This window comes from Lycium barbarum, chromosome 12, assembly GCF_019175385.1.
Source record: "Lycium barbarum isolate Lr01 chromosome 12, ASM1917538v2, whole genome shotgun sequence".
NCBI lineage: Eukaryota > Viridiplantae > Streptophyta > Magnoliopsida > Solanales > Solanaceae > Lycium > Lycium barbarum.
The window spans coordinates 94,309,710-94,379,994 of NC_083348.1; the positions used below are offsets into that span (position 1 = coordinate 94,309,710).

The following is a 70,285-nucleotide window of genomic DNA, read 5'->3' on the forward strand; positions in this document are numbered from 1 at the left end:
AGCCATGATACTCTATCATATGCTTTTGTCATATCCAACTTGATAACAACATTAGCAGGCCTACCTCTTAACCTCATATCATGTACAATCTCCTGGACAAGCAAGATATTTTCTACAATACTTCTTCCCTTCACAAATCCTGCCTGCTGGGGGGAAATTAAGCTGGGAAGTATATGAACTAGCCTTTCATGAATGATTCTGGAGAATATTTTACTTGTAAAATTACTAAGACTGATAGGTCTCAGATCTGAGAAAGAACCAATCTCCTTCTTTTTAGGAATAAGCACCAGATTTGTACATGTGATGTATCTAGGAAGTTCATGGCCACAAAAGAAAGATCTCACCATCTGCATCACATCCTTTGCAATTATGCTCCAGCAAGATTGGAAGAATTTTCCCGTGTATCCATCAGGGCCACCTGCACTATTTGACTTTAGCCCAAACACTGCTTTCTTCACTTCCTCCTCCTCTGGTAGTTCATTAATTTGTGCATTCTGCTCAGCTGTTATGAGGTGGGGTATGTGATCCAATAACTCAAAATTTGTAGGTATCTGCTCCTCAGAGAATTGATCAGAATAGAATCTAATAGCTTCTTGAGTTATCTCCTCTTCCTGCTCCAGCCACACTCCATTATCTTGAATTTTCTTGATTTGTAACCTCTTCCTTTTCCCATTCACATGCGCATGAAAGAATTTTGTATTTCTGTCTCCGTCTTTAAACCATTGTAACCCCGCCTTCTGTTTCCAGAACTTTTCCTCCACTGCATAAATCCTGATAAGATCTGCTTGTACTTTCTGCAACCTCTCTCTATTCGCCTTTGTAGGATGTTGTTCAAATTCTGCCTCATGGACTTTAATCACTTCTTCCAGTGTGGCCACCTGTTTAAAGATATCTCCAAATGTTTCTTTGCTCCATTTAGTCAATGCTCTACTCACCTTTTTCATTTTGTTGTGGATGTTGAAAAAAGGATCAGCTCCATAATGCCCCTCCCAATTTTCCTTAACAGTGGCCAAAAAACTATCTTCCTCGATCCAGAAGTTAAGAAACCTGAATGGTTTCTTAATAATTCTAGTGTCAGTTCTGTGGGATAGCTTCAATGGAGAATGGTCAGACCCTTGTTTGATTAAGTGTTCCACTTCAAAATTGGGGAATGAATTATGAAAGGCCTGATTTCCAAGACATCTATCCAATCTTTTAAAAATACATGCTTCATCAGATCTTCCGTTCCACCAAGTATAAGTGCTTCCTGAAAATCCAAGATCCTCTAATTAGCAGATGCTCAAGCAATATGCAAAGTCTTCTACTTCTGGATAATTAACAGGTAACCCACCAAATTTATCTGTAGCATCTAGGATGACATTAAAATCTCCCCCAACCATCCATGGTGTTACCATGTTTGTTGATAGATCATATAAGTCATCCCACAAATTGATCCTATAAGCCCTTTCAGTGCTTGCATAAACCAGTGTAATATTGAACACTCGGTCAGATTCCAAGTTAGTCAGTGTAATGGATAATAATTGTGTAGTATCTTTTGTAACCTCCGCCTGAAAATCCTCATGTACAAAGACCCATATTTTTCCATTAATGTTGTGCCATGCAGTTCCCATTCCCAGCCATAATTTATACATGTCAATGTGTCGTGAATGTTGAAAAGGTTCCATTAGTGCGATATAGTTGAATTGATTTTGTCTATGCATCAAAACCACTCTCTCAAAGGCCTGTTGAGTGTTTACAGACCTAATATTCCAAATGAGTGTGCTATTCATTGAGAGTTTCCTTTGGCATAAGCTTTCCTTGTTAGCACACCACCTATTGCCTTAGGTGGTACACTTTTTCCTCTATTTTGTGTTGCTTGTCTCTTTGCTTTTTCTGTTTGTCTAGGAGAGACATTTCGCATATCTTGGTTTGCCAATGTGACTGATTCACTGCTTTTTTCCACTTCATCATCATCCCCTATGTCATCCACTTTGCCCGGTTCTGCTGATTGTTCCTCAGGTGCATTGGTGGATATTGAGTCTGCAACCTCTCTTTCATTATCCTTAATTTTACCTTCCTGTTGATGATTACTGCCTGTTGCCCTATCTTTGTTTTCTCCTTTGTTAGTACTTTGAACCTTTTCAATATGTTGTTCTCCTGTTTGAGTTCCTGCTAATGTGCCACCTTCCATCTCATAAGTTTCATCTGTTATACCTATCCCATCAGGAGGTTTCTCAGGAATGACATTGAGTTGCTGCACTTCCCTATTCTTTGTTATCTCCTCTTGTTGAATTGAAGATAAGTTGTCACTGTTTTGTTCCTTAATTAGCTCCTTATCATTGATTTTGTTCTCAACATTCATCTCTACATTATCTGCATTTATATCTTGTGGCTGCATTTTATCATTGTCCTGTATTTCAAATGATTCCTGCACTGCTTCTGAGGATTGTTGAGTTTTGGCTTTGTTGTTTGTACTCTGAATATTGGTGCACTCATTTTCATCTGTGTCCTTTTCTTGTGCGTACTTATTACATTGGTTTTCCTTGTTTACAATCTCCTTGCTTCCCTTTTTCTCCTTGTTGTGTGGTGTTTTTTCACTGGTATCATGTGTTGATTTCTTGTCCAGTGACTGATTTGTGTTGTTTTTGTCTTGCAGCTTTCCAAATGATGCTTCAACCCATGGTTTTGCTGTTTCTTTCACTGCTTCTAAAGAACCAACCATTGTTTTGCTTGTTTCAAGCTCATGTTCCTCCTCTAAATTCACCAAAGCATCAAACTTATTTTTTGTGCCTTCATTTTTATCATTGTTGATTGTATGTTCATTCGTCTTATTTGCATCTCTTGCATCTTTGTTCTCCTGAGCTGTAGCATTATGTTTGTTGGTCCCTTTTTTATTTTGAACCACATTCCATGCTTGATTTATTGGTTTCCCATATTTGTGCACTTGTTTGTGCCTCTGATCTGTAGGTTGTTTATTTGCTTGATCTTTTTGTTTCTGTCTTTGATCCGCTCTTTGATTGGTTGCTTGCCCCTCTTCTCCCGGTCTGTCTTTAAGATTTTCTTGTATGTTTTGGTTATTCCTTTTGAGTTTATGTTTTCCGTTGTTGTCTTCTTCTCCTCCGTCATTTTGCTCTTCCTTTTTTGGTCTGTGCTCAGGATGTAGTACCCAGCAACCTTGCATATCGTGTCCTTGCAGTTTACAATGACTGCAGTATTTTGGCAAGTAATCATATTGTATAGTTTGCCACTTTGATCTGATTTCCCCGGTTTCCTCATCTAAACAGTTTATTTGTACTCTCTTTGGTAATTCTTTAAGAAGATCAACTTCCACTTTTACCCTAGCACAACTAGGTCTCGTTTGATTATTCCTGGCCTTGTCAATCACTAATGGTTTCCCTACTGCATTGGCCAGGGAATACATGGATTCCTTATCGAACAAATTAGTCGGTAGTCCAGGGAAAGAAATCCATGCAATAGCTATCGTAGTTTCCTCTTCCGGGTTAAACCATGGATCCCATATTTGAAATCTTACTGGGAAAATTCTATTTCTGCATTTAATTTCCCAAGCACTTGATGCCAAAGCAGCATAATCTTCAAGCAAGGACAATCTAATCAGTATATGCCTATCCTCAAGGAGTCCAGTAACACACTCACCTTTGATCTCCAATTGAGTTGGAAGACATTTTCTCAGTTCATGAATATCTGGTCTGCCATACGAGAATTTTGCAATCAAAGGATATTGAAGTTTTTGTCTTACACATAGTATTTCAAATTCTTTCTTCGTCCACATTACAATGGGTTCTCCGTGTAGATATGTAATTGGTTTGATGTTTAAAGGCTCTGGTGTTTGGGTATTTGCGAATGTTTTTAGGGCTGTGGCATATCCAAATAGTGATGATGGTTGAGTCGCAGGCTGAAAATCCACCGGAGGTGGCTGGCCGCCGGCCGTTGAGGCCATAGAATGATGATGTTGATGCTAGGGTTTTGGTGAGAAGAGAGTTATATCGAAAATGGCATGAAATCATCTGTCAGACAATTTATCGAACAGGTTGCAGGCGTCCTACTGTGAGCTTGGTTTCAACAACAATGGTGAGTAGTCAGCCCTTCCAAAATTTTAGGAATTATAGTTCAACAGACTAACACAGTAGAAGATACCAATTCATGAGGCAATTAGTTGCTTCAACCTCAACAAGCACAACAGCAAACCATAGCAAAAGTTCCAGTGGTCAAGCCTTAAAGAAGAGGATGCATATGTTTCAGTGTCCCATAGTTTGGATCTTCTTCGTTTACCAGTTTGAATTAAGAAGCATGTATAAGATGCAGTTTCTGTTGTAATAGATGCGCAATTATCACGGACGATTAATAGCTGCATCTGTTGAGTAAATAAAACTCTTTCCTCAAGCCGTGGTTTAGTTGTACAACATTTTGTCGAACAGTTTATGGACGTCAAAGGAAGCACCCTGTTTTTTTTCTCACAGTTATCACTAAGATAAACTCTCTTTTTTCTTCTTTTAATTTGCCTTTATAACAATTTTTGATAACATATGTAAATAAATATACTATCTGATATATTTAATTGCCTAATTTTATACAGTTTATATCCGGACCATCTCCATCTCACCTTCTTCAATTGTCTTATACGCTTTTTCCTAACGCCTAAATTTCAAGCTATAAACCTTTACCTTTAGAACCTAAAAATCAACCAAATAAATGTTAGCATGTGTTTGTGGAATCTATGCTACACTTGTTCTATCACACAATACAAGTGTTTGGATTTCTAAAAACAAATGCAAGAATTAAGCTAGATTAACAGAGAGAATATTATGCGTCTGTATGCAAACCATCACATAAAAGAGTGAGCAAATAAAGGATAAAGAATAATTAAAAGATAGTCACGTATATGTTTAATGAGTATGGAAAATGGAACTTAAAAGAAAAGAGAGAAGAAAACTAATGCACAGAAAGAAGTGAATTGCTTCAGCAAAGGAGGTAATGTGGCAACATTTCAGGAATAAGTTTTAAAGCAGTAACCTTTCGGCAAAAGGTGTTGAGTAAGCCCGTCAACCGGAACCGGTGGAACCAGTTTACCCATTCCGGTCAACCGTTTAATATATACCGGTCCGATTTTGATTTTTTTGGGACCGGAACCGGACCGGTTAAACCAGTCAGAATTTTTTTTTTTTTTTTTAAATGTAGCCGTTGGACAGTGGGCTGGACCGTTGGCCAACGGTCCATTTGCAAAAATGGTCGTTGCCAAACGTTTCCAAACCCCCATTTTGGCCCCCCCAACCCCCCACACTTTTTTTAACACTTTAATCCATCCCTCACCCCTATATAAACCCCTCTCCATTTTCATTTTAATCCACACCAATTCACTTTTCTCTTTCTCTCAATCTCTCAATTATAGTTACTTTGCAACAATTAGTCACTTTAAATTTCTCTCAATTAAATATTATAAAGTCTTATCATAGTTTCAATTATTAATTTTACAATTATAATATTGTTGGCGGAGTTGGTGATTTTGCAACAATCCGAAGTAGCTTTGGTGGATTTGCAATTCTAGCCGCCTTCACTTTGTTGGAAATTAGTCCGGCAGTTTGGTACCTTTGTTCCAACTCTATCTTTATTTTTCGCAATTTAATTTACGCAATTTAATTCTAGTAATTTAATTTGTTGCAATTTATTTTCTTGTGATTTATTTGAGTGTGATTTAAATTAATTCTATTTAATAATGGCGAAGAGATTTAGACGTAGTGCCGGTAGTAGTGGTATTGTTAGGGGTGGGTTTAATGAGGAAACATTTGTGGAAGAAACACCTAATTTAGGTATTAATGTTGGTGGAAATAATCCACTTTTAGATCATGAGGCAATGCAACATTATTATACCGACACTTTTAATGAAATTGATGATGATGAAACACAAGCCCCCGAAAATCCCATAGGAGATATAGGTCCTGCACAATCACATACACAAGACAAACCGCCTAGAACTCGTAAGTCAACCGCTAAAATTTGAAAATTTATGACTAAGGATAAGTAAAGCCAAACAGTTAAATGTAACATATGTGGACAAGTGTTTGCTTTTAGGCAAGGAACTAGTAAGGATGGTGGAACGGGTACGCTAAATGGTCATATGAGAAAGAAACACATGGATGTTTGGGGAGAGCAAACGGGCTCAAATGTGGGGAGTATTCAAATGACGATAGACCCACAAATCGGTAAAAATTTTAAGTATGACAAGAAAAAGGAGCGTGTAGAAATAGCTAAAATGGTAGCTTATGATTGTTTACCATTTTCCTTTCCTTCGGGTTTGGGGTTTGTTTCTTACATTCAACGTTGTTATAATCCGTTATTTGAGGGTATTCCTAGAAGTACGTGTAGAGCGGATGTTATAGATTTGTATAAAAAATATAAATTTTATTTGCGCCATGTATTTAATTCTTTAAATTGTAATGTTTCTCTTACCGCCGATTTGGGTCTTAGTCTTAAAAAGTTAGATTTTTTTGTTATTACATGTCATTGGGTTGATGATAATTGGGTTATGCAAAAAAGAATTATAGCTTTTTTATATGATGAAGGGAACGGTCGTCACGATGGAAATTTTTTAGCTGATTCAATGTCTACTATTATGAGATTTTTTAACATTTATAAAAAACACTTTGTATTTCTTTAGATAATACTTCTAATAATACAAAGGCGATTGGCCTTTTAAAAAAGGGAATTAAACCCTCCGCTAAAAATATTTTTCATATGAGATGTAGTTGTCACATTTTAAACTTAATTGTTAAAGATGGTCTTGAGTGTTTTGAAGATTTTATTCAAAAAGTTAGAAATGCGGTTGCGTTTCTTTTTTGTAATGCTAATAGGGGAAGACTGAGAGATTTTAAGAATTCTTGTGTGGAAAATAGCCTTAGACCTAGGAAAATTCAAGTAGAAATTGAGACTAGGTGGAACTACACTTACATTATGCTACAACAAGCATATGAGTATAGGATTCCCATACAACAAGTTCACAACAAATATAATTTTAATAATGGAAAAAGGGCCTAAAATACCCTCGAACTATTGAAAATGATGCAAAAATACCCTCCATCCACCTTTCAGCCTCCAAATACCCTTACCATCCACCCATTGGGTCTAAAATACAATTATTGCTAACAGAAGCTTTTCATTAAACACGTGGCAATTTTTTATTGGTTGGCTTATAAAATTAATTAAACTAATTACCTTTTACAATATTGACCGGATAACCCAAGTTCCCCCCCAACCCCCAACCCGACCCGCCCCCTTTCCATTTAATAGAAAACAAAACCCTTCAACCCATTTCATAGAAAATGAATTGGACCCATTTCATTAAAAGAAAAAAATTCAGCGCTGCTACTTCGAAAACCTTAGAAAATTTAAACCAATTTCTGGTCAAAAGGTCCCTATTTTCTGCGTGAATAAGTTCGTTGGGTGAAGATTTGGATTGTACAAGTTCTGTTCCGCCTTTTAAAGTAAGATTTTGCTGCTTATTACTTATTTATTTTAAGTTAAGGTTTAAAATTTTGTTTATTTTGTGCGAGATTTGATGTATGTTGTCATTTTTGCTGAGCTTCCATGTGTTATATGCTTTTTTTAGTCAATTTTTTTGTTGTTGTTACTCCATTGCACTATATGAAGTGTCACAAGTTAAGAATTTTTTAATTATTGTTTCAAGTTGGAATATTTTGTTGATTGTTGTGTCAAGTTGGAATCTTTTGTTGGTCAGACCACTTTATATGCTTTTTCCTCTTCATTCCTTTTTTTTTTTCCTGTTTTTGTATTGTGTATATGTGTATCTGTTGGGTGTATTTATGAATGGTGTAATTTTTTTTAATGCATAGCTCAATATTTGTTTGTTTTTGCTACTTTATTCAATGCTTTTGTCTGTGTATGCTGTTTTTTTAAAGCATGTGGTCCCTCTTCCCTTATCCTTGTCTTCACATAAATATTGGTAGATTCCCTATTTCCTATTCAGCTTTCTATTCCCCTTTCTTTAATGTTTCTAACGGGTCTCTTTCCCTTTATTTTATGTTTGCCATGTGCTTTTCTTGAAGGATGTTTGACAAGGTTGATTTAGTATTTAATTATGGAGGCAAGTGGGTCCTGCATCCTCAAGTTGTCTACATAAAAAAAACAGAACCATGTGGGGGAGGGATATGATCCAGACTTGTTGTCTTACATAGATATATGTAATGAATACACTAAAAAATTAGGTTTTAGAGTGGTAAAACAGCTGCTGGTCACAGGGCTCTTTGGGAGATATTTTTTGGTTGAGAGTGATGCAGGCATTAGAGCACTTCAATCTTCTCTGTCTAGTGAGTTTTGTGTGCTGCAATTCTTTGCTGTAGATGAAAGTGAAGATAATGTTTCAGCTCCCAACATCATTTATTATAAAGAACCATGCTTTGTATCAGTAGATGTAGGAACTGATTGTGAGTCGGGTGAGGAAGAGGATGATGATAATGAACCAGTTCCTAGTGACTATGACAGTGAAGAATTGGAAATTTTTAGAAAGGAAAAAAGAATAGGGAAGTGAATGAGAAACTAGACAGGTTTTTAGTGTTGGAAAAGGGTATGAGTTTTAAGGATCTTGATGAAGCTAAAAGAGTTGTGAGCTATTACGCAGTTTCTAATAAGAAAGGACTTAAAGTTGATCATAGTGACAGTCATAGAGTTAGATATAAGTGTGATAGTGGTTGTCCTTTTGTGTGTTTGATTTCTGAAGATAACAAAAATCAGGGATTTAAGATTAAGACCTTGCATTTAGAACATAATTGTCAGCCAACATTTAAGAATAGAAGAGCTACTCAACAAGCTTTAGCACATTACTTCAAGAACAAAGTGCAGAATAATCCTAAGTACAAGGTGAAAGATATGAGGCAGGATTTGGATGTTCAATTTTCACTTAATATTAGTGCTTCAAAGATGAAAAGGGTTAAGAGGCTTATTTTAGAGAAATTGGAGGGTAGCTACCTTGATGATTTCAATAGGTTGGAGGCTTATGCTCAAGAATTGAGGGATAGCAATCCTGGTACTAATGTGGTGATAAATATATCTAAAGAGGCTCTTGAACAAGGTAAAAGAAGATTTCTGAGAATGTATATGTGCTTCCAAGCTTTGAAAAGTGGTTGGAGAGGAGGTTTGAGGCCATTTATAGTGTTGGATGACACATTTTTGAAAGGGAATTTTATTGGTTGCCCTTGGTCAAGATTCACAAAAGCACTTTTATCCTCTAGCTTGGGCAGTAGTGGATAGAGAAACATCCAGAACTTGGAAATGGTTCATTCAGTTGTTGAGAAATTCTTTAGAGCTGGCAGATGGTGAAGGATTGACACTAATGTCTGATATGCAAAAGGTATTTGTTTTCCTGTATTATTATTTTATGTTTTTCTATTTTGTATAGATGATGTACTTTAACTTGTTGCGCTAATGATTCTTATAGGGATTGATTGATGCTGTTACTCATGTGCTTCCCAAAGCACACCACAGATGGTGTGTAAGGCACATTGAAGCCAATTAGAGCAAGATGTGGAGGGTATAGAAATGAAGAAGCTAATATGGTGGTCTGCTTGGAGCACATATGAAGAAGAATTCCATGATCAATTGAATTCCATGGGTGTTGTGTCCGAACAAGCTGTCAAAGATCTGTTGTGGTACCCAGCAGATCACTGGTGCAGGGCCTATTTTGACACGGTCCGCAAGAACTTCTCAGTTGAAAACAATTTTACTGAGTCTTTCAACAAATGGATTCTAGAAGCAAGGAACAAACCAATAATCAAGATGTTGGAAGATATTAGAATAAAGGTATATCTCTTTGAATATAAAGGCTTTGTTAATCTTTATGCTATTTCCTGATTCTAGGCAGTTCTACGAAAGGTATCATTGTAATAGTTCAGTCACTGGTCAGCTTCTAAGCACCTGGTTGTTTCTTTCTCTGTTTTTTTTTTTCCAGTTATTGCAGTTGGCTTTTTTTTCAGATCTCATTTTTTTTTCCAGTTGTGCTTAGTTGCTGTAGTTGCTGCAGTACGTGTATTTTTTATAAGTAGTCTTTGATTAGTTGCTGCAGTACGTGTATTTTTCAGTTGCTGCAGTACGTGTAGTTGCTGCAGTTGCTGTATTAGAACTGTTATACTGTCGATGGATTACTTCTAAATAAGGAATCAGTAGTCATTGCTGTGATATATTGATAAATGTTTCCAATATGAAAAAATATAGTTACAAGATCCCATACTACAAAAGTGAATAGTCAGAAAAATTGTATTTGATATAATATGAAAACAATGCCTGTCTAAAGATTTTCACTTTTCATGGCTTTCCTTTTAAGTACTACTATGTCTCATTTATTTTGAATGTTATAAATAGGTGATGACTAGATTGAAAGATCTTGAAGATGAAGCAAGAACTTGGACTGGAGATTTCAGCCCATATGCCATGGATTTTTATAATGATTTCAGAATCATTGCACAAGGCTGTCAAGTTCAAGGTAATGGAGTCTTAGGGTATGAGGTGGTTGAGGGTTCTGATAAGCATGTTGTGGATCTACTTAGGAAGAAGTGTACATGTAGGACATGGGACTTGATAGGAATTCCATGTCCTCATGTCATTAAAGTTTTACTTCATGACAAACAAGAACCACTTAATGAGATGCATTGGTGGTATTCAAAAGAGGCTTACATGTTGGTGTACATGCATAAGATACAACCTGTTAGAGGTGACAAATTCTGGAAAGTTGATCCATCTCATGCTATGGAGCCACCACAAATACGTCAAATGGTTGGCAGACCAAAGATTAAGATAGCAAGGGAAAAAAATGAGGCAAGGATGAGGGAGGGGCTGTGGAAGAATTCAAGAAAAGGTCTGAAAATGACATGCGGGCATTGTGGTGCAACAGACCACAACAAAAGAAGATGCCCTCTGGTAATTTTTTTTTTCCTTTAATTATTCAATGTTTACACTATCCTATTTAAATGTCTAACTTGACAATATTTGTAGCTTCAAAGAGGTGCACAAACAGTCCAAGATGTGCCCTTGTCAGCACCCCAAGCCAGTCAAGATTCTGAAATCAGTTTCATGCCCAACTCTGGCTTTAATGCCTCTTCCGGTCAACATAATAGCCAACCAATCTCTGAAGGTCTTGGACCTTTAAAATCAAAGAGAAAATCCAAAGCCAAAGCTACTTCAACTTCAAACAACACACCTTTAAGAGCACTTGTTGATGAAGATGATGATGCCGAAATTGATGATGAAGATGAGCAGCCTATTCTTAGGCCTAAAGTGATATCTGAAGCTAAAACTAGGCTTCAATGCAAAAAGATGCATCAACCACCAACTGGTTCAAGGAAAATTGGCTTCATGGGAGATGAGAATGGTGTGAGTAGGCCTACTAATCTGCCATACTCACCAAGAAAGTTGGGTTGGAGAGGTGAACCATGTGTGACATCAAATCAGTTGGAAGTAGCAAAGGAGAACAAAATTGGGAAGTTGAAGGCAAAGAGGGGCAAGCATTAGGGCATAAGTGACTTGGTTCAAGTAGTTGTTTGTTTTTATGTTTTTCAATGTTATTTAATGGCACAATTAAACGTCATATTTTGCTATTTTTTTGTTGTGAATCAGTCTTAGAAGTGGTTGTATTGATTCACTTCAAAAGTTTTTGGGTGCTTAGTTTTTGTGGGTTTCCATGTATGTCAATGTAGTAGTCTTGTCGAACATTTTGAAAAATATATGACAATGCCATTGTTAGTTATTTGGTTTGTCTTCTAGAATGAAAATGTTGTTTAAACCTTGTTGTTGAATATGTCTGCCATTTTGTTGAACTCAAGTAAACTTATTTATCAAGTGCAAATGCCATTTTTTCTAGTAAAAAAAATGTTTTTGGATGCGTGCATAGACTATCTTTTAATATGAATGATTATTTGGGTTGAAACTTGAAAGCAAAGGCCCATTTATTTGGAAGTGCAAAGCCGGAAATGCTAACAATTTTCAGCCACTGCAATTTATATTGGTGAATAAAGCAAGTGGTGTATTGATTTTTGGAAATGGCGTGAACAGAACTGAGAAAATTTCAGTAGCATTGGTTGGTATGGATCAGCCACCACAATCTCAGATTGATCAGTTTATGAGACATACTTTCAGCCATTGCTGCAAACTTTTTACATTTACAGCAAACTACGTACACACACAAGCACTTAACTGCTGCATAATAGCATTTGAGATAGTAGAAGATAATTGCAGGTCACAGTTGATCGTCCATATAGCACCAAAGTTAATATTAGGGATATCCCTTGCAAACTAGATCTACGAAGAGTGAAAATCTATCAGTTTACTTATTAAAACACCATGATTGTCATAACATAAGGGTTTAGAAGCTAATTTAGTGTCATAAAGCATGAAAATTTGATAGAAGTTTAGAACTCATATGATCAAATCAAGAACTCCTATAAGCACTTCATCCTTGATAGACCACACCAATTGAAGCAAATTGGAAAAATACCTTTTCCGACAAATAACCCTTAATAATGCATCAACAGCTTGTACAAGTTCTGAGCAAATGCAGAAATTCTTCATTACTCACCAAAATACCAACACAACAACAATTGATGTCCACAACAAATTTAGTGGACATCAAAACCAACTCACAAAAACTAACCTAACCAACCCAAAACAAAAACAAAGAAAGACACTACAATTCTGCATTTTGTTGGCAGTTACAACAAAATACAATTACACTACATTATCTTGGCAATTACAAAACCAACAATAACAGCCCAAGACATTAGAAGCAAGCTTATCAATTTGTGAACTTTCAACTCCAAGGTTTCCACTTTCTTCAAATTTGAACTTTCGAGACCACTCTTCAACTCCAACATTGACACCTTATCCCCCAACGTAGAAACTTTCTTCAAATCAGAAATTTCAGTAGCATCCATATTCTTCAACTCTGAATCGACGTTGGATACTTTGTTGGGTTCTTGGCTTTCAATACCACCCATACCCTCCACGATCTTCTTCAAATGATTTCTTTCCTTCCGAATTAAATCCAATTCAACTTTTTGGTTATGGATCATCGTAGACACATGAGGTGGCAGTTTATCATCAATCCAATCCCAATAACCGCATGACTTTGACGCAGGAAGACGACATTAGTAGAATCGACGTCCACCATTCTCAGGAGTCGTAGCAGTAAAATATCTTGCAATCAATCCACACTTACAAGTTCGAGACTAAACTTGTTGAGGAGAAGAAACAAACGAGGATGTGCTTGACATTTTAATAGAGAGAACTTGTTCGAGACTGGACTTGTGTAGTCTTGTGAGTAAAGATTGAACTGCTTCTATGGCATACACTCCTAAAAAAGGAAACAAAATTAAGTTTTCAAGACTCACATTTAACATGAAAATTTAAAACTTTTAACCAAATACAGAAATTTCAAAAGATAATAATTAAATGAAGCTCACGGCTAGAAATTAACTACACCAAAAATTAACCCAGCTCACGGCTCACTGTACAAGCTCATGGACAGAAATTAATTACACCAGAAATTAACCCAGCTCACGGCTCACTGTACAAGCTCACGGCCAGAAATTAACTACACCACGTCATGAAGCTCACGACTAGAAATTAAATGAAAGAAGAGGGTATATATTTGAGAAGGGTTGTAAAAATACCTGGTACTTGTAGAATTTTCTTGACTTTCCTTTTGCAATCTTCACAGTGAATGGAAATTTAAAACACCAAACGTCTGTAGAAACTAACAAGAAAATTGAATAATTCTAAAAACCCTAATAAGAACACAAAGAAGAAGGTAGCGGCTGTTCGTTTTCTATGAAATGGGTTGAAGGGTTTTGTTTTCTATTAAATGGAAAGGGGCGGGTCGGGTTGGGGGTTTGGGGGGGGGGGGGCACTTGGGTTATCCGGTCAATATTGTAAAAGATAATTAGTTTAATTAATTTTATAAGCCAACCAATAAAAAATTGCCACGTGTTTAATGAAAAGCTTCTGTTAGCAATAAGGGTATTTTAGACCCAATAGGTGGATGGTAAGGGTATTTGGAGGCTGAAAGGTGGATGAAGGGTATTTTTGCACCATTTTTAATAGTTCGAGGGTATTTTAGGCCCTTTCCGTTTTAATAATGATGATTGGTTAAATATTACGGATTGGGAAGATGTTAAGGAATGTGTTGAACTCTTACAAAAAATTTATAATGCAACTCTTGCTTTTTCTAGACAATTCTATCCCACAGTAACCGGAATTATAGCTTACTTAGCCGAAATAGCTAGAGTTTTACAAGAGTATAAAAATAAATCCGGTTATCAAGCAGCTATTTTTAATATGGCAACAAACTTTAAGAAGTATTTTTTTCCCATCCCAACTTTATTTATATTGGGTTCTCTTTTAAATCCTTGTTTAAAAATGTCTTATACTAGAGCATTGGTTAATCAAATTTATACATTTTTAGAAATTGAAGAGAGAGTTGAACCATCTTTAGCTGAAGTCGAGCTCGCTATTAATGCCTAGTTTAGAAAAGTTTTTAGTCATTTTTCTAATTTGGAAGAAAATGCTACACCCGTTGCTCCATGGCCTACTACTGCTCAGAGTAGCAAAAAGGGCTTATCGGGTTTATCGCATTTAAAAGTTTTACATTTACATCCAACTCCTGCTCATAATGCAAACTTTGATGAATATCACTTTTATTTGATGCAGCCAAATGTGGATATCAACCAACTAGATGATTTGGACATCTTAGCATGGTGGAAGAAATACAAGGCGAGTCATCCGATACTTTCAAGAATGACTCGAGATATCCTTACGGGTCAAATATCAACCGTGGCTTCGGAGAGTGCATTTAGCCAAGGAAGAAAATAAATTGGAGACCAGAGACACTCATTATCCGATTTTAGCTTGCAAGTACTAGTGTGCATTCGCGATTGGATTAGATCGGAGCGACAACCAAAATTTAGAAGCGGTGGAAGGCGAAGAGGAAGAGATTGAAGATTTGATAGCAAGTGGAGCGGCCCAAATGGAAGACTTTGAAGATATCTGCATGACCGAATATGATATGGGGGAAATTAACCAAATGATTGACAATTGGTGATTTTATTATTCTACTGTTTCTTTGTAACTCATGTATTATTTGCAAGTTAAAAAAAACTACAACTTGCAAATAAATGTTATCCATGAATGAATAAAAGATATGGCTCATTGAGCTTTCTTCTACTTACTTGTGTTCATATTTTTACTTATATTACGTTAGGCATATACCTAAAATATACTAAGAATATACTTATAATATACATCTACTTAAATTAAAAACTAGAAAGTTATGTACTTGAAAAATAACTAAAATATACTAAGAATATATTTATAATATAAATATACTTAATTTATAAAATACGAATTCATAAACTTAGAAAAAACTTAAGCTATAAATAACTTAAGTTATAATATATAAGTTATAAGTATACATATAACTTAAACATATATATATATATATATATATATATATATATATATATATATATATATATATATATATATATATATATATATATATATATATATATTGCTGTTAGTCAGTAAATATATAAACTTTACTTATAAACTTGTATAACATATGTAAATATACCTACAATATATTAATAAATATTATAATATATATACACTATACAAAAAACAAAAACAAAAAAAAGAGGTTTTGGACAGTTTCGAACCGGACCGGTCCGGTTTCCATTTTAAAACCGGTAAACCGGAACGGGTGGCCGGTTCCGGTTTTTAAACCAGAAACTGGCCGGTTTATTAACAGGTTACCGGTCCGGTCCGGTTCAAACCGGTTGACGGGCTTAGTGTTGAGTTTCTCTTTCATTTAAGCGTATTAAAATGCAAAGAAAAATCTAAAAATTTGAGAAAATAGATAAATACAAATCCTGTGATTCTGTGATGTCACATCAGCGGGCCTTTATATATATATATATATATATATATATATATATATATATATATATATATATGATTTTAATAGTAGTTTATGAGGGATAAATGAACTATCAACTCACGAAAGCTGCATGATTAATTGCTAAAAAACATGCATTGTTCGATTTTAATCAAAAACTTAACCGATTCATAATATTCAATTTAACCGATTCATAATATTCAATTTCTATTCATTTTTTTTTTGTTTTTTGAATTTAAATTGAGAAAAGTGAAACCTATCTTTTTTTTTTGAAAATTTATAAAATCTTCTTTCTGTAACTTATATATTTTAGGCAGAACACATAAGCAGGTCCTTAAATTTTGCCTCAACTGGCAAGTATGTCCTCTAACTTTGAGTGTGTACAAGTAGACACATCAACTTGTATAAAATTGAACACGTAAACACAAATGTTGATGTGACATTGATGTGGCACTAACGTGCCATGTCAGCATTTGTGTTTATGTGTTCGACTTTTTACAAGTTGAGGTGTCTACTTGTGCACATCTAAAATTAAAGAGCATACTTATCAGCTGAAACTAAATTTAAGTGTCTATTTATGTATTATGTGTATATTTTACTTTCTTCTTTATCCAAAACAAAACAGAGAAAAGACAAGCGAACTTTAATTTGCAAGGTTGTGATGACTAAGTCGTGTTGGAGGAATAAGAAAAAATGACAGGGTGTCTAAGTGAATAGCATCAAAACCTAAGGGGCCAAAATAAGCAAACCAAACTTGTTCAAACCCAGGGTTTCAGAATTCGCAGCTCTCAACAATGGCGGAAACAATAAGCAGAGCTCTCCGTGACGGAGCATTCGAAGGAGAACACGCTCCTGCTCTTACTATAAAGGATACTATCCATACACCTCTCGGTTCCTTCGTCTTCAATCACGTGCTTACACAGCTCACTTCCAACATTCTCGCCGGTAAATCACAATCTCGGTCAGTTCACTTCTTCTTCACCAAATTTATTACTAATCATTAACAAACTTTTTATGTGATAATTTCGTTGATTGATTGTTTATACAGAGGTGTTGTGCTAGTTGCATTATCTCGGCCTCCATCGTTCTATGTTGAGGTGTTGAAAAATAAAGGTTTCGACGTTTCTTCATCAAGTAAATGGTTAGAAACTAACTTCTTTTAGTGTGTGATTTTTAATTATGAGAATAAAATTCGTGATTTTTTTATTTTTTTTTATGTACTGAATTTTGCTCGCAAATCAGGATAAGAGTTTTAGATTGCTATTCGGATCCACTTGGATGGAAAAATAAGTTGATGGAGAGAGGAACTTTAAGAAATCCGTATGAAGAGAGCGTTCTGAAAACTAGTTTATGTAAGAACTTGAAAGAATTGGACAAGGTTTTGTCTTCGATTGTTGAACTTGGAAAAGGTAAGGCTTTGAGATTTTTTGTTAATTTGGATAGTTGCAAGGTTAAGGATAAAAGTTTCGTTGTGTTTGAGTAAAATTCAAATTGATCTTTTTTGTTGCAATTGTTGCAGAGATTGTTGAAGAGGGAAAAGGGAGATTTGCAGTTGCAATAGACTCGGTAATGGTACTTAATGTCATTTTTGATTCTGTGAGCTGAGAGTGGATGTTGCTTATGTGTTAACTAGTTTCTTCATTGATTTGGAATGTTTGGTTTGAATTTCACATCTGGATATTATAGTTTGTTGCGAAGATGTCTAGAGTGATCACTAGAAAATATGACAATCAGCAGCCTTAATGTACAATGTACCTTCCATTTTGTCAGTACGTTAGTGGTCCTGCTGTCTATGACAGCTAGAACTGTTTGCACGTTTGTTGAGGAAACTTCCTAGATATTTCTTAGTTTAGTTTTCTGCAATGCTTTCCATTTACAAGTCATGAAAGTTCTCCTGTCCCTTAGTGAATCCACACTCAGTAATGAGTCGTTTTATGTGAGGAAACTTCTCTAGTTTCTTACTTTAACTACTTTGATACATCCAGTACTGAATCAGAGCTATTATTTTGTTTTATTACAATCCGCCGTGCCTAGATTTGCATTAGTGGCTATACCATCCATTAGTTGACAGCTCTTATCATCTCCACGAACTGATCTACTCGGAGATATGCATTGGGAGTGATGCTCAATGCAACCATAGAACTTTTCTAGCATAATAAGTTTGAGTTCAACAATGTATCAAGTTATGGAAAATATAACTGATTGTCGCGTCTAGTTGGCCACAACAGTAAAATCTTCTGTATATGCAGTCGAACAGCAGTTGCTTAGTCAACTTTCTTAATATAGACCTCGATTAGGTTCAGAGAATTCTAGTTTTATCATTCTTGATTCAACTATTCACCATAGGGGAAGTAAATAAGGTCTGGTTCCTAAATAGTTGCATAATTATTTAAACGAACCATGCTGTTTTTAGAGAATTCTAGTTTTATCATTCTTGATTTAACTATTCACCATATGGAAAGTAAATAAGGTGTGGTTCCTAAGTAGTTGCGTAATTACTTAAATGAACCATGCTGTTTTTACTCAGAAGAACTGTTTCAGTTTGTCGTATTGAGATATTTTACAATGAGTTTGTGCAGAAACTGATTTATATTGATGAAGGCATTTATATGGTCATACCTCACTGTAATATGGTGTTCTATTTTCTCACTTCTTTTAAGTTTATTTACTTGTCTTCACCAAATAGGAGGTGAAGCATAATTTATGTAGGACCTGGACTTCACATTTCTAGATAATACTTTATTCACTCAAAATAATACCACTAGCTCTGTGAAACTGAATTTCACTCAAAATAATACCACTAGCTCTGTGAAACTGAAGTCTGTTTAGAATGCAATGGTCCATGGCAGGTGCACCTGCTTTTGGAGCTTCACTGCGCCATAGTAATCCATTTACTTGAGCATGATGAAGTCTTTGATTTACCAGTCTTACTTTGTCTGATTAACTTCTCAAAGGAAAGCTGATATATTTCATTTTCATCTTAGATCAGTTTATAAGCTCCAAAATGGTACTTAATATTTTCTCTTGAGAATGGTTGAGTGGAGGCAGTGTATCTAGATCGACAATTTTAGGTACAAGTACATTTTGAGATGCTTTTTGGTAGTATTTATTGGCTATAACTTACTTTATTCGTTAGGTAGAAGTATGCTCCTTTTTTTATGGGTAAAATGATGTTCTGATGTTTCATCTGAATGCTAATGCAAAATTTCTTCGTCACCAAAAGGTGAAGAAATAAAACAAAATAAAAGAAAAAAACTGACCACTTAAAGCTGGACTTAAGTATTAACTCTAAAATTACTCACTTTAGAAATACTAAAGCTTTAGTTGATTGCTTATAGCAGTGAATCAACTAGTTAAATGTTTTATCATTACAAATAGATACTAAGGCAGATTTAATTTGAATGCAATGATAATATAATGAAGAAGCGAACTACTTTAAGTTTCAGTTGTTGGAAGAGGCTAACTGCATTCTGCGTTAAGATTTGGACATGCATAACTTTTTAATCCTCAGAAGTTTGTTGATATCAGTTTGAACATTTTCATATTTTCATTTGAAACAACAAATCTCTCCCTTCTCTGCTTCCACCATTTCTCTTAACACCATCATATTAACTTTTTAATTCTTTTTCCAGGTAAGTGAGATCTTGAGACATTCATCTCTACCTTCTGTTGCAAGAATCTTAAGTCATCTTCGCAGTCATGGTAGGCACAGTTGTTTTTGGCCATCATGTGTTGTAGCTTATTAATGAAAAATGTGGTGCAAATGTTTGGCCGACTGGCTATGAAATCAAGATTTGCTATTTGCTTCCATTTTTTATAAGCTCCCGGCCATAATTATAGATTAACCTAAACTACTAGATATTCCTGCTTGCAAACTCATGATATCTGCATCTCCCAGATTTGGGCACCAAAATTTTCCTTATGCTAGATGTATGCAGTTGTCATGGTAAGTTTTAGGAGATGTCATGCTGCCTTCATAACTTTGTTCTGATTTCTATGTGGTGCCCCTGCTATCTATAGCAAATTGTAATTTGTTATTTATCACTGCCTGCTTTGTCTGGATGTTTCATGGAAACATATGATCGATTATTCTTGTTTACCTGGCATAAGCATGATGTATAACACATTTAGAAAGTTGAAAAGAGAATTCCACAAGCTTTGCTAATGCTGTCAAACAGAGCCCAAATGGAATCTGAATTGCCAGGTGGCAGCAGCCATTGAACTGCTGAATGTAGTTTGCATATGATCATTCCTTTGTATTGCAATTCGTAGCTAACAGATTTACTTGGTATCAATACAGTGTCCAGTAGCTTCTGTCTGGAAAAGACACATTGGTTGAAGAAGCTTTGTTATCGTTTGCCTAAGAACTCTTTTTTCTTTTAAGGTGCATTTAATGTAGTTGGTTCATTTGTATTAGCTGATCTTTGAGACAGGCTTAAGGTTCTCATCAGTTCGATTCTCGGAGTCTTTTTGATGTTACTGTCTGCACTAAGAAATCAGAAAACCAAAGTCTTACAAAGGCTAATCCTTTTATTCATCATTCACTTAGTAACTTTTGGAATTAGATAAGGATGAACATTTTTCGAAGGTTAGATTTCAAACTATCAATTGCTCTCCTTGATCTCCTATTTGAAAGGTGTTGGGTAACGTGGAAATGCTTGTCTTGACTAAAAAATTGCACGCGGCAAAATTTCTAAAAATTAAAGGAGGGAGAAATTTGAGAATGAAGAATTTGTCAAAAAAAATGCGATTTTTGTAGTTTTGGCAACCAATTTAGTCTTGGCTTGTTCTTGTTTGCATCACGACAAGTTGCCTAAACTATTTTATTTTGCTTGCAGACCAGGTGTCATGCATATTTTGCTTGTTGCATGTGGACCTTCATGAGGCCAAGGTGGCTGCAACTCTTGAATATTTGTCCACTATGCATGCGGAGGTGGAACCAATAGTTCAAAGAACAAATGGACAGAGAAGCACCTCAGAGGACCTCCTGATGGTGGAACAGTGCCTTAAAAGAGGGAAGTTTCATGTACGCTTTAAACGCAGAAATGGACGTGTCAGAGTGATGGTAAACCTCCTCAACCCCTCCCCCATCCGACCCATAAAAAATAAAAAAATAAAAATAAAAGAAGAATAGGAGAAAAAGGAAACGTTATTATTCCATTGCAAATTAAGAGAGCAGAGACACTTTATCTTACACTGTTAAAAATCTATTCTTAGAGGGAAGAACTTTATGTTGAGGGATCAGGCATCAAATTTACAGAAGTTTCCTCTGTCGATGGACTCACTGCCCAGAGTCTTGTTCCTAAGGTGAGTTATTTTGCTGTTCAAACCTAATGTAGAAGTACTAGTTTCTTCCCCTTTCCTTGAATGGTGCAAGCATACAGCTTGTGATACATGCACTGATTTTTGGAGGAATTGGAAGTCGGATCATTTTACATTTATGTCAAAACTAATTTTTGTGATAGGTGCAATTCAATTTAGAGCTGTCAGAGAAGGAGAGATTGGACAGGGAGAAAGTCGTACTCCCATTTGAACACCAAGGTATGCATGGACCTCGAGTTTAGTTTGTGATCATAGTATATTTCGTCGTCTGCTCTGAAGATAAAATGAAAACTCAGTGCAGAAACATACTTTCTCATTCCTTTCACTTGTTTGTCTTTCAGTTTGGAAGTAAAAATTGTTGTTTTGCCTCTTCAGGAACTGGTAAACCCATTCAAATCTATGATGGTCGCAAATCCCTTAATGGAAGTGAAGCTGAGGAGAAACAAGCTTCAGTTGAGAAACCGCAAACAACGGAGGATTCTGGGAGGGGTGAAATAATATATTTTCGGGATTCAGATGATGAGATGCCAGATTCAGATGAGGATCCTGATGATGATTTGGACATATGATTGTGTATCATCACTTTTCAAACATCCGTATACCAGATTTATAAGATGAAGGCTCTTTGCAACCAATTTACAATCTAAATTATGTCAAAAGGTCAGGCTGGCATCACCAAGTCCATGTCCCAAATATTTTCCTGGTAATATACTTATACATATCGGTTCAATGGAATATTCTTGACCTCACTAAGTTTATAGGTTGACTGGCATGTCCAGCTAAGTAGGAGGTTTAGTTGATACCAAACTAGTGCAACTTATCTTTAAGTACCTTTGACCACTCGTATAAGGGTACAAGGGGTTGGAGTAGAATGAATCAAACCAGTTGTAAGGTGGTTAGTTTCTTTGGGGGTTTTCTGACTGGATTACTGGTGGGATTACAACGGGATAATTTTGCTTATCTATGATTGTCTAACAGCTTTGTAACTTGTATGACTTGACCATACATTAGTTTGTTACATATGTTACCCGAAGTTTGGGCGTGTGCTACTTCATCGCGCAGTTGCTTGTCTTATTGCACATTAAAGGATCTATTTGTCCAGAGTAGGAGCTAAATCTGACAGTGGTTGATTCGCTTTCTGAAAACAAAGTAGAGATATTGGGAACTTCCATCGAAATTTCTTTAAGTTGTAATTCTCTAAATCTGAACAAGGATATGACAAAATCTCAGTTGTTACCTGGTTCAAGTCTTGGTAAGTGAAGTGGAACATTGATCTTGGAGTAATGTAAGTATTTCTCTATTGAAGTTCCTTGATGCATATGTCGTCTAGAATATTATTGTTAGAATGAGGGTGCATAGTTTCAGTCCTTTGTTGAACCAATTTGGAATATAAACCCTCAATTGTGTTCGTTTCAGATGCTAAAACGAGAAATTATCGGCACCGGGGAAATTTGCCGGTAGCATTTCAAAAGAATCAATTGTAAAAAAGAAGGGGGGGTGGTCTAACTACTCCAATTCCTAAAAGCCGAAAGTGTTGTCCGTCAAAGTCTTAATTACGTGCAAGCATAACAGCAGTGGAAAACTAATCAAGTTCTTCACACTCGCTTGAATCTAGTTAAACAAAATACAAGGGGAACAAGTCATGTTCAGGCATCAAACAACTATACTCACTGATTTACAGTGAAATCAAGACTTATAAACATAAACATTTTTCTATTTCTCTAATTTAGCCGAGGAATCAGTTGATCTGGAAGCCATGGTATTTGATCTTGCTATACAAATACAAGCCATAACTGTACTAACCCCATCTAATAGGGATAAAAAGAATGTGCCAACCTGGTTATGATAAGAGTACACCCCTGGACAAAAATGAATGTCGCATCTAAGGTTAATGAAATACTGTACAACAGCCAATCGAAAGACTGATGAGCCGACAGGAATTTTGCTCCGCCATATCGTAAGGATGTTAACCCATCTGAAAAAACCTAAAAAGGTGAAAATAATCAGATTCAGAGGAAATGACATAACGAAAAGTTATATGATGCACAGAAGTCTAGCCCGAAAGAAGAATATAAAACAATACAAGTCACTGAGAGCCTAAGAACAAATCAAGCTTTCTCATAACATCACTTCCATGTTTCTGAATTAACACTTGGCAGGTATAACTGCAATTCCCTTTCTTTCTTCTTCTTCTTTTTTTTTTTTTTTTTTTTAAAAAGATCACTGAACACACTACAAGTGAACAAAAAACTACAAGTAATACTCAGAATTAATGAAGGCCATATACAAAGCCCTTAAAACACCCGTCAGAGAGAACCGATAAAACCTTAGAGATAAAAAGAGGAAGTTTGCAGCAAAAAGAATACCTCAAGATAAAAGGGCAAGTCCAAGGTACATAGCTCCAAAAAGAAATGCAAAAGATATCATTCCCCTATAGGATTGTCCATAGTAAGTGAAGAATAAATGAACACAAAATTATGAGAAAAAAATCAGCTTCTCTCTGAAACTATGACTAACCAGAGGACTCCCCAAAAAATACCAGCACAACAGCACGGACAAAGTTCAGCAAACTTCTCAGCATCACTTGTGTTCACTCTTCGAGATATTAAATCATCATAGATATCTGCACTGTCATATTTGTTAGGCCATGTGACATCTTCAATGGAGAATTCTTATTTCGTAAATGGAAAGGATATTTCATACCATATACTGAAAACAAGCTGTTCATAACACCTGCAGTAAATGAGAGAACCCTTATAAGTAACACGACAAAAAAGAATGGAGAAAGGACTAAGAGCTCATACCTATGAAGAGAATTACATAACGGAGCATACGAACATCCGTTTCTATTTGCATAGCCCAAATTCCACCAATGAAAATGATAAATCCTGGAAAATCCAGTCTGTTGCGATCAATGAGTGAAGACAAAATAGCAGTTGTATATCAAGTACTGAAAACTTATCAGGATCCTGGAGGTACAAACCGATGCAAAGTCCTCTAAGTGTCCACTGTTCAAGAAAGTAAAGCAAGTTAGACTACACAGGTAAAAAGTAAAAGTTGCTGTAGAATAAATTTGAAGACCTGATTATCTACAATCATATTCAGCATATAAATGCAAGTTTTTTCTTGCTTAGTTTCATACATTTTTTGCAAGGAAGAGCACGATAAACAAAGCGGCAATAAAACAGCCAGCAGCTATCATTGCGGTGAGAACATTTGTCGATGCGAGTATGAGAACCATTCCCCAAAAAGACGAACCCAGATCTTTAGGCAAAAAGAGAAAAAGCAAAAAAGAGGACAACAATAGTCAGTGCAAGAAAAGGTTAAGTAAACAAAGCAAATTACAGTGGATGTGCTAACTTGAAATGCATATTAATTTGGAACTCAACAAGATACTTCAAGCGCTTAAAGGTGTATTGGAAATTGTTTCAAGGAAGGGTAATTACATCCAGCAGGCAAGATCACCCAAGAAAGCCCACCACGCGTTTGTGTCACTCCCCCCTCATTAGCATGAACTTCTAGGCCCACCACCTGTACTAATAAACCCGGAAAAGAGTTGTTCAGAGTATTAAGACTAATGTATAAATTATCTATTACATTATCAGCTTGTATTGATCTGGGGAACCAACTCTGCATGTCACATCTAGCATGAAGCAGCAACCAAACCATTCCTTATCATTCACCACAAGCCACAAGACACCAGGGTTTAAGGCAATACATTTTTTTCCATTAGTGTAAATAGTGAATCTCATGTTGTATAAATAGTTTGTCTGACTTGACAAGTGACTGTGGTTGAACCAGTACATTTCTCAAAGCAAAAAAAGAAGGTCAAATTCATCTGCAAATACTCCGTTGGAAAATTGTCTAGGTTCAACTTGACTTGCGCAACAGTTCAAAGTGGATATTAACATGTGATGTAAATTGAGTCTCACTTAGAGTTTCTGAAATAACTGACATCTTAAATTTCTCTATCTAAACATCGAAGAGCGAAACGATTAACCAGATCCTACTAAATTGCAATACATATATATAGAGGTGAAGCCAAAGACTGTCACTTAGTAGAATGGAATTGGATCGATATAGAAGTACAGATGGTTTTGATGAATTCCTAAATCATTTATATCTACAGAATTGCCGAGGAGATATTACCTCACCACATGTGAGCTTACAAGCAATTGCATGGCTTACTTCATGAAGAAACACAGTAATGAGCTTGAAAGGTGTTATAATAAATGTTCTCCATAACTGTTTCAATTGTTAAAAGAAACAAGAAAAATGAACATTAAAATCTTGAAGGAAGACCCAAATAGAAAATATCTCAGAACTACAACAACAATTGGTTAGTTTCTACACATGGACAATCTTTGAAGTTGCCATATGCAACAAAATCTTGTCAGATTATTTGCAAATGACATGGTATTGCATTTGTTAACACATGCAAACTTTGGCATTTTGTCTTACTCTTAAGAAGACCAGCGACGAGTCAAAAATGCAAGCTGATGAATTATGACCTTATCAACTCAAGTCTTATATGTTGTTCATTCTCCGAAAAGGCTGCTGCACCTGTGTCGGATCCTCAAAAAACATACTACCTTTGGAGGATCGGACACACACCAGTCGACATTTTTGAAGAGTCCAAGCAACATATAAGACATGGTCATAATCATATAGATGAAATGGAACATGTGTCTGACAAAAGTACTGTATAATTTTTTTTGATAACCCCAGAAGTATTGTATAATTGAAAAGCTTATCCACAAGGAAATAAAGCAGCAGGTTTCTGAATTAAGTTTAGTTACTCAATTTCCCTAGGAACTATATTATGCAATTTCACAGTGACTTTGAACCAAAAGCTGGTGGACTAAGTTTCAACATGTAGAAGTATTCGACTTCGGTTGTAACAGTTTGAGCTGCCTAATGAAAAACACTTGCTCTCGCACCTTAATTATGTCAGCCAATTGAAATTCTTGCTAAATAAATCCGTGAAAACCAAGCTATATGCATCATTAATATACCACAACTTAGAAATTAAAATGAAAAAAAAAGCCTAATTGAAAATGATAATAGATGAGCTAATTTATGCTCTGTCAATTATTGAATCGTCTAGCACCCAGGGATGTGACCTTAATTTTAAAGTGGAAAAAAAAATCACAGGAGAACAGAATTACCATGTACCGTGCTAGTGAGAGATAACATGTACTAATTGGAATAATCGAGGTGCTAAAAAGGAAAAAAAAAATTATTGGCTCGTCTAAAAAAAGGTGGCATTTTCCATGATAGTAAAGCATTATTAAAAGAGAGAAGGTTACTATAAAAATGCAGACGGTGTAGACAGCAATGGTGACAAGGAAGATGACTTGGTCATGGTTACAACAATCCTTAACCTCCCAATTCACCTTCATTTTCCTAAATTATGTCACCTGATATACCCAACACAATCAAATTGATTTTTCAATCTCCCAATTCTCACGCGTCAAGTGGATTCTATTTTTCTTGTATGTATACGGCCCGTTTTGTGCACCAGGCCTGTCCTTTTTTATTTTTCAATTCTTTAAGAGGCTTTTGTTTAAATTGGTTAATTATTGTGCATTGCACGTAACGCTTTAACAATGAGATAAAGCCAGAAGGAGGCGGCGTTTATTGGTGGAGCTCTTCCTCCAACTGGCCGGCCGATGGTAGTTTCTCTGCCTTTATTTATAGCGGCAGAGTTTTGTTTGCCTTTTTTGGGTCACATTGTTGAATGAGATATGCCCTTTGTTTGTTATTTTGCTGCTGCTGTAGTAACGAGACGGGCCTTGAATTCAACATTCCGATTTTGCCGCCTTTATTTCTTGATCCACCTGGCCCACTTTAGTCCTCCACCTCAGGGTAGTTCAATTGAAATAGGTTGCATTATTATGATTAAGAGAATAATAATTTTTTAACAACATACCCGGTGTAATCCAACAAGTGGTATGTGGAGGGTGGTGTGTACGCAACTTTATCCCTATTTTGTGAAGGTAGAGAGCTTGTCTTTGATAGACACTCTGCTCAAGTAAAACATATAAAAAACGGGTATGGAAAGGAATTATATCTAGTTGTGAAAAAGACATGTTGAAAGTAACGGAGAAAGGAACAGTAGCAGCAATAAATAATGCGGTAACCAACTCAAAGGAAACAACATGTAATAATAAAATCGAAGAATAAGATAGTAAGAGAGTAATTAGTGATACAATTTTGTTTTCTCTTGATTCTTCTCTCCAAATTATTTTTTCGTGATTTGAGAGTTGGAGTAGCTTGTCCGGAACCAAAATGCTCCAAAAAAAAAATATTTTGAACCAAAATACCCCAACAAAAAAAAAAGTTACCAAAATATCCATAGCGCAGTATTTTACTGCGCTATAGCACTAACGGAGACGGAGCCGTTAAGTGTTATAGCACAGTATTTTACTGCGTTATAAATAAAAAAATTAGTACTTCTATAACGCAGTAAAATACTGCGTTATAGAAGTACCAAATTTTTTTTTTCTATAACGCAGTAAAATACTGCGTTATATAAACAGTACAAAAAAAAAATTGGCTAACTTTATTTTTTGCAACACTTAGTGTTATTTTCCATACTTTAACCAATAATTAGTCGTGTGTCAAGACTCCGAAACGTCAATATTTTATATAGAACCTGATATTTTTTTCTGCGTACAATAATGTAGGCTCAATACATCAAGGATACGTAAATGTTCAGATCGTCATTTTAGGGGTTGAAAGGGTGCCCAAAGTAAGTTTTGTTTTAAAAAACTTAGTATTTTTTCCATACTTTGACCAATGATTAGTCGTGCGTCAAGACTCCGAAACGTCAATATTTTATATAGAACCTGATATTTTTTTCTGCATACAATAATGTAGGCCCAATACATCAAGGATACGTAGACGTTCGGATCGTCATTTTAGGGGTTGCAAAGGTGCCCGAAGTAAGTTTTGTTTGATAAAACTTAGTATTTGAATGTAAGGTTATTTTAGTCAACTTTATATGTCGAGAAAATTAGTCAGCTTTATTTTCAAAAATTGAAACCGTAGAAGTGAAATTGACATTCACAGCTACATTACCCCGGGATTTTTACGTTGAAATTTATTGCGTATCATCATCTTATAAGTAAATAAAACTGAAAATTTCGCGCCAATTTGGGGAAAAATCGAAATTGAATGGGATAAAAGGCGTTTTTTTTAAAATCGGCTCGGCCAAACCGCCTTGTGGCGGTTTATCCGCATAGATATCGAAAAAATACGCAAGTTCAAAAAAAAAAAACGCGTAAAACGGACGTCCGAGCGCAAAGTTATGACCATCTAAAGTTTGACGACTTTACAACTAGTTTTTGTCCCTATATTTTTTAGAATTATATTTATATTCAAAATAAAGTTATGTCTTGATTAAAAAATAACACGCTTAAATAAAAATCTTAAAAAATAAAACACCCTAAAGTTTCCAAACAAAACTTACTTTGGGTACCTTTTCAACCCCTAAAATGACTATCCGAACGTCTATGTATCCTTGATGTATTACGCAGAAAAAATATCAGGTTCTATATAAAATATTGACGTTTCGGAGTCTTGACACACGACTAACCATTGGTTAAAGTATGAAAAAAACACTAAGTTTTTTCAAACAAAACTTACTTCGGGCACCTTTTCAACCCCTAAAATGACGATCCGAACATCTACGTATCCTTGATGTATTGGGCCTACATTATTGTACGCAGAAAAAAATATCAGGTTCTATATTAAATATTGACGTTTCGGAGTCTTGACGCACGACTAATCATTGGTCAAAGTATGGAAAAAACACTAAGTTTTTTCAAACAAAACTTACTTCGGGCACCCTTTCAACCCCTAAAATGACGATCCGAACGTTTACGTATCCTTGATGTATTGAGCCTACATTATTGTACGCAGAAAAAAATATCAGGTTCTATATAAAATATTGACGTTTCGGAATCTTGACACACGACTAATTATTGGTCAAAATATGAAAAATAACACTAAGTGTTGCAAAAAATAAAGTTGGCCAATTTTTTATTTTTTTTGTACTGTTTATATAACGCAATATTTTACTGCGTTATAGATTATTATTTTTTTTGGTACTTCTATAACGCAGTATTTTACTGCGTTATAGAAGTACCAATTTTTTTTTTCTATAACACAGTAAAATACTGCGCTATAGCACTTAACGACTCCTTTTCCGTTAGTGCTATAGCGCAGTAAAATACTGCGCTATGAGTACTTTGGTAACTTTTTTTTCTATTGGGGTATTTTGGTTCAAAATGTTTTTTTGGGGCATTTTGGTTCCGGACTCGTTTCTTAAACGTATTGCCGGGCATTATTTCAGATTGATCTCAGACAAGAACTACTCGTGATATCTCCTTTCATCTCGAAAATTTCATAAAATCTTAGAATTTTCAGAAAGAGATCAAGACAATCATCTTTAGTACCACTTTTAAATTTTGACTTCATTTTAAAAAGTTATGCCAAAATGGATCTGCTTTCAGCATTATGTAGCAAAATCGTCAAGGTTTTCAAATTGATGGCCAAAACTTGATTCGTGACAAATCTTATCGAGTTGCTAGGATTTATGGTCAAATCTTAATGGATTGCTAGAATTTGGTCACAAATCTTGATTCATTTCAAATTGAAGGGAAAACTTGTCTAGTCATAAATCCCGAAGAATCGCCAGAATTTGGCCACAAAATCTTAACGGGTCATCATAACTTACTAAGTAAAAAATTAACACGATTTTGCTTTAAAATTGTCCAAATATTTAACACGATTGTGCTTTAAAACTGTCCAAATAACTTCACATTTAATTCAAACCTTCTAATACTAATCCAATAATTTCTATTGGCAACTGGACAAATAACCGCTTCGAGCATCGTTGTTAAAAGAATGGCCGAAAATTACAAAGTATTTAATGTCTCATAATCAATTCCAGACAAGCGGGGCTAAAGTGGAAGGATCTAAAGTCTGAAATTTCAGACATACGAGTTTGAAGCTAGGGACTGTCAAGTCTAATTTCAGATCCAAATGCTTGAAGTTGACAATTTTCAACGGAATATATTTGGGTAAATGTCTAAAGTTTAGAAATTACAAAGCTTGACTCCAGATTTCACGTGTCCAAATCAACAACAGAATCCTCTTCAGAGAAGCCAATTTTAGGGTAATGGCTATTCTTTTCCACTGATATTTTAAAAAGTAAAATCTACGCTTCTGCTCGTTTGTGGCTGTGTGTCGAGAACCTGCGGGAGCTTTGGATAATCTTGTATATCATGTCATGTCTCATAGCTTTGGGTAATAATACATCATGTCATGTTTCATTGTTTTGTATAATAGTACTTCATGTCATGTCTCACTTGTAATAATAAACTTTCTCCAAAATAAAAGTTGCTTTATTCTGAGGAGCATATCAAACGATGCTAATTGGGAAAACGTCATCACATGTGCAAATATAGAAATTTTTGACTGAGAGGATTCATGAAAGTTAATGCATCCAATTTTGTGTTGTGCAGAAAATGAGATGTCCAAATGAAAACTTGAAGGTGTCAAGTAAGTCCGAATTAAAAATTGAAAGTGTTATTATTATTCATAAGAACGAAATGGGGCTACAAGTACAGGAAAGGGATATTTGAAGAGTGATAAGATGTGAAACTGATATTTAATGGAGTTCTCTAATTTAATCATTCAGTATCTAAAATTTGCTGTTCGACTAATGGTACGCCAAAGTGCCCAAGTTCGACTAACTGTCGTTCATATTGAACAAATGCATTACCAATTTATATCCGAAACCATTAATTAATGATGGGGTAACACCCGGTTGCTGAGGAGTTGCTTTCTCTGTGTACGCTCATATGACAAGTGGTGGGGTAAAAAATAAGAACAGAGAGTATAAAAAAGCACACAGGAGGATCCTTCTTTTAAAACGTTCTGCCCCAGTGATAAAGAGATGTTTCGACCTTTTTAGCAGAAGAGAAAAGGACTTTTGTTTGGAAATGGATCAAGGTACCGAGGTGCAGGTTGAGATGATTTTCTCATTACTAACTTAAAACCAATTATATTGGTACAGGGTCAATTGGTTTCTTATCCTTTACAAATTTATTTTAGTTTTATATCCTTTTTACTAGAAATTTTCATTCTCCGCATGTAAAAAATCTAAAAGTAATACGCAAAAGGTATGAAGATATCATTTTCTTCTATTTAATTATAATGGGTCGTATGAGAATATTTCCTCGTATATATGTGGGCCTTAAAAATGGCATAGGCACACGGGCTTGACAAGTTCTAGCAAAACCGTAGAGAGAGAAAGCTACACCTCAATATCTAAATCCATTAAAAAAGAAAGGGCAGTCCGGTGCACTAAACTCTGGTTACGTGTGAGATTCGGAAAAGGGTCAGATCATAAGGGTCTATTGTACGCAGCCTTACTTTACATTTCTAAAAGTTGTTTCAATGTACAAGGACCACAAGGGTCTATTGTACGAAAAAAATTAGTAAAACATTTCAATTTATACAAGTAACTAACTATATTAATAAGATAATGATATAGTTAATTTTAAAAAATAGGAGGAATGTTGCGATTGTGCGACGATGGATTTAATTGTACTGATTTCATAAAAATAAATTGACACGGTTAATGTGTATATATATTAGAGCCCGTTTGGATTAGTTGAAAAAAAGTGGTTTTTAAGCATAGGTGCTTAAAGTACTTTTAAGTGCTGAAAGTTATTTATAAATAAGCAGTTACGTGTTTGGATAAAAGTGCTTAAAAAGTTTTTAGAAGTAAGGGTAGTATTGAAATTAACATAAAATATAAGGGACAAAAAGGTAAAGTTGTTTGTCAAATCAAAATGGTTTTTAAGCCAAAAAAAATAAAGTTGATGTTGAGCAACTTCTTGGTTTTCGCTTATTTTAAGCATTTTTTAACTTAATTTAAACTATTTTCTATTTTTGTCAAACACTCAAATAAGTTAAAAATGGATCCGCTTATAAGCCAATCCAAAGAGCTCTTAGTCAAATCGATTCAATTATGAAGTCTCCAAACAAATCCTATAACTCTCATTCCAAGCTTCTACTTCTCCACTAATCATCCTGCCTTTCGGTGTACTAATTTCATCACCTTGTCAAAGCTTTTCCTGTAGCAAAATTGAATGATACACTCCACTTTTCCCTAGTAAATTAATCAAACTTGTTTTTTCCAATGAATGGGATCAGTTTGACGGTTGCAATTTTTATTAGTTAGGTTTGGACTTTTCAAACTTTACTAGGCCCCTCCTTTACGACCCCCATCTGTTTAAATTAATCTTTTCGACCAACTTGTTCTTTCAAATTCTTTACAGCAAGAAACAAAATATTTTGAAGCCAACTACAATGGCGATTGAGTTATGTTCTGATGATTCGAGTCCTCGTATCTCTTTCTCGCACGACATTTCTCAAACAGATACTGCTAGAATTCCATCAACTAATTCATCCTCTTCTAACTCTGGTCTTGATTTTGATTTTTGTGTGTTTCATCAAAGCCTTGATCTTGAATCTTCTTCAGCCGATGAGCTTTTCTTTGATGGCAAAATTCTCCCCATTGAAATGAAGCGAAAAATTCCTCCAACTCCACCCAACAAGGCAGAAAAGCCGCCAATAAAAAGTAATAAGTCGATCACCCCCAATAACACAAGCTTCAAGAATGAAACAAGAAGTGGGATTCTTGATTCAAATGAAAAACAGGCCTCAAAGTCATTTTGGAGATTCAAACGCAGTAATAGTGTGAATTGTGGAAGTAGTAGTAATAGTTATGCAAGAACTTTATGTCCTTTGCCAATTCTACCTCGAAGTAATTCAACTGGTTCTACTCCAAGTGTGAAGCATAAACAGAATTCCCAGAGATCATCTTCCTCTCTTTCTAATGGTCATCATCAAAAACCTCCTTTGAGAAAGATTCCAAGTAATCCATACAGCAGTGGGATTAAAATCAACTCAGTATTAAATGTCCCTCCAGCAAATTTGTTTGGTTTGAGCTCTATCTTTTCAAGTGGCAAGGAAAAAAACAAGAAGAGGTGATTAATTAGTGTAACGATATTGGCAAGGAAAAAGCCAAGAAGAGACGATTGATTAGTGTAACGATATTATTTTTAAGTACTACTAGTAAATGATCCTTAATTAGTTTTCTTTTTTCAATTACAATGACATTGTTGAGAATGAGATTGAGGAAAGAACAAGTTGGGGCCAGGGAAATGGACGTAATTCATTTTCATGCCACACTTTTTTTTTTCTTTTTCGGGCAAGAACAGGTAGAATTTGCTATCAGTGTGTGTACGTACCATTCTCTGCTTTAATATTTTGTTATTTGTGCAATTGGTTTGTGGCACATGCTGGGATTCTATGTACTTGGAAGAGAAATTTCTTTTTGTACGAGCCACAACTATTACGTGGCACAATACTTGTATGAGACTCCATTTGTATTTCGCCAAGTGGATTTGGGTCACACTTTCAGCAAAAAATGGGCCAAGTTACAGCCCCACCCAGTTACTCTCTCTCCCTCTCTCCTCTTCCAGATTTATGCTGCTTCCTTGCCTAACTCTTTCTATTTCAAACACTTTAAAATTAATCCTTCTTCTCTCAAGCAATTCCATCATTTATTTAAGAAAAATTAAATCCGTCGATTGCTTTCAAGAAAAAAAAAAAAAAAGGAATAGAAAGGTAAAAATACCATTAACCTTGACAAATAATTAGGTTTTTGACATTATTTCTATGAAACCCAGCAACAAAAGCAATCATAAAGATGAAATCATGAGTTAGGCAAAGCATGGAATTTCATTTTTAGTTGGGCAAGCATGTTATTCAAGGACATTTATGTCGCTCTGACTGTTTCATTGTGAATTTATTTACTCCATGAAAGTGCCGTAATTCTAGAATAAAAAATATAACTGACATGCCTAAAAGGAGAACATCTTTAACTAGTTGAATAAAAATTTAAAAATAATTTTTTTAAGGGAAATAAATGAAGAAGCAAAAGAAGATCTAAGATTTACGTAGGATAAGCTTCCAAAAAGAGTAGAGAGGAGATGAATGAGGAAGAAAGATCTGCAAATGGTGAAAGTGGGACCATCAATCTAAAAGTCAAAGAATACACAAGTATGACATGGCATATGAGCCACAGGATAAAAACTTTTCGTACTTTGGAATTTGGTTTCTTTCTTTGTTCTGTCAAAGACTGCAGACAAAAGTATAGTAGTCGTAGTTGGTTGCTTATGACTTATATCGAAATATTTTATTAATTGTTTCTTCTGAGAGAACGATGAAATTACATGGGTTTGCTTTAATTTTTTCCTGCCTTTTGACAAGAATGGGTTTACTTTCTAGCAGTTGTTATTGCTTTGGATGGCAGGACTAAAAGCAACTGGTAGTTTTATGACAGATGAGTTTAAGTTTAGTGCATCATACACTATCAGGTAATTTTAGAGGTAAAATTAATTATTTTTAATTTTTGCGAATTGTCATTATAATTAAAAAAATATTAAAGGCAATTACAATCTTAATTGTACAGATTAGTTAACTATTGGTTAAAGTTTCATTTGCAATTCTCACTTATTCACCAAGATTTACTTATTTTATAAGGAGAGAAAGATCCTTTATCCAATTGTCGGTTAATGTGGTTTATGGTGTCACTGGAAAATTTGGCTACAGATAAAATAAAGGACATTAGAACAGATGTGAAACATTAAGACGAAATAAGAGCAAGTAGCATAATGGAGAGGACGTTGCAGCCTCTAAATAACAGATTGGGGACCAATTTAGCAGTGAAGTCTGGGCCAATGCACAAATAGCGTAAGCTTCTTATTTAAGGCATAATCGAAATTTATAATTTTTGTAAGTTTAGTCGCATCAGAATCAATTTAGACATATGAGATTGAAATAGGGCTTGCCGAACGCAAATTTGAGACAATTCGGCATAATGCTTGTATTTAGCTTGACCGTCCCAAACTCCAAACTCTTATGGCTGAAATTTGTACTACCAAGCCTAATTTTGGATCTCAATTTATGTAACTCTTGATAAGTTCCACTGTATTTTTTCATCCAACTGACATGTAGATCTAAGACCACCATCTATTGGATAGTGGACAAGTTTATGTTGAAAAACATTTATGTCTTTAAGGGTCACTTTATCGTCATGTATCCACGGGCATATATTCAACGATCTCCGTCCAAGTAATTCAAAAAGAAGATGTCGAAACTTGAGTCGTAAGATAGAACAGAATCCTGGAAATTGATTAGCTGAATGTTTGGAGCTGGAATGAGTAACCAAGTCCAACAAGAAGAACAATGTCTTGGTCATTGCTTACAACTTTGGTTTTACAACAACTAAGAATGAGAGGAGGAGGAGGAGGAGAAGAAGAAAAAGGAGGAGGAGCAGACAAGTTTTTGTGAAATTCGTTAATACGGACTCTGAGTATAAGTAAAATAATAATTTTAAAAATTGAATATAACTTAAATAACATGATTAAAAACGGTTAGCGAATGTAATTCTTATGTAGTCCACAATCTAAACAAATAGGTAGTACCCATAGGCCAACTTTACTCAAATTCTTTTTTGGCTTGCTACGTTTACAGTACGTCTAGTTGAAAATATTAATAGCTTATACTTATTTTAAGATATTTGACGTTTCAAAACATAAAATGTCATTTATTGAAGTACATTTTCTCAATTTTTTCTTTTTTTAATTTCAACAAATAGAGTTTTAATTAATGAGAAATTTAAGGAGTGCTTAGACAAACACTCTATGTTCAAAGCTATTAAATGTGGGTGTGAAAAGAAAAAAAAAAACCTTAAATTATTGATTATGTGGGCATAACGTAAATAAACCAAATACCCCCTCTGGTCATAATAAGTGTTCACTTAGATTTTTTACTTTGGTTCAAAATAAGTGTCCACTTACATAATTAAGAACGAATTAATTATTTTCTTTCAAGTTTATCCTTATTTAGATAAGTGAGTTTTTATCTAATTACGAAACTATATTAATTAGGCAGTAAGAGTATTTGATTAAGGGTAATTTAGTAAAAATATCTTTTTAAGAATTACTTATCTATGCAAATGATTAAATAGACACTTATTTTGAATCGGGTGAATAGTTGGACAAACACATCGATTTGTAGTTGATACATCCCACATTGGATTACACTCAAGGAAACATAAATCACACTTTATACTTGTACCAGAGCAAACACCATCATCTTTCAATCAAATCTCCAATAACTTATGGTCGTTTTGTAAGGGACACACTGAGCTGGTTGAAAAAAGATAGCCCTTTAGGCTAGATATAAGAGTTTTAAATGTCATAGGAATTATATTAGATATTCTCTTTGAACACACCTATTTACAATATCTTTAATTTTTTAAAAACTATGACCTTACTGCTTCTTCTTCTTCTTTGCAGAGCCTTTGAAAAGTTATGCTTTCCTCTTGCTCCTCATTCTTATTAGGTGATCATTTATAAAAGATTCAATAACTTGATAGTGACTCAATCAACTAATTCATGGAATTCCTTTTTGATTGGAATTGTTGGTTTCCATTTTTTTATTGGCTCGTTATGACAAGTTGAAGTAGTTTGGTATACTATTATTTCTATGATTTTCTTTTTTGTGATACAACATCAACTGAATTATTAATTATTAGTACTAATTTGTAATAGCATTTTATTAAGTTTATGACAATTAATTATGCTGCTTTAACATATTCAATAGACCTACTTCTTAGTCCAGTACCTTGACATTTGGGACCTAAAATTTAAGACATCATATGGGCAATGCTCAGCATCCAGCTAAAGGCAAAGAAAAACGTCGGCAATGAGTTAGACTTGATAGCTTGATTTATTGCTGTGTTACAAGATATTAAATGCTTCTTTTTGCTAATGCAAAATCAATGTTGGATTTACTAATTAAAAATCTTGATCTTCTCTTCAGTATTTAGGTCCGTCTCCTGACAATTAATTCCATTCGGAGAATACACATGTTCCACATTGTTAGTATTTAGAGTTTTTAAATGGAGTTATAAAATAATCCAACAGTTTTTCAGTTGTTATATTTTTGGATTTAATACTTTTCATTCTCACATGTATCAACAGCAAGCATTCGTAAACCTGTTGTCAGAACCATTTTCTCTTTGCCTGTCTATCGATTTGGCATAGTCATTTTTCACTAATAAAAGTAACTTATATTTTTGACTATGTCTTGTTTGAGTGTTTCCTAAATGTTTATATTACATCTGTCTATAGTATTTTTTTTTCTCTCTAAATATGTAATTATATATTTAGAAATCTGAAGAGTCAATGCCTTAATTTACACGTGCACTGGAAACTGGATTTTGATCTTTATCCCCCAAATTGATCATTCATAACGGAATGAATACTATTTCCTCATAAGAACTAGTGAGTACTATTTCTTGACGATAATATTTCATTTAGAGCAAATGAGTATTTTTTCTGAAATTCACTACTAGATGTTTGGAAAAAGGGTACTCCGTGCCTCCATCGGTCCACCCATTTCAATTTATATGATATAACTTGATTAATATAAAAAGGATAATTTATAGTCTTTAATATGCTATAATATTCCTGTATTTATGAACATTCTGAAACTTGTAATCTTAATTATGCCATTGTGCTATTATAGAAACTTGTTTAGAAATAAAATGAGAAGTTTAAGTTAACTTGTTTCAATTTTAAAAGATACTCTCTTCGTTTCAATTTATGTGAATTCATTTGATTGGACACAAGATTTAAGAAAGAAGAGAAGACTTTTAAACTTGTGATCTTAAATGAGTAACATATATTTTGTGTGATTATAAATCATTGCATAAAGATAAAGTGTTTTAAAATATAGAAAGAGGTCATTTTTTTTAGTACGAATTAATAAAAAAATCGAGTTACATTAATTGAATCAGAGGGAGTATTATTTTTTCTAAATTAATTACAAAAAATAGCGTCGGAGAAATGATGATAAGGATAAACACATAGATTATCAGGGAATAATTTGACGTACGACGTTGTGAATGGAAGTTGACTGGTCATGACTTATGAATACTTTTTCAAGTTCAACCAAACCATTCTCATTACTTGTGTCCTTTTCGTTCTTAGTTGGCGACTCCTTTGAGTTGTCATTTGAGTTGTCATCAAACTATAATGGGAAAAACCACGGATGCCCCTCAAATATTAAAAAAAAAATTATCCATTCATACATCAATTATTTTTGTACCCCCAGAAAAAATTAAAAATATTTACCTGAGATGTCCCCAGTTATTTCCAGTTATGATACCAAAATGATATATAAATATACCGAAATGGTATCATAGAAGATACTTTGGTCATTCTCTTAGTCTTCCATAATATCATCATGAATGATCATGTTTGTATACCGTGATGGTATCATGAAGAACTGCTTCAGTCCTTCAATGAAACACTCCTCTATGATATCATCGTTTTATATACATATACCGTGATAGTATCATGAAGGACTGCTTCAGTCCTTCAATGAGACACTTCTCAGGACTATGATACCATCATGATATATAAATATATCGAGATGGTATCGTGGAGGGTTGTTTTAGCCCTTCTCTTAGTCCTCCATGATACCATCGTGATATATAAATATACTGCGATGGTATCACGAAGAGGAAGGGGTTTGGCCGAGGGGTATGCTGGGTAAATACTTTCAACCGTTTGGGGTAGAAGCGAAAATAGTTTGGGAGGGGGTATGAATGGATAAATATTTTGTATTTTAGGGGCAATTAGTAATGTTTGCCCAACTATAGTCGTGAAGAAAATTGATGTCATTGTTTGTTCCGTTTCATTTCTTAGAAAAAATTTCTTATTAATTTGTTAAGAAAAGACTAGTACATTTTTATAATTTTCAATGACAAAATATTTATGATCATATAAATGTTATAATTTACAAATGATACAATATGTTTAAAATTTAAAACAATGCAATTTTTTTTAAAATTTTATGTCATGTCAAACTATATACTACGACCGTTCACTTACTTGTTACATTTTGTTTTTCGAAAGTTAATTTGATTAATTTTTTAAGCTAACTAATTCAATATTTAAAAACTAAAATTTGGATATTCGGAAATTATAGAAAAACTACTATAAATTGTAATTCTTCTGATATTAATATGATGCAAAAAAAACATCTTAAAAGCTTGATCAAAATTCATACATTTTGACTCTAAAAAAGCAAACGTGACAAGTAAGGATGAAGAAAGGGATTGCACAATACAAAAATTAAAACTAACTATCAGGGGAAAAAGTTACTAAACGTCCTAATTGATGTCGATAATAATGGAAGAGTACAAGAACTACTCCATTATCAAATATTTAGTGGGAATCTAATCATGCTAGTTAGGGACCCAAATTGTGTTTTTTTCTGTTTTTAACCTATGTAGCACTTTAATTAGTTTGTCATTAATAGGGGATGGACAACAACATAGTTGAACGAGAAGCAATATCCTTGCCGGCACTTGAACATTCACGTGTCGGTAAGTTACCCGAGGTCAATTTATTCACCAACTCGCAAGTACCAACTACAACAACACTCGCTACGCTGGAATGCCACGTGGTCTTTCCACTCTAGATACTAGGAGAGTGTGATACACTTTTAATATAGCGAGTGTGGTAATGCTTTAAGTTTTTCAAATTCTACGCTCCAAGATCCATGTCACGACAGAACTACCAGACGACGTAGACTCCACGGTACTGTACTGATGGAAAGGAAAAAAAGAAAAGAAAATACAGCTCAGCTTTTTGCACTAATGTTTGCAAAGAGAAAAAATATGCTAGGCTTGACTGTTTCTCATGAAAATATTTTGCTTCAAATGTAATTTCTTGTATTCGGTCAAGTATAATATAATTGATACAATTAGTAGTGTAGGATATAATTAATAAGTACAGTTGTTCTGGTGATAGTTTTTAATATATAAAGCTGACAGTAATATATAACAACCACTATTAATTAACTGAAGTTAGTTATACCCATTCTGATTCTAAATTATTCATTGCTATGGTGTTCTTAGTGACTAAGGGCCTGTTTGGAAAGCCACCCAGGTAATTGGAATTGAGTGTAATTACACAGTTTGGCCTGTTTGTTTGACCAGGTAATTACACAGTTAGGTGGGAATTGAGTGTAATTGACAGGGTGTAATTACACTCTCCAATTCTCAAGGGGGGGCTGAGAATTGGGTGTAATTACACCCTGTAATTATAGGGTTACTTTTTAGTCTGTTTATTTTTTTACTTTAATTCATTTTTATTTTTAATTTATTTTATTTCTATTATTTTAATTTTTTTGATTTTAAATATTTTTTTATTTCTATTATTTTAATTTATTTTTTATTTTTACTTTTTTATTATTTTTATTTTTTAAAATGTATTTTTCTTTTTATATTATTTATTTTTCATTTTCTTTCTTTTCATTCCCAACCTTTACTTCTTGTGATTCCATGTAATTGCTAGTATTTTTTATTTTATTTTATTCATTTAGCATAACCGTGTTATTATTCTAATATTTAAAACTACACCTCTTAATATTGGAAAGAATGAGTTATTAACAAACTTGACATATAACAGGTGACGTTATTAAAGTATAATTTCATTGTGAATGGGGTTATAGACTTATATTTTTCCTTTCTTTTGAATTATTTACTTAAGCTACATTGGAACTTACTTATGTAATGTTGGAATTTGACATAAGAGTATTATGTTGAACTTTTTATTTTGAATTTTGAATTTAGGTTATATTTTCAATTTTAAGTTATTTGCTTTCACATTGCATGTTGTTTATTTTTCACTTACATTTGATGGATTTTTTGTGTCAAACATCTGAATGATGTTATGGCATTATATTTATTAATATTATGTTTTTGTCAAACATCCAATCCATGACGTTCTCACAAAAAAAGTCTTCTTTTAAGTTTTATAATTAAATATTAATTTGAAAAATATATATCAATTATTTTTGTTACAATATTAGTTACAAATATATGATTATTAATTAATATATTTTCAAGAAACAATGTGTTATTAAATAACTAATTTAATATTATTTATAAAGGCAATATTTTTTAAATATTAATTTTAAATTTTTTATAATTAAATTTTATTTTTAAATTAAATTAACTGTATAATTACACTTGTGCAACCAAACAACACGCTTGTAATTACACTGTAATTACGTTATGACAAACAAACAGGTCGTTGTAATTACACTACTGTGTAATTACTAGGCTGTGTAATTACTATCCTAGTAATTACACCAATTCCAATTACGAGGTGGCTTTCCAAACAGGCCCTAAGCAAAAATCAAAGTAACAAATTTCTTTGAATCATCCAATGGTTCAGAAACTATACTTTCTCAATCTCATCAGAACGTACTTCTACATATTCATTTAGAGATTTTTTTTTTCCTTTAAAATCACAAGCCATCAATATACAACGTGAAGTAAGTTTTTCATGATCCAAAGTCAAGAAGTGGAAATCGATATGAACATATTATCACATAATGATGTACCTGAGAACCCTGTAATAATAGATACGTATGGTAAAGAGAATTCAATTGAGTTTCCCTGAAATGTATATATAAGTAAAAAACTTTATGTATGTATAGCTCGTTGATTCCTTTTTATAGAAAAAAAGTTTTAACTTAGTAATTTTGACTACCCTTATTAAAATTTTTGATTTCTAGAATGTAAATCCTAACTTTACGTAACATACAAAATAAAGTAATGTTACACAAATAACTGCAATGTAAGCCCGTAACTTTACGTAACATACCAAACAAAGTAATGCTACACAAATAACTACTCACGGAGTTCATGAAGCAACTTTAAAGATTTTAATATTTTTCACAATTTAAAAAGACTAAACATTGAAGACCGTATATAATTTTGTCTTATAGTACGAAACATTGAACCAAGATGTTGGTTCTCATGACATGTTGACCAGGAAGCGTGGGGTTGCTCAGTTTGTCCATTCTTTCTTATCCTACGCATCAAACTGTGCTCTCCACCCTGAAAAAGGAAAGAAGAGCTGTTTTCACACAGCACAGCTTTATTCTGCTAATCTTCTCTTCTTTCTCTGGAAGAACAGAAGGTTTCACTTTCTGGGGTTCCTCAATACCCTAAAAAAAAAGATTTTTATTATATGGTTGCGTGACTTAGCATGTGCTACCTCTAGTGTACAAATGATTCTCCTTTTTAAAAAAGAATATGGTAATCCAAGATTCAGTCAATACCCTTTTCTTTCTTTCCTTTTTTATCTTCCAAGAGTGTCCTATAGTCAGTTCTAGCTGTTTTCTTGAACAGTAGCACATTTGCGTGAAAGTAAAAAACATTCTGGGTATTGCTGTTTTCTTTGTTTGAGAGTGGTTTCTTGTGAAAATTTGGTCATAATTGAACACAGCTCAGGGTGCTACTGTTCATTACTATTTTCTTGTTCCTGATGTTTTTGTTGGGTTTTTGCTTTGTTTCTTGCATGAAAATGTGAGTGGGGTGGGCAGAGGGGCCAGCGGTTTTTTTTTTTCCAATTAATATGCTGATAATGTTTGATAGAATTTTTTTGGGAAGCCAAAGTAGGTGAATCACATTCAGTAGAGTGTGAGAAAAAAGGTGAAGAAATTCAAGAGAGGATTTTGAGGGATGAGTGTTAGCTCAGTTAGAGAAATGAATGACAGTTTAGCTATAACAGCATCATCATTAGCCATTACTGAGAAAAAACCTCAAAGGCCTGGAGGTTTTGCGGGCATTTTCTTTCAGCTCTTTGATTGGAACCGTAGATTTGCCAAGAAGAAGCTGTTTCCAAAGAAACTGCTTTCATCAGGTTAGCTACTCCACATTCCACTCATTTTTTACTTTCTTGCAGGTGATTCTAGCTAGAGGGGTAATATTTTCTTTGTTTGTGTTGCATCTTTATAGCTCGCTTTAAAGAGGCTTCAAAGAAGTTTGGAGGGGATGAGAAGCAGCCAAAGATTCGTTTGGTACTCATTTCTTGAACAAATTATTGCTACATTTAGTTTTTTCCTTCTTCTAGTGTCTCACCTGTAAGCCTGACAACAAAGTCCTTGTTTTTATTGTTTGTGGTTCTTGTATGAACAATGTAGATTGCTAATGAGAACAGTGGGGGTTTTCCAAATGCAAAGAACAATGGAATGACTAATGCTCGTTGTGAAAGCAAGCGCGAGATGAAAGCTCCAAATTTGGTTGCTAGGCTCATGGGTTTGGAATCAATGCCTGCAGGACCAGGCGGTAAGTCCAAAAAGGCTTCAGCTTCTGGAATTGGGAGCAATATGGCAGAGAAGCTTGGTGCTCAGCCTGGCGGATCTGATAATGAAGATATGAATTTTGAGAAGGCCGAAATAAAGCGTGAATTGAGGCCTCAAAAGCTTCAAAAGACAGGGCTGAGCGAGAGACGTCCGGTCAGCAGATTTAGTGCTGAAGCATTGCAGTTGAAGACTGTATTATCAAGGCCAAGGAAACATCAGCCTAAGTTGGTTTCCCCAGTAAAAAGTCCTAGAAATGTTTCTGGTAGGAATGCATCTAGGTTGATTGGGGCTGCAACTAGAATTTTGGAACCGGGGTTGCAAAAGAATAGGGCGAAATGTGCTCTCACTTATCCTAGATATTTTTCTCCCTTAGAGGATAAAGCAGATTTTGCACCACACCATTCGGAATGCCCTAATTCCTATGTGGATTCAAAGACTTTGAAAGGAGCATCTGTGCCTTCATGTAAAAATTGTGGTTATTTGCTTCATAGTAAGAATGGTACACCAAATGTGGATGAACACCAACACCCATCGTCTGTTTCGTCACCTGTTTCCAGTTACTCTGAACCTTCTTGTCAAGGTCCAGGAATAAATATGCCAAGGTTGCCCATTTTTGGCAGCAGGAATCAACAAGAGATAGAAATAGATGATGTATCATACTGTACAGAACTCATATTGGGCAAGAGACCTATAAGCAGAAGTCAAATAGAGATGCATGGCACCCGCAAAGGGAGCAATGTGAAGAAGGATGTATCATCTGTCACTCATGTGCATAAGCAGAAGCAAAGTCAAACATCTCAGTATAGAGAGAGAGGTCTTATGAAGTCTAAGCCAAGTAGTCTGCAGAGCAACAAAGTTTTAGCAGCTACAGAATCTACGAATAATACCAAAAATTTTGTTGCACAGAACAGAAGGTTAGGTGCATCCAGCTGCAAGTTTGAAACTGAAAGAAAACCTTATTCAAGGAGAAGTGATTGCCTCTCTCCGGTGCGGAAGAAGAGATTGATGAATGTCTCTAGACAAGGTGAAAGTTCTGTGGGAAGAGAATCAAGACCTTGTTCAGACAAAACAAGTAGAAAAGATGTTGTTTTTCCGATTTCCTCTGTTGATAAGCACTCCACTAAACCAAAGCTGCCATGTTTGCGAGAAAGTGGCACAATCAATGATAGTTCTGAGGGAAGTAATGTTGTTTCATTTACATTTAAATCTGCGATGAAGCAGAAGGCTGGCATTCATGGAGAAGTCACAAAAAGGAAGTCTCAACATAGCTCAAGTTTTGATGCTACTACAGGGAGATCCTTCTTTAAAGGAAATGATGAAACAGCATGCTTGCAGAAATCCTTTCCTTTGAAAGGGGACATTTTAGGAGCACTTTTGGAGCAAAAGCTAAAGGAATTGACTAGTGAAGAAGAGTTCGCAGAAGGGGGTGCTGCACCTAGAAAAAGCACTGCAACAATCCTTCAGGAGCTAATAACAGCTTTGAATGCAGAGAGACAATTTCATCTGGATAGTTTGCCTCTTAGACCTAGCAGAAAAGAAGAATTGTGTGGTGATGGTGACGTGTCTTCTAGAAATACTTGCATGAATTTCCAGGTTAGCATTGCTTAAATTTTAACTATCTGAAGTTGCAAAGAATGAAATACTGAATGATTTCTTAGGAAATATTTTCCTTTTTAAAGCTGGAGTGACATCAATACCTATCGTTTCTTAAGGGGGTAAACAGCTTTGAACTTGTGGATAGTTCATAAATTACGTTTGATGAAACTAGTTCTCTTCCTGCCTAATTATATTATATACTAAACTAATACTCGGTGCTAGTGCAGTCAAGATTACTTATAGAGCACACTGTATTACAGACGAACACTTCTGTTTGGTTTATAATATGTAATAAGAGCACAGAGAAAAAGCTAATAGTAGATAACATTTAGAAAGACTAAATAAAGAAGCCTAGTAATACTGCAGATAAATGGAGCATAGTCTTTCAATACTGGTGACTTCATGCTAAATTTTATGATTGGTTGATCCGACTAATTTGCCTTTAGCTGAGTGGGTTGAACTGTTAGTTGCTATGAGAAGATTTGGCACCATTAACACTAACTGATTGGAAGTATCAAATTGGTACAATCATGTAGCTCTTGCATACAAAGAACCACAATCTTGCTTGATTGATTTAGTACCATTTGATTGTTTTTGGCTTCTCTTTTTGATAAGGGCTAAATTTTATATGCAAGTATTAACAGCACTAAGAAAGTGCATCAAAAGTTACAGATTGTGCAAATCTAATATCATCTCCATCAGGATTCTACATCATTTACTATGACCAGGTTGCACCAAAAAGCTAGCAAATACATTCGTATGTAAGGCTACGTTTATTTCTGTTGAGGCTATGTATACATCTGTGCTTAAAGCTGGAATATTAACTGTTTTTGGCTTCTTAATAAATGCAAAACAAAGGCAACCGTTGGAACTGTACTAATAGTAGTCTGGAAGTAGTATTTAAGGATGCTAATGGTTTTTACTGTCTTCCTTAATGCATAAAAGGCAGTATATCATCGTTTCCTTAAGTCCATACACCCAGGTTAGGCACCTGATTTATGATAGTAAAATTTTTAGCTGCTGCCTCAGAAAAATTTAACACCCAAGATCAACTGAAACCTTTTTCGGTTGTCATCATGTAGACTAGGCTTTTGAGAAGTACTTTTCTTTTTTCCTCACTCAGCCAAAGAGTATTAGTGAAAGGACTATTTATTATTCAGTATTTTTCCCCTTAATAATTTCTTTCCTTGCTTTTCAAGTACATGAACATTTGTAAATGTGCCTCAGTTAGAAACCTATTATTGTTAATCTGAATCTTATTATTGCCTTTGAATTTCTGCTCAGTCCACACCAGATTCGGCAACTGTTGGCAATTCACTTGATATTGATCACCGTAGTCCAGGATGTGTTCTTGAAGCTACCTTTTCAAATGACAGCTACCTCTCCAGCAGTCCCAATAGTAGCTCAAGTATGGTCCACCTCTCCAGCAGTCCCAATAATAGCTCAAGTATGGTCCACCTCTCCAGCAGTCCCAATAGTAGCTCAAGTATGGTCCCTCGTTCAAATTTTACCATTTGCAAACTTTATTTTTTTCTCTCAAAAGAAAACGAAAAAAGAAAAGACACCTCTAAATTTGGATTTCATTCATCCATGCTTCTAACATGTATGCTTGTTTACCTCCAGAGGACAAATTGCTTGCTGAATCTGTGGACTCTATCTCTGATGAACCCCTCTTTCCAGAACCTGATAGAGATCTTTCGGATTGTGCAACCTCTTTATTCACCAGGAGGAGTTACAGAGCACTGATCACAGACCATGTTAACAACATTTCTAGAGTGCTAAGCAAGATTGATCAGTTAAAAGGAAGCAAACTCAGTTACGCAAAAGAGGTCGTTTTGAATACTGAACTCATATTTGGAGCTACATGTGAACAACAGGCTCTACCTGTAGACGATGGGTTCTCTCTGAACCAGTTTTTCCTGAATGAACTTGAAATGCTATCAAGTCTTCTATGGATGACGTTTGGTCAGCTGCTTGGCTGTAATGACCCAAAACAGATGAGTCAGCTTAAAGGATTTGCCTTTGATTGTCTATTAGAGTACCTAGACTCAAAATTTGGTCGATACTCTGATTCTGGTTTCAGAACCTGGACTAGACTGCCATCAAGTATGACTAAAGAGATTCTAATTGCTGATATTATTGAAGAGGTCAAAGAGTGGACAGAATTTGTTGGGTTGATCCCCGACGAGTTAATAGAATGGGATATGAGCCATTCTTTGGGTAAATGGACGGATTTTGAGATTGAAGAATTTGAATGTGGCACTGAAGTTGATAGGCATATTCTCCAAGTATTAGTAGATGAAGTTGTTTTAGACCTCTACGGTTCTAGTTAAATTTAGTAAGCCTATCAGTGTTCTCATGTGATAACTCTCGCCTCAATAATTTCAAGCAAAGTATTTTGTACAAATCAATAGATTCTTCTGCATCTGATTCTATTTATTATACTTGCTTAGTTGCTTTTACATTTATGAATGAGCATTTATGAACAATACTGAGAAGATTAATATTTTCCCTCCACCAATTTGACGGGCACAAAATGAAAAATGGTTGAAATTTATGAACAATTTGAAGTCAAATCCAGTAAGCCTCTTTTGTTTGGCTATCAAAATTAGCATACAAAGTAGATGCATAAGAAAAAATCTATTATTATGACATTCAATTTTCAACAATCCATAAGCATAGTACTTTTCTATAGTCCCCATTTCCCAGCAGGTTATAATGAATCAGTCCGATTCAAACCCATTGTTCTATACAAACTCTAAGCCAAATTTGAAAAATCAACCTTTAACGACAAAAAGTAATTCAAAAACCAATCTTTCAAGCAAATCAAATGTAAAAATCAAAGAATCAAAACCCCATAAGAAAAAACCCAAAAAAAAAAAAAGAAAAAAAAATCAATTACTTCCTTTTCCTTTCTCCTCCAATCTTGAATCATAATTGTCTGTATCCAAGAACAGTCTTGTTAGCAACTCTGTTAGTTCTTCCAACTCTATTTTCTCCATTAATGGCAGTCCTTGCAACAGAAGCTAATCCCTTCAGTTCCTCAACATTAGCATAACTCTTCCTAGTCATCATACCCCCAATCCTCTTTTCCCCTGAATTCACTGATTTACTACCTCCAATATTCCCATAAAACTTTCCACTTTTTGAAGGAGGAGGCGTAGCTGACTTCTCCTTCAAACTTGGCAGCATAGAGGGTGGCGGTTTTCGATTTTCTTTCCTCAATGCTGATGAAAAATCAGGCACTGATTGAGCCAAAATCGATGACCCTTTTGGCCTCTTAGGTGGTGTTACAAAACTCCCTTGAAATTTCACCTGTTTCTTCGGTGGGGTCAAAACAAACTCGGGGTTGTATTCCATTTCTTCTTCTTCAGGGATTGATTGTTTCATGTGCTTTATTCGTAGTTTTTTATCTCTAAGATCAGCATAGGCTTTGTAACGAGGTCCCCTCTCCATGAGAAAACAGTCAGTAGTGAGTTGAAGGAATTGGGGTTGATCAGAATTTGAAAATTGTGAGAGAATTAAAGACTTGGGGTCGAGTGCAGTGAAGAGAGAGTTAAGATTTTGAGTTTGAACAAGAGATTCACTGGTCCCTGCCATGGCGAATGAATGAAGGTAACTTCAGTTTGCCAAGACAGTGAATTATTGTGGAGGTTTGTGTTTGGAGTTTAAGGGCAGTTCTTCGATTTGATGAGAATTTTGTTGTTTTCAAAAAGAGTTTTGAGTCTCCAACGGTCTAATAAAAGAAGCCAATAGGACTTTGATATGTTTTGCTACTGTACTTTTTTGACCCTTTTGGTTTCTAACGTTCTTATTGTAAAAGGTGGGTCCAAAGCCTAACTAAAACGAAAGATTTAAGGCAGCTGTGTTTATAAAGCATATTTAGGGATTCTATGAATCAAAGGAAATGAAATTAGCATGGGGATTAACGTTGGTATCCTATGCCAAGTGACGAGGAAAATGCGAAGGATTAGCCGTTTGTCAAAAAGGACCCTTTCTTCTAATAAAATTTTGCAAATCGGACGGCAATTTCTCAGCATCACACGTGGATATACCAGAATTACCATATTCCGTTTTTTACCATCTGTATTTCCGGGTAAAAACTTATTCACATCGAATGTTTACACCAAATCAATACAACTTACTATAGTTAAGTGTTTTAATGACGTGATATGTACATTAATTAACTATGGTAAAGCGATAGTTGTGTATGATATACACATGACATACATCTATTGATTTAGTATAAACACCTGGTGAGAGTAAATATTTACCGTGTTTCCCGATCCCTTTTGCCAAAAAGGCAAGGAGCTATTAGCAGTGTCATATAGTACGGAGTACAAGATTTTGACACGCAGTACTAATTTATTGTTACTGTTATTTTAAATTTCTAAACTACTGATTCGACATTATACTATTTACTTTAGTAAGCGATTTTAAACATCCAATTAGGGTTTGACAACCCCTCCTCCCGTAACCTGGTGAACTGAGATATACCAATTAGGAAAGGTCGAGAACACTTAGGAGAGGTGTAAAATGTGTACATACACACCACAGGATGTTATTGTTATCTGATGGTTTCATTCACCTTCGTTGTTTTTGGGCAGGATTACAAACAAATCTACCGTCGAGTGAATAACATCATCAGGCTGTAGACAAATCTAGTGTCGACGTGAATTTACTAGATTTGTTTATAAACCAGCAAATGATCATGAAAATGAAAAACATGGGAGTAAGGCATTCTGTTTATGGCTAGGCGTTAAGGAACCTGCTTGTCATCCATCGAAAAAGGCTCTTATGCAAGCTCAAGGTTAGTGACGAGATTTTCATTACTGCATCACAAGGTTATTATTGTATAACAAAAAGACCTATCGTTGTAAGAGAAGGGGAAGTAAGAATCACATATAAGCTGTAGCCACTCATTTTTAACATGCTCAATAACAAATTTGCAACAGTAAGAGGGACAAATGGAATTCTATTCTACAAGTGCTTTTTTCGTTTTAAATATCTATTCTACAAGTGTTTACATATGCTGCATGCCAGCATGAAACTATAAGCATTACTCAAAGAGTCCAAAAACTTCCTAAGCAGACTCCCAGTGCAAGCTCAACTAGCTAAAGTTATCAGGTAACTATTGTGGTCTTTCATACATTCATTCTAGATTCATCACATCAAACTTTATGATACTTATATTTCTGCCCTATATTAAATCGCGAGATTCTACTGCCAAAGCCTTCCAATACTACCGTCCTGACAGCCTCAACTCCTTGATCAAGTGCTGCATTCACCTGTTCATGTTCAACAAGAGAAACATGAAAACTGTTATTGAACATCAAGAGCTCATATTGTTATTCTTGCTTAGCTTTGAATCTTTTATTTTCCATGGACAAGTCAGGAGAGTGGAAGAGGTAATGAAGGGTAGGGAGAAACCAATTGGCAGTTCCTTGCAATGCATCATATGCATACACACACTGCAGAAGAGTATATAGCTATATCCAGCACCACCTTATTCTGATGTCTATTTTACAAGAGGTGACAAATAGTTTGCAAAACAAACAAGGAATATATGGGGATCCTGTATGATAATGAAGTTTAAGAGACAACTTGAGCCATTCATTGGAATGCTTTTCATAATGAGAAAAGACGAATAGTACTTTGACAAGTATCAAGAAGCTCAAGTACCTGTTTCCGCTCTAAATCACTGAACTTTTGCAAAAGATATGCCTTCATGTCCATAGTACCAGGCGGATTTCCAATTCCTGCATAATACATGAAAAACATGCTTTTTAGATTGGGATTTGGTTGTGGTATATGAGCACACAGTTTGAATTGGTAGTTATGCGACTACGCTTTCACAAAAAATGATAAGCAATCAGGAGGAACCTATGCAAAATCGTGGAAATTCCCGGCGACCATCCAAATGCTCCATCACACTTTTCACCCTGCCAAATAAACAAGAAATCAAATGCGAATTTTCTATATTCTGCACAGTAAATAAAGCTCTTTAATAACCTGTGCATTAGAAAGCACCACTGAGCAGATATTACACACAGTCCGATTACAGAGCAAGTATCACTTAAATTTGACTACTCAAGAACAATACCCATTATGATGGCCATGTCCTCCTTTAGGCTGAAGCCTCAAAACACCATTGGGTAAGCTCATCTCATCATAAACCTACAAGGATGAGCACAAACACTTTACAGTTCGAATGATGGGAAAAGGTTATTTGGAGCACACTACAATGTATTATCCAGTAGAACACCCAACTTCAACCCTCAAAACCAAAGAAAATTATCTCCTAGAGTAATGAATAAAAATAAAAGAAGTCATACCAGAAGGATGTGACGCAAGGGCACCTGATAATATGCAGCAAGCGGTCCAACCTAGTAGAATATACAAAAGTAAGATTTGGATTAGGTCCACGTTTACCAAAGATGGGATACAGAGCCATTTCCCCCTAAGAAAGCTAGGTCACCCTAAAATGGGAAAAGAATGGACAGAGAAAACTTTTGGTTTGAAACCCTTCTTCAAATTTTTGAAGCAAACGTCACCCAGTCTCACTCTAATCAATTATATATGCGAAACATGAAACAACAAAAGAAATAAACAGTTAAAAAGAAAGTAAGTTGAACTCAGTTCTCTATAGTCCCTGCCTTTTAGCTAGTTGTGGAATATCAATATTTAGGAAGTAGAAGTATCGATAAAAAAAGCTTTGTTTATCAACCTAAGCCAATATTTCAAAGAACCAAGGGGTCTAACAAAATTCAGTAAATAGAATTTGGAAATTGTTTTTGAATGAATAGTATACTGCTCTCATATCTGTATAATATTTGCTAGCATGATAGCGGCTAAAAGTGTGAGCTTTTGTTATGTCCCACATCGGTGGGCATAATGTGCTTATGTGGGTTTAAATAGCCTTGGGCTCTCCCACCTTAATAGCTAGCTTTTGGGGTGTGAGTTAGGTCCAAGGTTGTTACAGCTCTGCCATCAGTTTCAGTAAACAATTAGAATGTAGGTATCCTATGCAAGGGGTTAATACACATCAGAGCAATCTGGTTAACTAGAATGTCTGTCTGACAAGCTTTTAATTCTAGGGCAATCAGAAAGTTGATCAAAGAACCTAACATGTTTCAACTCTTCTAAGCAGCAGATGTACAAGTATAGGAGACAATGTGTCTGTTCACTGCAAGTAGAAGCTGATTTAATAAGAGACAACGAGTCCATTGAGTAGAGTTTCATAATGCTTAAAGAACATACATAGATATGAAGCAGCCAGATTATAAGAGATGATCAGAATTGAAGGTGACAAGTCTTTAAACAGGTTGTCAGAGAGGACAATCCAAATTAGCAACCCTTGTATCTTAATCTTCTACATAACGGTGTGCCAGATACAGCAGTTTTTCTTAGCAACTGTCAATTGAAAGGGTGAAGAAGATATATGCCTAATCCAATGAGAGATAAGTGTTTAACATTGCTCAAATGCCCATTGAGTGCTGAGTATTTCAATTTAAATAGCTAATGGTTATAAAAAATTTGCAGACAGACTGAATAACTAAACTACAAAAGCTACCGAATACATACTGATTCTCCACTGAAATTCATGTAGGACTGAGGCTTTGCCAATACAACAGGTACCTCCCCAATGGAACCTGTACCAAGGTGCATCAAAAAGAAACCGTCAGATCTCAACATTGGTAAGAAAAACACTATTTACGACAAGCAGATTCGAGTAACCACCTATCCCAATCAAGGCCTTTGACTGTATTGTGTTTAACACAATGCCCTCCTCTTGAGAAACTCGATCAATCATCTCGAAACCAACCTAATTAACAAAACCCAAGATGTAAAAAAACAGAAAAAATGCATTATTTAAAGAACAAAGTCACTGAAAGAGCTCTGCAAGAACACACGCTCTGAGTTATGTAAGTTACATTGTGGCGAGTCCCATGATACTTGTTTCCGGGATTTCCCAATCCAACAACCAACCAAGGAGTGTACTCAACCTTAACCCCATTAGGCTCTGGAAGTGAAGCTGACGCTCTAAGCCTTGTGGGGGCAAAAGGCCTTTGATAACAAGGGGTTCTTGGATAAGATATACTGCAACTTTTTGGGGCAGATACTGCATGCAACATTGACCTGATAGTGAAAATTACTAAAACATCACGGGTATTCCTTTCAATTGAACTGATTTAACAGAATATACAATTAGAGGTAGTAGAATTGAAAACAAAATCATAACTTGGGGAAGAAAGGGCAAAAAAAAACTTATCTTTGGCATACCTCAAGTGGATTCTAGAAATATATTCAAAGAATACGGGCGAGCAAAGGATTCGAGCTAAGAAGAAATACTGTTGGACAGAGTGAATTTGCCCGCCACCACCATTTAAGTTTCTTGAGAGCTTTGGATAGACTCACACAGAGGATATTTTACGGATATGATAGAAGTACTCGTCCCAAAAATTATTTTATGTTATTAAAGAAATTACTTATTAAACTATTTTACAAACATTGATTCTTAAATATTTTAGATAATGGTCCAAATTAAGAATATCGAATGAAATAAGAGCCTGTTTAGATGGGCTTATGCCTATAAGCTGTTTGCAGCTTATAAGCTAAAAAAAATAAATTGGGGTAGTTTAACTTTTTTTTTTTAACTTATAAGATGTTTTCAGCGTATAAGTTGTTTTAGATAAACTAAGTTAAATGGGCCCAATTATTTTTTTAAGCACAAAATGACTTTAAGCTGGCCAGCCAAACACTCAAAAAAACTGAAAATAACTTATAAGCAACTTATAAGCCAATCCAAACGGGCTCTAAGAATGGTGAAAAGCCCCGTTATTGAGGGTTTTTCAACATGACCTAATTGAGGGTTTAATAGTTACCTTATTGTGACATTTCTCATACCTCTGTCTTAGTTCAAAATTAGTTAATGAAATGTACCTCTTGTTTTAGAAATTTCAACATTTAGATGAATTTTATTACTCCCTTCGTTTCAATTCATGTAAACCCATTTAATTGAGAACGGAGTTTAAGAAAGTAGAGAAGACTTTTAAACTGTTGGTGTAAAATGAGTCGCATATATTCTGTATGGCTATAAATCATTGCATAGAGAAGAAGACATTCTTTTTTGTACGGACTAATAATGAAAGGGTTCACATAAATTGAAACAGAGGGAGTATAATTTTTTGGAAAAGAAGTTTGTAGAGATGTTCAAAATGTGTTTGAAGAATGAAGAACATAGATTTTTCGTTTTGAAGATTTGTGAATGTGTTTTAAACTTTTATATACTTAAAACAAACGCGCGTGAACACTCTCTCTCTAACCTGTAACTTGTGGCAAGTATAACTTTAAAATAACCTTTATATACTTGGGTGAATTTGTATCAATGAGTAGACCCGCGACCTATACTTTCTTCGGAACGGAATAAAGAAGAGGGAAGCTCTTTAACCCTAAACTAGTTAAAGAAGCCTGATCCATCATTCAACTCAATGATGAAAATATAAAGAAGAAATTTTAAACGGAAAAGGGCTAAATATACCCCTGTACTATTGAAAAGGGGCCAAATATATCTCTCGTTATACTTTGGGTGTAAATATGCCCCTATCGCTATACTTTAGGCACAAATATACCCCTCTACCGTTAATCTTGACCAAAGTGGACATGTGGCGTTGACATCTCGGTGAGATGGACGTCACGTGGCATGCCACCTCACAACCCCAGCCCATTTTATTTTCTCCCCTCACATCTTCGCCATCTTCGCCATCTTCGCCATACAATATCAACCTTGCCGCCATTATTAGGAAAAATAAACTGAACCCCATGAAAATTGAGGTGACTAGGATCACCTATTATATGATAGAATTCAGAGATCTGTATCTTTCCTTTTTTGTTCAAAATTAACTACTACAAATTTATGTAAATACGATGTATGTTACAAAATGGGGAAGGGGAGTGGGGGGTGTTAAAGTAGCAAATACGCACATCGTAGGCTTAAGAGATATGTTTGAATTTGGATTCAGCATCTTTCTTATTGTTAAGGTTTATCTGGATGCCATTTATTGCCAGTTTCCTATACGCTTTTTCCAAGTCATCTTCTTTCGCATTTCTGTCCACCCCAAGTACTTTGTAGTAGTCATTGTATGGCGGAGATGGGTGGTAGTACCAGTGGAGATGGTGAAGCTAGTTTGAGCCTTTGAGGGGCGTAGTGGCATATCATGCCACCTTACTAAAATGTCAACGCCACATGTCCACTTTGGTCAACTTTAATGATGGAGGGTATACTTGTGCCCAAAGTATAATGGTAGGGGCATATTTACATCTAAAGTATAACGAGAGGTATATTTGGCTCTTTTCCAATAGTACAGGGGTATATTTAACCCTTTTCCGTATTTTAAATGACCAAGAATCACTTGATTTTTAATAAGAAAAAAGAGATGACATTCAAAACTCCATTTCAACAATTCACCAAATAGAATATTCCTCTCGAATGTTGTCGACGTGCAACTTAAATGGGTCAAATGAATATGTTTCGGCCATTTTGGTCAACTTTAATGATGGAGGGTATATTTGTGCCCAAAGTATAATGGTAGGGGCATATTTGCATTCAACGCATAACGAGGGGTGTTGACACCCAATTTTGTCTCTCCTTTATTTAATTTACTCGGGCTTCTAAATTTTATGACGAGCTAAACACTTTATTTTTCACAATATTTTATTGTCACTACTATTAATATCACTACTTTTATTTTCAACATTATGAGCATTACTTTATCACAAATTTTAAATGTTCGTCATCGTTTCATTTTCGGGTTTGGAATCGTTAAATTAATTACAAGACACCACTTTGTGAAATCTTTATTTTTCTGCATATTAATTATTAATCATCTTCACATAATATATATTGTACTAGTTATTAAATTAGAAATCCAAGAATAATTAAATAGAGGTGGAAGAATCAACAATTTTCACCTCATAAGCAATTGCTCGGAAGTATATCAATGTTGGACTCATTTTGAAGCTCGTATTTTAAAACAACGTATTATAATTTTTATTTCATCAAAATATTATTTTACAAGGGGTAAATTCTTGATAATAGCTATCTACCCTAAAAGAAAGAAAGAAGAAAAAAGGAAAAAAAAAATGCATTTGCATATTCGTCTGAATTCCATTCTTCCTTTTTTTTTTTTTTTTACTGCGCACGCTTCTTTTTTTTAATGCACGCTTCTTCTTTTTATTTTTTATGCATTCCACTCATGCTCCTCTACCCTACCTCTCTTTCTTTTTTTCCTTTTCATCATGACCACCACTACCGTTTGCCTCCCCAACGTCTCTCTTTCTACTCCTCACCCGCTCCTCTCTCTCCTCAAATTTCCCCGACGTTTCTACCTTCTTTGGGGGAGGGAGTGGGATGAGCAAAAAAAAAAACCTAACAAAACAAGATCGGGCAGTGGCGAAAGAAAAGAGAAAAAAACAGACCGAAAAATCCCCCCTCAAAACAAATTGAACACGATCTGAAATTCCCAAAAATCCCCCTACAAACACAGGTTTTAATCGCCTTCAATTTCCCCAGAAAAAGAACAGCCTTCATTTTTTTTTTTTTTTTTTTGGGAAACATTTCTTGAAATTCAACCGAAAGGAGGGATTGAACACTGATTGGGGAGATTATTGTATACGGAGTATTTTGTCACCGAGCCTCAAGTTTCTTTTATCCTGGTCCTGATTTTGTTTAAAATCAGAAAAAAAAAAAAAACACCTTTTGTTGAAAACATAAGATTTGTGACAAAAAATTAAGTTTTCACAATTCAATTAACTTTCGTCGCTGCTCGGCAAAAGAACTTTAATTACAACAAAGACATTTTAACTTTCGATTCGAGCTTTGAATCTGTCCATACGAGAGGGTAGATTCGAGGCTTCGACGCTCAGTTCACTGCACACACAAAAGGTAAACCTCGATACATTTATCGCTTCTAGCCTTTGGTTCCTGCTTGAGTTAAATTTTAGTTGATTCTGCTATTTTGCTAGTTATGTAGTTTCTTCGTCGTCACATTGTTTGTTTGACGCTTGGGAGCTGTTAGGATAGAATAACAATTGCTAATAGACAAATTTGAAAGACATATACTGTACCTTGGATGTTTAGACTGAGTTTCAGGATTTAAAACATATTTAGAGTCGAATATACATAGGATATACCGTGGGTATACATGCGATATACCTCTTATATACACACCTTGGTGTGTATATCTTAGGTATACCGTGTATAAGGTTAAGACAGATCGGTATTGTCTCTCTTTTACTCTGTTTGTTCAAATAATATGCCCCGGGTATAAATATAATCCGCTCGGTTTAGATACGATGAAACGGTTGTATGATATGTCGGTATTGTTTACTGATTTGATTTAGTCTATGGTTTCTGTTCTACGAACAATCCTATTAGCAACCATGTATCAGGCCTAGTTCCATTTTTAGTCTGATTAACATGTTTATGTGAAAATAAACATGTCTTGAACATAATCCCTGCTATACCTATGTTTAAAATAGCCATCTTGTTTGGTATATGTTGCTGCCCCCATATAATTTGAACGCATATTAACGTCTTCTCTTTCTGTACACAATGCGATTCTCATTGACATTCTGGGATCATGAATTTTCACCAAACTGGAACAAAATTGTTTTTCTCATTGTCGGCACCATCTGTTTTCACATTCTACACTCTCATGCAACTCATATTGTGCTTTGTTGAGCATATTATATATCTGCATCTACTCATCTTTATATGCTAAGTATACTTGTATCGATTATATATGTGTGTACATGACAGGTATACTTTAGCCTATACATCTTCATAGATATGTATACATGAGATACACTTTGAATATACATATTATATACATAATCTACTGATTTGTTTTTTTTTTTTTTTATTTATATTTTTCATGTTTAATCTTATCCGTTGAGTAGATACTAATCCTTTTCCTTTCATTTTTTTTGCATGATATCTCGCATACGAGTCCAAACGACTCGTCATCTCCCGCATTCGGCTTCGGGCTAAAAGCCCAACATGAAATTCTCTCCCTATCATCCCAATCCGCAGCCAAACAAGAAAACAAAATCTGGGCCAAAGCCCAATAGACAAGACAGCCCACAGTAGCAATATAGAGAAAATTTATTGGGCCTAAGCCCAATAAACGTGAACAGTTCAGCTGGGCCTTAATAAATGGGCCAAACCCATTTACCCTTTTTACCCTCTTCCTTATTTTATTTTGTGTATTTTTATTTGTTTTGTATGACTAACATCTTACCTTATTTTATTTTTCTAACTTACATGAATTTAGCAAATTAGTGGAGCTTAGTTTAATAATGGGTAATTAATTTAAAGACGATCAATCAATCCCATAAGATTCGCTTGTTTTCTTGCTATCGATTTTCAAAATTACGTCTTTATAATATTTCAAAAGAAAAAATTAAAATGTATGTTCTATATTCGTTCTTGTTCTATAGTTCAAATTACAAACAATTTTCTAGACTCACGTTGTAATGCAACATATTTTCCGATAGATGTAAATGTGAATTCAAGTATATTTTGTGAATACATTTTCAAGAATCATGCATATTTTAATTAAAGAGAGCTAACAAAAGAGAAAGAAAACTTATTTCTTTTTGCGTCCTATTTACAAAAAATAAGTATAGATTTTCCTACATTGCAGTACTCATACAATGTAACTTTTTATCCAAAGTTCACGTTTATTGAATCTCGTCTACAAGTATTATTTTAAACAACATTATTATATACTTTCGTTTAAAATCTTGACAGCGTTTAAAATAACATTAGAAGTATTCTTTTATACAAATTATTATCTTCTACAAATCTTATTTTAAACAACATTCTTATCTGTAATTTTAGCTATATTTACAAAACTACTTTCTTTTTCTATAATACTATATTTACACTTAGCCTAACTAAATTTTAGTCCGGTCGGTTAACTATTGTTAATGGGTCTTCAAGGATGCCTAATACCTTCCCTTTAGACTAATTGAACCCTTACCTAGAATCTCAAGTTTCGCAGACTTAAACAGAGCTAACTTTAGAAAATAACTTTAATAAACTTTAGGTGTCCTAATTCACCATAAATAATTAGGTGGCGACTCCTTAAAACACAAACAAAAACTGCGAATCTCCAATACGTCGTACTTCTAATTTTAACCTCCGCGAGTAAAAATGGGGTGTGACAGCTTGGCGACTCTGCTGGGGACTCACTTAGGTTCTAACCATAACGGACTTAGTTTAAATAGGTTTTGTGTGCTTATTTTGATTACTTTATTTGTTTGTTAACTGTTTTTACATGCTATTAATTGTTTGCTTGATATAAACTGTTTGTTTGATATAAACTGTTTATGTGTTACTGCTTTGATAAACTGTCATTCCGTTCATATTTCCTCCACTTCTGGAAAACTCACACATATTCACACACTTAAAACGGCTTCGCGGTTCGCGCCCGTTCACTACTAAATTACCCCTTTAGTTGGATTGATCTTGTGGATTTAGTCGATCAGCGGTGCAGTCGACGGCCACGGACTTTCCACTCCCAAGTTGTCCGCTTGGGAGAACCTTGTGTCATAGGAAGCCAACTCTTAGTCAGCCTAAGATAGAGCTAAACCAACACCCTTTATTAAGAGCATACATTTCATGACCTTGGAGGTTTAATACCCTTGGTGCATTAAATCCATTAGATGACTTTACCCAAACGTCCAAGCGGGTTCACGACCCCAAGTGACACCAATCATACTTTATGTGCATGTTTGAAGGATAACTGTGCCTAAATATTGACTATTTGCTTTAATTAATTAAACTTTAGGAGGGAAGGATGATTAACGTTTCTATGACAGGTATGGATTTGCATTGGAGTACAATGAATGACGAAGATCAATGACATCACAAAAACGGGGCTGAGATTTAGACATAGGAAATTGTATTCACTTCATTTAGATTAGGAAACACTTTATGTTGTATTCATTTGACATGTAATAAACGTTACATTACTTTTGTACTTTATTGTTGGGGAAATAGAATTTGTTTAAATAATCAAAGCAACGGGATGACATATTATGGCACATTTTATCCTTTAAACAACGTTAGGCCCACCTCTGGCGCAAAGAGGTCACATGCATATTAGGACGTGCTAGTTGTTTTGATATAATCGTTTACATTTGTTTGACAACTTGTTTGACTCTACTTGATAAATTATTCGCTACATGCCTTACTCGACTTTACGTGACCATGACTTTACCTAGATATGTTCATGAGATTAACATCGTTTATACTGTATGTCTATTTTATCTTATTCTCGAACAGAGAGTTGATTCGTGTTGACGCTCGATGGCCGACCATCCTTACATCACGAGGTCAAAGACGTCATCGTTACCTGAACGTAGTTGGGCTGTCCAAGGAAATAAAATTACTATGTCTGATCCGGCCGCATCTGTTCCAACTGGTGTAGAAAACCTCGTGATCGCTAGCGATCCGCCTGAAACTTCCGAACATGGAACTGCTATTCAACGGGATGAACATATCGCCCGCCTGACTCAAGAAATTGAGAATCTACGTGGAGAACTAAATCGGGTTAGGGACTTGACCAATTTATCCATCACACTCCAAAATTCACCTTCTGAACCTAGCAATACTGCACCAGAACCACCTCGTTTCCCATCACTCGAATCCCCAGTTCCTGAGCATTTTCCTCCCCAAAACAATGCACCTACTAACAACAACTTGCCTCCGATCACCCCCGCAAATCCACCAAATCCAACATCCGTCTATACTCCCCCACAAAGTCAACCAACCACTTACACTAGCTATACTCCTCCACAAAATCAACCACCCACCTACATTACCTATGCTACTCATAATCCACCACCCGTCAACCCACCAAGTCAATCGCTAGTTCATACTCCCTATGTTCCTTTACCCACCAACACTAATCCACTACCTACGACCACTCCTCTAAACCCACCAAATCAACCACCTATAAACACCAATTATAACACACCACCTCTTGTCCAAAACACCCCCATCGTCCAGACTTATCCAACCCAGCATATGCACGGGGCACACTTTGTCACCCCAAATGCACAATATGTTCCTCCGGTATATGCCACAGAAACACAAACCTTTACCAACCCAGTAACGGTCAGGTTCCAACCCGAGGTAGATCAATACGAAGAAATGGAAAGGGATGCAAAGGCAGGGGCAGATAACATACTGCTAAAAGAAATCCACAGTCTCAAAGAAGCAATGAGGAACCTTCAAGTTGCTAGAGGAACTAAGAGTGTAGAATATGAGGATCTCTGTGTCCAACCTGACGTCGATTTACCCGTAGGCTACAAACCGCCAAAATTTGATACATTCAATGGAACAGGCGACCCTCATACACACTTAAGGGCTTATTGTGACAAACTGGTTGGAGTGGGCAGAGACCAGAGCATAAGGATGAAGCTCTTCATAAGAAGCTTATCTGGCGAAGCACTTACTTGGTATACACAACAGGATGTCCGTAAATGGCGTGGTTGGAGTGACATGGCGCAAGACTTTATGGACAGGTTCAGTTTTAACACCGATATCACACCAGATAGAGTTTACATGACTAAGTTAACCAGGAAGTCAACTGAGACGTTCCGCGAATATGCGTTACGTTGGAGGTCAGAAGCAGCCAGGGTTCAACCTCCGATGAATGATAGGGAAATGACTGCTACCTTCATTGAATGCCAGGCTGGCATATTTTACGAGAAAATGATAGGTATGATGGGACAAAAATTCACAGAAGTTGTTCGAATGGGAGAAGCACTGGAAGAAGGAATCAAATCGGGGAAAATTCATGATCTTATTGCTTTACAAGCAATGAACAAAGCTATACAATTTGGTTCTATCAACGGGATTAAAAAGAAGAAGGAAGATGTCGCTGCAGTCATGAACGCTCAAGGACATGAGCCGAGCCAAGCCATTCCATACTTTAACCACCCACAACAAACTTTCCACCCTTACCACTACCCTGAACCCTACCAAGCTCCACTACCTCCTTTCCCCGTTTACAACACCCAAGCAAACTACTACCAACCCCGAGCGCCTCCGCATCAAAACCCACGCCCGTATCAACCCAACCAAGCTCCAACTTACCAAAATCGACCACATACTATACCTAGAGCCCGTCCAAACCCTGACACCAGAAACACCCGTAATTACACTCAGATCGCTGAACCCTTGGCTCAATTGTTCGAAAGAATGAAAGTAGCAGGCATAATACAACCGATTGAAGGAAAAATTCCCGAGCCTATCCCAAAATGGTTTGATGGTTCCAAAAGCTGCGCATACCACTCTGGAGTTGTTGGGCACGCCACCGAAGATTGCTATGGGCATAAAAACAAAATCGAAGCCCTGATTAAGGAAGGAGTAATTCAGCTCGCTGAAGCTAAGCCCAATGTGGTCAACAATCCTTTGCCTGCTCACGGAAATGCCAAGATTTAGAGGAGTCCAGTACGGAAAGAGTCAGATCAACAACTTTGTCGCTCTCGTGGGAACAATCCAATACAACTACTCGCAACACCAAGGCACTGACAATACCCCAAATGTCGATATCATACTTAAACTATACAGGCGACCTATTACACACTTGAACAGCTCAAAAGTGAATTTAATACCACCTTCTGAGATGATGTGGCACAAAAAAAATTATAATTGAATAATAGGGGAGTGAGAATAAAATTAAAGCAAAAATAAATTTTAATTACAGTAAAAAACTAATTCCCACTCCACCCCACACTCTTCTCCTCCAACTTTTCTTCTTCATCCCCACCCCCACCTGCCACCCCCACTCCATCTTCATTGTTATATCCCGTATTTTTGCATATTCGGAAAATTCGAAATAATTTTTGACTTGTAAGAAATAAGGTCATATTTTGATTTTAATTTAATATATATGTTGTGCATGAGAAATATTGGTGTGCAACTATGGAGGAAGGCCAAGGGCAAAATGGAAAATTTTAGAAATTAGTTTCGGGAATTACAAAACAAGAACCATAATTAATTGGGCTAAAAAAAAAAGAGAAAAAGAGGCCCAATTTGATGGGGTGGCCGACCATGTCTAGTAAAAAAGGGCCCAAGCCCATGTGAATTTAGACCATGAGATAAATAAGTAAGAAAGGCTTATTATTTGTCATCAACTAGAATCTTCAAGAAACAAAAAAAAAATTGAGAGCACAACAAAAGAAGGCCTCACGGCCAAGAGAGAAAAAAAAGAAAAAAAAAATCTTGAGCCTTCCAACTTTGGTCCAAAAATCTTAATTTTCTTGTATTCGTACTAAGCTCAAGACCCTCTTCAACGTGGTATAATTTTCGGGGCAAGGAAATACCTTTTGTGGCAAGTGGAAAATTTTAGAAAAGGTAAGAATTTTATCTTGTTCATATTATGAAAGACTTATATATATGTTGTAGTGTGTGCAAATAAATGAAAAGTATGAAATTTGTGTGTTGTGGGTGTGTGTGGGTATGGCCGTGTATATCAAGTTGGTGGAGGAACATGAATTAAATTTATTTAGTATGTTAATTGTGTTGTTGTGGCCTTTGTGATGTGAATGGAAGAATAATGGCTTAAGTTGGCATGAAAATTTGGTTGTAAGTTGTTGTAGGAATTTATGTGATTAAATATGGTTTTATGTAATTATGGAAATAGAGTTGCTAAAGTGTGTATTGTTGTTGTTGTTGGTGAATTTGAAAGAAGAAAATGCGTCGTCGTAGTTTCGTGGCGTTTGTAGAAGTTTCGGGTGGAATATGGTGTTAGTAGGATTGTTTGAATATTGTACAAATTGTTTAAAGTGTTCTTGAATTGTGTTTGAATGATCTTGGATTAGTAATGAATACGTGAGTGTTGATATTGGTTTAAATGTACGTAGTTGACTTGAATGTTGATGAATTATGTGAAGAAGAAGGGTTACTAGTGTTAGAATATGTCTTAAATTGATTGTTGGCATTATTGGAATAATCGTTGGTATTGTTGTTGATATTTTGGCCGAGTTAAATTCTCGGATTTGTTGTTGATGATATAGCCGAGTTGGATTCTCGGGGATGGTAGCATTTACAGGGGAAATGCTGCCGAAATTTCTGTAGAAAAAGGTGTTGGTTGGAATTTAACTCTTAAGCGTTTGTACCTAATGTTTGGTGCGCATTAATGCTGTTGTAGATCTTGTGGAGCCAAGGACTTGAATTCGGATTTGCGTAGAGAGCGGGCAAGGTATGTAAGGCTCACCTTTCTTTCTTAAGGCATGATCTCTATGAATTGAACAAATGACGTGTATGTATGATTTCAAAGAAAAATCCTATTCTTAGAGCCACTAGGTTGGCTAACATCTTTGACCTCCATAAGCTATTCCATATGGCTGGATACATATTTCATGATGTTCAAAGATTCTATTTGTTATGTTCCGAATGTTGTTCGAAAGAAAAACGAGACGACTAGAGCCTTTGATGAATATTTCGATATGAAAATATGGTCTTAAAGTCCCCATTTGATTTGATCCATAATGTTATCCGCAAGTTTCCTAGTATGAATATGTGATCCATAATGATGTCCGAAAAATATTTGATATGGCTAAGTTTTGGATACATATATTTTGATACGTACGTATGATCTTAAAGGCTCCATTTGATTTGCTCCATAGTAATGGTTGAGATTATTGCATAATTGGATAATAAGCTAAGTATGAGAATTCATGTCCTTAAAATGATTTAGTAAGTATTAATGTTTCTAACTTTTGTGTATAATCTTGGATCGGGCCGAACGTTCCTCGGCAATAATAATATAATACGTTTATGGATCGGGCTGCACGTCCCGCAGCAATACAATGCACGATGTTTTATGAGTATGCGTGCATGAATTTGTTAGATATATAATACATGATGTTCAAAGGCCTATTTGATATGTTCCTTAATTAAAAGATAAGTGATGTAATTAATGTCCTGATTTTCAAATGATAGCATGCCCGACTATTTTATCGAGTCTTGATATACTATGATATGTTTCTATGATTCCCAAAAGTTATATTTGTGTTGATCTATACGACATCCGAAAGATACCTGACATGATGATTACTTCGATTATTTAAAAATGGCTTCTAAAACGCTTATAGAAGGTTTTGTACTTCAAACGCTCGTAACTTTTTCAAACTAAGTCGGATCGACCCGAAACTTGTTTCTGAGCCTTCTGATGTCAGTAAGTGTATGTATCCATCGGGTTTGATCTATGTGCATATGGTTTCATATTATTCTGTTCATACAAGCCTCAGTACGGGTGTCCAGCTCGGGCACCAGTCATGGCCCACGGGGTTGGGTCGTAACAGAAGTGGTATCAGAGCGGTTTGTCCTCGGAATGTCTACAGGCCGTGTCTAGTAGAGTCTTATTTATCGGTGTGTTGTGCACCACATCTATAAACAGGAGGCTACAGGACATTTAGGATGTTGCCCTTTCTTTGGATCTTAGATCGTGCGATAGAGCTGTGCTATTAGGGTGGCTCCTTTCTAATAGATTGCTATGTTTACAGTGATGCCTCCGAAGAAGGCGACGGCTGCCCAGAAGGGCAAAGCAGGAGAGACTAGTCAGATACAGGGAGTCACCCGGGCTCGTACTCAGACTATGCCTGATATTGCGCCGCAGTCAGAGGGCTCTGCTACGCCACTATTTTCAGAGGAGCCTGGAGCAGCAGCCGCTGCCACTATGGATCAGGAGGCGGCTCCGCCATTAGCTCCAGAGGCTCCAGCGCCCGAGCCTCCAGCTCCTCAGCCAAGGGCAGAGGACAGGGCGATGAGAGAGGCGGTACAGTTGTTGACGAGGATAGTAGCAGGGCAGGCTCGCAGACGCGGGCTAGGGGGTGATGATGTGGATAGGCGTGACAGTTTGAGGGTCCGCGATTTCTTGACTTGTGGTCCCCCAGAGTTCTACGGGTCTATGCCCGAGGAGGACCCCCATGATTTCATTCGACAGATGCAGCGTGCACTGAGACTGGTTTGGGCTTCCGAGACCGAGTCTGTCGAGCTGGCTTCAATTGGTACGAGTCCTGGGAGCTGTCCAGAGGTGAGGATGCTCCCCCAGCTGTGTGGGATGAGTTTGTAGGCGCCTTTCTCAGCCACTTTTTGCCCCCAGAGTTGCGGAGGGCGAGAGTTGACAAATTTTTACAGCTGAGACAGAATGGCAGGAATGTCCGAGAGTACAGCTTAGAGTTTGATTCTCTGGCCAGATATGCACCTACCATTGTGGCGAATATGGCTGACAGGATGCATCGGTATGTGATAGGGTTAGATCGCTACTTGATTGACAGCTGTATGGCGATGGCGTCGCAGACCGGTATGGACATTGCCCCGTTACAGGCTTACGCGCAAAGGATGGGGGACCGACGCAAAAGGGATCAGCCTGGTAGGGATCGCGATAGGAGGCAGCCCAAGAGGGCCAGATCAGCTAGATATTTTGGGGAGTCTCGAGGCGGCCAGCCTCAGCAGCAGCACAGTGGATATTTTTCTCAGCCAGCCCGTAGTATGCCTTCACAGTTCACGGGCAGGCGGTTTGATAGCACTGGGCACACAGGAGTAGGCCAGAGTTCCAGGGCCTCGGGTTCACGGGTGGACAGAGGTTCCGGTCAGATAAGGCCACCTTTGCCTCGGTGTTCTCACTGTGGTAGGCCCCATTTCGGGGAATGTCGTTTTGGTACCAATGCTTGTTTTGCTTGCGGCCGCCCGGGCCATGTTATGAGGGAGTGTCCGTTTAGGGGTGGTCCAGGTGGTTCAGCTCAGCCCACCGGATCAGTTGCTGGCTCATCTTCCCCTTCTGTAGCTATGCGGCCGACACCGGCAGGTCGCGGTAGAGGTCGAGGCGGAGTTCCCGATTCTAGCGGTCCTTCGAACCGCACATATGCTTTGGCCAGTCGACAGGACCCGGGGGCGCCACCAAACGCCGATACAGGTATGTTAATGTTCTTTTCCCGAAATGTATATGCATTGACAGGTCCAGGCTTTATTTTGTGATATATTTTCCCCTCCTAGTCACTAATAGAATTGGGACAAGACCCAAATTGATAGGACCGTTTGAGATAGTTATTCATACGGATAAAAAGTGAATGTTGAGAATTTGAAAGGCTAATTTGGTAATTACATAATCAGAAAAATGAACGACCCTCTCTAGATCGGAGTGGGACCCGCTGCGAGGACCTTCCGGAAATTGTTATGGCCCGACTCGTCCTAGATTGCGTGGCAAAGTTCGTGTGGAGTAGTGGGTGCACCTATACCAGCATTAACGCATTAAAGTTTCGGGGTTAATGTTATATCCCGTATTTTATACGTTTGGATATTTCAAGGTAGTCGCGGCAAAGCTAAGGGAATGACCATCTTCTAAAATTATTCTAACGTACAAGTTGGTTATGGATATTATTTATGAACATTGATAGTATGGAAAGGTTGAGAAAGGTTAAGGGTAAAAAGAGAAATTCACAAAAAGGGCCATGGAAATAATGTGGAAGGCTAGGGGCGAAATGGTAATATTGAGGAAGTTGAGGAGCAAAACGGGAATTTCACAAAAGGCTCATGAAAGTTCCAAAAAGGGGCCATATTGGCCATGTGACAAAAAAAATAAAGGAAGAAAAGATGGTGACAAAATAATAAGTCATCTTTTATTTTAGAAAAATTCAAGAAAAAAAAAGAAAAATCTAGAAAAGTGGAGAGAAGGGCATGTGCCCCTCACATGCTTGTAAAGCCTATATATATATATATGAGAGAGGTGGTCATATTAATTGAAGAAATGGAACAAAAAAAAAAGAAGAAGAAGAAGAGCAAGAAGGAGAAGCATTCGACCACCATGGCCAAAATTAAGGCCATAGAAGTTGATGAAGAAAAATTATTTTCTCTTGGTATTCCCACTAATTTGAAGGCCCTAATTAACATAGGATGGTTGTTGGAGGAAGCAAGCCATTTATTGGTGCAATTCACAACCCTAGCCAAGTTGAAGAACTAGAAGGAGAAGGTAAGGTTTAACCCTTTTTCCTATGTTGTAGATGGTCTATGCATGTTGTTGAGTGTTGTAGTATGAAGAAATTCATGAAATATGCATATGTATGGTGTTGGCCGGATGGAGTGGTTATTTGTGTAGAAATGATGAATTAATTTTATTTAGTAGTTTGATTGTTGCGTTGTGAATTCCATGCTATGAAATGAATGAAAACCATGAAATCTTACATGTTGGTGTGGAACCGTGTGGGATGTATTGTGGCCGTGAGTGTGTAGTGTGTATGGCCGTGTATAATTGTTGTTATTGTGTGGATTCTATGTTGCTAATAAAAGCTTAATGATCTTAATGAAGTTGTAGTAGATGGAGACTTGTTTTAGAAATCTATGTAAATTGAATATGATGTTCTTGCATGCATGGAAGGTAATGTTGTTAGTGTGGTGTTGTTAATAGGATGTTGCTAGTGTGTAGTTCATGAATTTGGAAGGAAAGGAAATGTGTTGTTATTGTTTTTATTGGAGTTGGAAGGGATTGGATGGAGTAGTATGTTGATTGAATCGCTTTGAAAATTATGTGAATTGAATAGAATTAAATGTTGAAGTGTTGCTAGAATAATTGTTGGTATTGTTGTTGATTAAAATTTGGCCGAGTTAGAATCTCGGGGATGGTGTATTTACAGGTAGGGCTGGGCGTTCGGTATTCGGTTCGGTATTTTTAAAGTTCGGGTTCGGTAATTCGGTAATCGGTTATTGAAAGTATATACCAAATACCGAACTTTCAAACTTCGGTTCGGTAATTCGGTAATCGGTAAATCAAACTTCGGTTCGGTACGGTATTCGGTAATACCATTTTTTTGCTAGCGGCTGCATTCATTCATCATGTGCAAGAGATATTTTCAATATACAAACTTACTTGAAATTCACATTTTGTAATTTCACAGTTTTATTTCACAATTTCACAGTTTTATTTACTTGAAATTCACATTTTGTAACTACAGGATATTGAGATGGATCCGCGAAGAGGAAGAGAGGATAGCAGCCAACAAAGAAACTGCAATCAAATGTGTAATTATCGACATGACAGGTCAGTTGAAGAGAAAAAAAAATAACAACATTTGCTCATCTTTTAATTTGTATCCAATATGTTGAGTAACAAAATTATGTCTTCCTTTACCAGCTGTATCAACCATAGATTCAAGTTGAATCGACACTATATGTGAACTAAGAAGGACGCTGGATAAACGATCTCTTAAGGTAAATCCATCAGCCACATAAAATATGCTTCTTTGTTTCCCTTCATTAGTCAAATATTTTTCTTACAAACATTTGTTGTCCTTTTTCACTTTTCAGCTTATGCTGGCAAATCCAGGTGGGAATGTTATGGAAAAGTTGCATGAATCTAGTGCTCTTGAGGGCTTCGGATTAAATGGATTATATCTAACTGTTTCTGAAGCAGTGGCTGATATCTCATCTTTGTGGAAGAATGAACCTGAATTGTCAGTATAAGATTTGCATTGTCAAGAAAAAAATTGAAGTGGCATGTGATGTAAGTATGATGTATCACTAGTTTGATAGGAAAAAGGCAATACTCCCTCGTCCCTTTCATCCCAGTAAGCATTCCAACAGCCACAAGAATCTTAATAGTGCAAAGACACAGGATTTCAGTTTGGATTATTCGGTATTCGGTATTTACCGAATTACCGAACGGTATAATGGTAAATACCGAATACCAAAACTGAAATATTAAATTTTACATTTTAGTCCCGAATACCGAACCGAAAACCGAATTCCCGAATACCGAAATAGCCGGTTCGGTTTGGTAATTCAGTTTTTGGTATTTTATGCCCAACCCTATTTACAGGGGAGGTGCTGCCGAAATTTCGGCAGACCATAAGTGAATGTACTTGAAAGGCTAAGACAAGTATATGTCGATGAATCTAACGATAGTGTCGATCTTCTTAAATGTAGACTAACAAGTTGGACGAATAAGCGTAGCTAGTAAGGCGCGACACAGGTATGTAAGGCTCGTCTCTTTTCTTCTAAAGGCATGATCCCCACAT

General features: G+C 35.8%; 8 protein-coding genes and 1 long non-coding RNA gene across 11 annotated transcripts; 6 read left to right on the forward strand and 3 right to left on the reverse strand.

The window, feature by feature from the left end:
• Positions 1-8,577: 8,577 nt before the first annotated feature.
• On the forward strand, positions 8,578-9,523 carry LOC132624668 (uncharacterized). The gene is made up of 3 exons (XM_060339411.1): positions 8,578-9,079; positions 9,213-9,358; positions 9,446-9,523. The coding sequence occupies exons 1-3, from the start codon at positions 8,578-8,580 to the stop codon at positions 9,521-9,523; spliced, it is 726 nt and encodes a 241-aa protein (XP_060195394.1).
• Positions 9,203-11,511, forward strand: LOC132624670 (uncharacterized). The gene is made up of 4 exons (XM_060339412.1): positions 9,203-9,358; positions 9,446-9,807; positions 10,366-10,920; positions 10,996-11,511. The coding sequence occupies exons 2-4, from the start codon at positions 9,547-9,549 to the stop codon at positions 11,509-11,511; spliced, it is 1,332 nt and encodes a 443-aa protein (XP_060195395.1). The 5' UTR covers positions 9,203-9,358; positions 9,446-9,546.
• A 5,080-nt stretch (positions 11,512-16,591) lies between these two features.
• LOC132622417 (elongator complex protein 5) lies at positions 16,592-22,323 on the forward strand. Its single transcript, XM_060337025.1, has 9 exons — positions 16,592-16,910; positions 16,998-17,090; positions 17,192-17,358; positions 17,469-17,515; positions 19,582-19,651; positions 20,788-21,014; positions 21,167-21,256; positions 21,415-21,490; positions 21,647-22,323. Exons 1-9 carry the CDS (start codon positions 16,744-16,746, stop codon positions 21,838-21,840), a joined length of 1,131 nt encoding a protein of 376 aa, XP_060193008.1. The 5' UTR covers positions 16,592-16,743; the 3' UTR covers positions 21,841-22,323.
• A 523-nt stretch (positions 22,324-22,846) lies between these two features.
• On the reverse strand, positions 22,847-27,010 carry LOC132622941 (uncharacterized). Its single transcript, XM_060337632.1, has 10 exons — positions 26,581-27,010; positions 25,421-25,516; positions 24,718-24,802; positions 24,414-24,535; positions 24,255-24,279; positions 24,076-24,159; positions 23,975-24,004; positions 23,789-23,894; positions 23,638-23,702; positions 22,847-23,256 (listed from the first exon to the last, which is right to left on the reverse strand). Exons 1-9 carry the CDS (start codon positions 26,671-26,673, stop codon positions 23,639-23,641), a joined length of 705 nt encoding a protein of 234 aa, XP_060193615.1. The 5' UTR covers positions 26,674-27,010; the 3' UTR covers positions 22,847-23,256; position 23,638.
• Positions 27,011-32,311: 5,301 nt separating this feature from the next.
• LOC132621946 (uncharacterized) lies at positions 32,312-33,690 on the forward strand. Its single transcript, XM_060336425.1, has one exon. It carries the CDS (start codon positions 32,660-32,662, stop codon positions 33,341-33,343), a length of 684 nt encoding a protein of 227 aa, XP_060192408.1. The 5' UTR covers positions 32,312-32,659; the 3' UTR covers positions 33,344-33,690.
• An 8,561-nt stretch (positions 33,691-42,251) lies between these two features.
• On the forward strand, positions 42,252-47,618 carry LOC132625212 (uncharacterized). 2 transcript variants are annotated; one of them, XM_060340048.1, is made up of 5 exons: positions 42,252-43,155; positions 43,251-43,312; positions 43,436-45,190; positions 46,478-46,640; positions 46,817-47,618. In XM_060340048.1, exons 1-5 carry the CDS (start codon positions 42,975-42,977, stop codon positions 47,524-47,526), a joined length of 2,871 nt encoding a protein of 956 aa, XP_060196031.1. In that variant the 5' UTR covers positions 42,252-42,974; the 3' UTR covers positions 47,527-47,618. The 2 variants fall into 2 exon arrangements, with proteins under 2 accessions (XP_060196031.1, XP_060196030.1); XM_060340047.1 differs by having other exon boundaries at positions 42,253-43,155; positions 46,478-46,679.
• A 199-nt stretch (positions 47,619-47,817) lies between these two features.
• Positions 47,818-49,094, reverse strand: LOC132625213 (uncharacterized). The gene has a single exon (XM_060340049.1). The coding sequence runs from the start codon at positions 48,791-48,793 to the stop codon at positions 48,125-48,127; it is 669 nt and encodes a 222-aa protein (XP_060196032.1). The 5' UTR covers positions 48,794-49,094; the 3' UTR covers positions 47,818-48,124.
• A 1,057-nt stretch (positions 49,095-50,151) lies between these two features.
• LOC132622983 (chloroplastic group IIB intron splicing facilitator CRS2-B, chloroplastic) lies at positions 50,152-53,658 on the reverse strand. Of its 2 annotated transcripts, none has more exons than XM_060337673.1 (9): positions 53,477-53,658; positions 53,107-53,332; positions 52,934-53,018; positions 52,778-52,845; positions 51,529-51,579; positions 51,297-51,370; positions 51,077-51,135; positions 50,876-50,952; positions 50,152-50,481 (listed from the first exon to the last, which is right to left on the reverse strand). In XM_060337673.1, the coding sequence occupies exons 2-9, from the start codon at positions 53,326-53,328 to the stop codon at positions 50,365-50,367; spliced, it is 753 nt and encodes a 250-aa protein (XP_060193656.1). In that variant the 5' UTR covers positions 53,329-53,332; positions 53,477-53,658; the 3' UTR covers positions 50,152-50,364. The 2 variants fall into 2 exon arrangements, with proteins under 2 accessions (XP_060193656.1, XP_060193657.1); XM_060337674.1 differs by having other exon boundaries at positions 53,128-53,332; positions 53,477-53,656.
• Positions 53,659-56,033: 2,375 nt separating this feature from the next.
• Positions 56,034-60,240, forward strand: LOC132624934 (uncharacterized). Its single transcript, XR_009576574.1, has 2 exons — positions 56,034-57,137; positions 60,080-60,240. It is a non-coding gene; the product is annotated as an uncharacterized LOC132624934 (long non-coding RNA).
• Positions 60,241-70,285: the final 10,045 nt, after the last annotated feature.

Coding starts and splice junctions, on each gene's coding strand:
- LOC132624668 (XM_060339411.1), top strand. CDS start 8,578: ATGAGTTTTAAGGATCTTGATGAAGCTAAAAGAGTTGTGAGCTATTAC. Junction 9,080..9,212: donor TAAAGAGGCTCTTGAACAAG/GTAAAAGAAGAT, acceptor CCCTTGGTCAAG/ATTCACAAAAGCACTTTTAT. Junction 9,359..9,445: donor TAATGTCTGATATGCAAAAG/GTATTTGTTTTC, acceptor TGATTCTTATAG/GGATTGATTGATGCTGTTAC.
- LOC132624670 (XM_060339412.1), top strand. CDS start 9,547: ATGAAGAAGCTAATATGGTGGTCTGCTTGGAGCACATATGAAGAAGAA. Junction 9,808..10,365: donor TGGAAGATATTAGAATAAAG/GTATATCTCTTT, acceptor TGTTATAAATAG/GTGATGACTAGATTGAAAGA. Junction 10,921..10,995: donor ACAAAAGAAGATGCCCTCTG/GTAATTTTTTTT, acceptor CAATATTTGTAG/CTTCAAAGAGGTGCACAAAC.
- LOC132622417 (XM_060337025.1), top strand. CDS start 16,744: ATGGCGGAAACAATAAGCAGAGCTCTCCGTGACGGAGCATTCGAAGGA. Junction 16,911..16,997: donor GCCGGTAAATCACAATCTCG/GTCAGTTCACTT, acceptor TTGTTTATACAG/AGGTGTTGTGCTAGTTGCAT. Junction 21,257..21,414: donor CCCAGAGTCTTGTTCCTAAG/GTGAGTTATTTT, acceptor TTTTTGTGATAG/GTGCAATTCAATTTAGAGCT.
- LOC132622941 (XM_060337632.1), bottom strand. CDS start 26,673: ATGAAGGTGAATTGGGAGGTTAAGGATTGTTGTAACCATGACCAAGTC. Junction 25,517..26,580: donor ACACCGTCTGCATTTTTATA/GTAACCTTCTCT, acceptor CAATTGAAACAG/TTATGGAGAACATTTATTAT. Junction 23,703..23,788: donor ATTTTTTGGGGAGTCCTCTG/GTTAGTCATAGT, acceptor ACAATCCTATAG/GGGAATGATATCTTTTGCAT.
- LOC132621946 (XM_060336425.1), top strand. CDS start 32,660: ATGGCGATTGAGTTATGTTCTGATGATTCGAGTCCTCGTATCTCTTTC.
- LOC132625212 (XM_060340047.1), top strand. CDS start 42,975: ATGAGTGTTAGCTCAGTTAGAGAAATGAATGACAGTTTAGCTATAACA. Junction 43,156..43,250: donor AAAGAAACTGCTTTCATCAG/GTTAGCTACTCC, acceptor GCATCTTTATAG/CTCGCTTTAAAGAGGCTTCA. Junction 46,680..46,816: donor CAGTCCCAATAGTAGCTCAA/GTATGGTCCCTC, acceptor GTTTACCTCCAG/AGGACAAATTGCTTGCTGAA.
- LOC132625213 (XM_060340049.1), bottom strand. CDS start 48,793: ATGGCAGGGACCAGTGAATCTCTTGTTCAAACTCAAAATCTTAACTCT.
- LOC132622983 (XM_060337673.1), bottom strand. CDS start 53,328: ATGTTGCATGCAGTATCTGCCCCAAAAAGTTGCAGTATATCTTATCCA. Junction 51,580..52,777: donor TGAATTTCAGTGGAGAATCA/GTATGTATTCGG, acceptor ATATTCTACTAG/GTTGGACCGCTTGCTGCATA. Junction 51,371..51,528: donor CCTTGCGTCACATCCTTCTG/GTATGACTTCTT, acceptor TCATCCTTGTAG/GTTTATGATGAGATGAGCTT.